The sequence below is a fragment of the Falco cherrug genome, chromosome 1, assembly GCF_023634085.1.
Source record: "Falco cherrug isolate bFalChe1 chromosome 1, bFalChe1.pri, whole genome shotgun sequence".
NCBI classification, from domain to species: Eukaryota; Metazoa; Chordata; class Aves; order Falconiformes; family Falconidae; genus Falco; species Falco cherrug.
Genome location: NC_073697.1, coordinates 116,919,873 through 116,989,738, shown reverse-complemented (window position 1 = coordinate 116,989,738; position 69,866 = coordinate 116,919,873). Strand labels below are relative to the sequence as shown.

General features: G+C 51.8%; 1 protein-coding gene across 1 annotated transcript; it reads left to right on the top strand.

Moving 5' to 3' along the window:
• The first annotated feature begins 20,595 nt into the window (after positions 1 to 20,595).
• On the top strand, positions 20,596 to 48,485 carry CDRT4 (CMT1A duplicated region transcript 4). The gene is made up of 2 exons (XM_027813349.2): positions 20,596 to 20,781; positions 48,027 to 48,485. The coding sequence occupies exons 1-2, from the start codon at positions 20,673 to 20,675 to the stop codon at positions 48,404 to 48,406; spliced, it is 489 nt and encodes a 162-aa protein (XP_027669150.1). The 5' UTR covers positions 20,596 to 20,672; the 3' UTR covers positions 48,407 to 48,485.
• Positions 48,486 to 69,866: the final 21,381 nt, after the last annotated feature.

Here is a 69,866-nt window from a genome sequence, read left to right as displayed (position 1 = left end):
CCACGCTAAGCCAGTTTTTTGAGGATTAGCTGTGTAATGGTGTCTCCACCCAAGACCTCCACGCCTGGGTGGTGGCTGGACTTTCAGGGTTTACAGAAGCAGAAATATTCCAAGAGCAATAATAAAAAAATACTATTTGCCATAGCCAAGTACGCCTCAGATGTTGCAGGCGCAGCTGAAAGGTGGGCTTGAAATCATCCTGTTTTTACAGGCAGAACCATTTTGAGTCCTTGGAGCTTAGTGTCTTGGGCCAGCGGGGAGTTTGCTTACAGAGCTGGGGACAGAACGGGCCCTGGGGGACATTTGCTTTGGGGTGTGTGATGCCTCATCCTTCCCCTGTGTCCTAGGGATGAACTGCTCTGTTGCTCTTTGGCCACAGCAGGGACCTGTCCCCTCCTGCTGCCACCAACCAGCCTTGGTTTGTCCTTGCCCACTGTGGCACTGCCGCTGTGCAGCCAGCTGGCTGCTGGAATTCCCAGGGAAAGCACCTGCTTTCAGGGACAGAAGCAATGCTTTTTCTGCCTCTGTACTTTAACACCTTACAGTGATGCATCTGGGTATTCTCAAAACACAAAAGCTTTACAGGCAGCTCTGCCCTGTCCAATGCGCCTCCCCATCCCTCTGTGCTACCCGCTGCCCTGGGAGAAAGCCAAAGGGAAGAGCGAAGGATTGATGCTAAGCGTGCATGGGCAACCTGGCCCTGGGCATTTGGAGCCTGCCAGTCTTTTCCTCTACAAATATCCTGGAGGCTTGTCGGGCCCAGAGGGCTGCAGGGGACTGACTATTGTAGTTGCTTGGCAGAGGCCGTGGTCAGCCCTGCTCACACGGGACAGGACATCCCAGCTGGTATTTCCTAAACAAAAAGCTGCACTGACTAATGGGGAGTGACCTTTGGGAAGACCAAAGGGAGCGGCACTGGGGGTGAGGAGGGGGGGTGCTGGCTGAGAACCAGCGCTGCTTCCAGGGCTCCTGGCAGGAAGGCGTTTCATGCTTCCCTCCTGCTTTACTGTGCAAACAGCCTCAATTTGGGAGCAGGAGTCCCGTCCCACCCTGCAAACCCGCAGCAAACCAAGAGCCTCCCTGCTGCCCTGATAAGACAGGCAAAGGGCAGGAAGAAAGGAAACGCTATTTCTGTTTCACTGATAGCAGCATTTTTATACCACAGAGGACATGTGGGTCCATCATTATCTGCCTGTGCGTGCCGAAAGAAACTGGGGGTGTTGAACGCGATTCCAGTTCCTTCCTGTCCTCCCTGGTGCCAGCATGTGGCTCAGGGCAGCTGACAGCGGGGATGTGCTGCACTGGTTTCCACCGCTCAGCCACAGGCTGCAGCGCTTGGCTGCTTGAATTTCACTCCTGTTTCTCAGTGGGAGGCATCGCCTTTGGGTACTGCTGTGGGAACAGCCTCTTCCTTGGCTGGCAGCAGGTAATCTGCGCTCCCGGCTGTGTCGTGAAGTTGCAAGAATGCTGCTTGGGTCAGACTCAACCCATCAAACCCGAGGTTTGTCTCAAGCAGTAGCTGTTTTCATGTGCCTCACAGCCATGCTTCCAGGAACGCCTTTTGTACCTCCAGAGGTTTGTGGCTCGCTCTGTGTTACCTGGGGGATTTTGCTGCCATGAATTTGACTGATTCCTTTCCGAGCCCACACAGATTTTTAGTGTTTGCAGTGTCCTGCGGCAGAGAGCTCCACAGATTAACATGGGTCGTGGAAAAGTGCTTCACGTCTTGTTTGTGTGGAACCTGCCTCCAACTTAATTTGGTGCCCATCTGGTAAGGGAAGGGAAAGCCAGGTGTGTTCTGTGTCTGCCACTGTACATGACAGAGAGATGCTGGGTTTTGCATTAAACATGGGGTTTGAAATCCCCAGACAGACTTAAACTGCTGTTGGGATCCTGCTGGATCAGCTCGCTGGAGATCCAGCATCTCCTGTCTCAAAAGGCACCAGCTCACGCTACAGTGCCAGGAGCATCCTCTAGGACAGGGATTACTGTTTGCCAGGATGTGTCCTGGTAAGGTGACAGTTTTATTTGGGTAAAGATGTCCAGGAGTGGTTTCATGTCTAAGAGGACCTTTCTAAGGAGGCGGTTGAGTAGTTGAACTGCAAAGAGAAGATTTGGGATGTTGGGAGATGTGGGGTTCTTGCCTCTTCCAACTATCTTTGCTTCTTCTCTTACCCCGGTAGGGCTAAGGATGGCTCAGATGCTCTGCAAGGACTGGAGGGTGCTTTGATGCCTGACAGAAAGCGAGACTGTGAGGAGGAGCGAGCAGACCTGAGGCTGAGACGCTATTTTTTTGCATTTACATATTCTGGTCTAATCCCAGCTCAGTGCCTGCTCCTCTACTGGGGCAAGCAGTGCAAGGATACACATGGTTTTGCAATGATACTCAAGAGAAGCTGACAGGGGTTGTCCCCGTTTCTCAAGAAGCATAACAAGGAGCAAAATAACTGCAAGTGCTCCAAGCCTTGCACGAAGTCGGGCTGGGCCAGGGCCGAGCAGTCCTGTTGTGGGGCAGGAGCCAGCCCTGGGGAGGCAGTGGGGCAGCACGAGACAAGACAGGGTGTCTCCTACAGCGGACAGGCTGTGACTTCCCAGGTGTGATGGCAAAGGACAGGAGTGACCCTGGGGTGAGGAGCACCCAGGGACATGGCTGCCAGCCCCTGTGCTGCCCAGCATTCGCAGCGTGAAATGAATCCTGGGGTGACTGCAGGCACCCCATCCCTGCAGCGCTGTCCTCACATGGGTGCCCTGTTTGCACTCGGAATTAGGCACCTCTTTGAGTCTAGACTCAGCTTCCTGGGGGAAGCCTTTTAGCAGGAGGGTTTCCTTATGGCGGCAGGTTCCTGCAGGCTCAGTTGCAAAGCCCTGCTTGCCTGGGGTTGCAATTTTTAACGATGCACTAGTGCAATGAAAGAGCAGGGTCTCTGCTAGGCATCTTCTATGCTGCTGACAAGCAGCATCTCCGGAGGCAGGTCTGTGGGGGCTGTGCACCCCCAGTTCAAATTAACGGAGTAAGTTCATTTTGACTTTCCTAAAGACAGGATGCTGCAGCGGACTCTGGGCTTTTAGAGCGTAGTGAAGCATCCAATGAGCAGGTTTTATACCTGCACGTAAAAGCAGAAGGGTTTTACTGTGTTGTCCTGCTTTCTTTCTCTTTATTTATGAAGCCTGCACACTTTAAGTTATAAAGTGTGCCAGAGCAAGCCTGCGATCCCCAGCTGGTGGGTACAGCTTAAATCCCAGAGGTTTCTGGAGCCCCAGAGATGGGCGGAGGACGGTTGGATTTCCCTCTAATGGAGCCTAGGTAGGGAAGCATCTCACTTTCCTAAGGGATATGTAAAGAGAAAAAGGAGACCAGTATTTAAAGCACAGAAAGCAAACCATAGTGTAGTGTGAGGTAGAAGTGGGCAGCAGAGATGATTTTGGGCAGGGAAGCTGTGGGCCACGAGGTATAGGCTGTGGAGCTATAGCCCTCTAAGGTCATGTCGTGCTACTGAATTATTTTTTGCACAGGTGAACTATATCTACTTCACACAGCTGCGTTTGTTCATACTAAAGTGGCTGCTTTGGGTCAGGCCAAAGGTCACTCTAACTCAAAATCCAGTTTATAACCCTGCTTTGTGACGCTGATGCTGAGGAAATGGTGATATAAAATAATAATGCCCCTCTGGCACCTGTGTCAAGTCTGACAGTCTGTGGAGTAGGATCTCAAAGGCTGTATCTGCACTGTAATTTCTAACAGCTATGAACTTGTCCCAGAACTTACTGGCATGTGAACCCTCCCATGGCAATGAAATTAATATAGAAATGACGTGTTCCCAGGGAACCCCTTGGGTGACCTTCCCCAGGTATGAAAACTCCCATTTTATTCTGATCCTTTCTAGGAATTTTTTCACAAACTATTCATTTGTAAATTATCCAATTGACGGCTGTTAATGCCAGATCATCTCATGTCCCAGCTGCTTACTACACATTTCAAAGAGCTTTAATATTTGCCAGGTGGGACTTCCCTTGGCAAAAGCCACACTGATGCTTTTCAGCTATTTCTTCTCTCTGTGAATCCTGGTCTGTAGAAGTCTGAACAGTTTACTCAGTGTAGGCATTGGATTTTCTGGTCTGTTGTTCCCCATATTCTTCCCAGAATCCTTAAAAAACCCTCAGAACCCCTGTGTCACACTTGCCACCTTCCACCCATCTGGCACCAGGAGAAGCAGTCGGTTTGTCTGGGGATTAGTGGCTCAGTGGGTTCATCCCTGAGCCCTTTGGACTCCTCCTGGAAACCTCCTTGGCTGCTGAGTTATTCCTCTTCGCGTTGCCAGCTTGTGCAAACCTCCTCTTATTTAGTTCATTTTAGGCGAGTTCTTTAGGTTTTTTTCCTTTTTTTTTTTTCAATCACAAGGCAATGTGTAAACAACTCCATAGTAACCACTGGAGTACATGAGTCATTTAGCTTTTCTGCCAGAGGACATACTCGCTTGCCCTTGCCTACTGTAATGTTTCCAGATTAAAGGAGGCTTTAGTTGTTGAGACAGTTACTCACGGTTTCCTACTGCGTGTACTGATGTTGAGACTGGCGCTTTTTGATGGTTTGTATGATTTCTCCCCCATTAGACAGATCCCTACCCCTGCGGGACCTTCCATGCTTGTTGTCTGTCCCCTCAGCTGTAAGGTTTAAAACTCCATATACGTTTCTTTTAACTAGTAGCTGGATTATATTTTGCTTTTGTTGGAGCCCTCCCTCACATCTGGACCCTGTTTCGGAAGGAATTTGAGTAGCGCACCAGAACTGCCTCTGGTCTCAGGAACTTCTACACCTACCTCCCAGGATCCAAGTGCCCGCCAGGCTGGAGGTGCCCAAACCCACCTGCGGGCAGAAGTCCCGACCCAAAACCTCACCTAAAATCTCTTCAGATGAATTAAAAACTAAACATGCTTTTGCACAGCTCTTGGGTATGTCAGCCCTTGATTCCTCATGTTTTAAATGGCAGGATCGTGCCCAGAGGTTTGGGTTAATTAGGATCTGGACTGGAGAGAGGAGGGGATGGGGACTTCGCTTGGATCCTGCACCATCCCCAGCTCAGAGACCCAACCTCATAGGTGGGAGCTGGCGGGTAGCTGAGGGACAGGACAGCAGCATGGATCTGGTTGCAGGGTGGGGGATCTGGCACCGGCACCTTCATCAGGCATCAGGAGCCACGCACGGGTTGATCCCCTGGAGCTCTACTGCAGCTGCTGCGAGCGGGACACCCCAAATCCCGCTGCTCCCAGCTGCTGCAAGAGTGGGACACCCCAAATCCTGCTGCTCCCAGCTGCTGCAAGAGCGACCGCAGCAGGAGGAGAGGGAAAGGCAGCATCTCTTAACAGCCCAGTGGGATTTTTCTCTGTCTGTGGCAGGGTGGGGAGCGCAGCATCCCCTGGTGCTACCAAACTGGGCAGCCTTTAGGGGACATCTAGGGGACACTAAACCAGCCTTTTCATTAGCACCTGGCCAGTGATCCCCTGGGCAAAACCTTGTAATCCCTCACGGCCCTTGTGTTTTAAGGACAGCATCAGCAAACATCTGGAGTGGCACCGCTGGGCTGATCCTGCCGTCGGGTCCCTCCAGCCCAGACAGCTTCAGTGTGGTGCAGACTTCATCCATCTCCCATCTAAACTCGTACGGCGGCAGAGGGAGCTCTCATGCTTTTTTTTCCTTTTAATTAATTATATAAATTTTACCCCCCAAAAATAGAGCAAACAAAGTTTTCTGGAAGGTCTTGTTGGAAACGCCTCCGAGGATCAATCCTGCGATGTGAGAAGCGCCAGGAGCAACCTGCCAGCCCAGCACATCCCGTGCGAGTGTGGGACTGCAGCGGGAAGGGTGTCACCTCCCCAGGCGTCACCCCTGGCCGTGGCTGCCCGTCCTCTGCACCTCACAGAGGGGTGACAAAGAGGAAAACAATAGCCAAACCCACCTCTCCTTCCATTAGTGGTCCCCCTGAGCTTGCTGGGGATATAATGGGAACATGATTTCATCACCCTGATGTTACAGGGTGGTGTGAGCAACCACTCGAGTTGGAAAAAGTAAGTAAAAAACAAATTTATTCCCAGCTGCATGTGTGTGTGTGTAACCGGCTGACTGGGTTGCCTCCTCAAGCAGACCTGGCACCGTACCGATTTTGGGGAATAAACTCTGATTTAAATAAATGCTTCCCTAGCAATCGCCCTAGGAGGCGATTCAGCCCTGCACCCAGCAGCAGGTGCTTGTGTGTCGGGGGGCACATCGCACCCCGCTGCACCCCCGTGGGTCCAGCACCCCTCCCTGGGGCACAGGCTTGCTGTTCCTTGAGTGTGCACTGGGTTTGGGGTGTAGGCACGGACATCCCTGCCAGCCCCTGCTCCTGGTTCGTTAGCTGGGAGCATAGCCCCTTGCTCCTCACCCTGGAGATCATCCTATTTTTAAGTATCTTGGTGGGGATTTGAGTTGGGAGTCCCTAAAGCTGAGCAGAGCTGCTCCACATCCACCAGGGTTCAGCATTCTGGCACCCACCAAGGTTAGCCCAGATAAACCCTCTTGGCTTAGTTTTGCTCCCAGAAACCAGAAGGGAATTTTAGCATCAGTTTTAATGAGAGCTGCCAGGTTTAATTGCTGGACAACGCAATAAAAATCACATCTACTGCTTCCAGGCTCAGCCACCTATCGTCAGTGCTTTGAAGCAGCAGCTAAATGCTTTCCCTGCCGTTAAAATGATGACATTTTGGGATGACAGGACAACCTGGCACCAGTGGCTGCCAGGTCACAGCCCCCAGACCAGGAAAGTGCAGCAGCATCATGTGGGTGCACTTAACCTGGTCCAGTACAAAGCAAAACAGATCAACCCCCATCTCTTTTGTGGTTGTGGTTGATTCAGCTTTATTTCACGTGGGTGGTGATGGGGAAGGTGGTCCCATGGTCCATGAAAGGGCGGTGATGAGTGATGGTGAAGAGCCAGGGCAGCATCTCATCTCTCACAGCCCATACCATGTGTCAGTTCCTTGCTGTGGTGATCCTGCGGGGTGCAATGCTGCTCCCCAACACATCTGTCCCATTTCAGTGGCTTTCCTCAGCTAACAACATTGGGGCTGTGGTGCCTTTTTGCAGCACAGCCCTGAGCCCAGGTTCCCAGAGCCTTTGGGAAGGTCCTTGGGAAGGACCCAGCTCCCTCAGGTCCTTCCAAGCCTCCTGCTCGCAGCACTGGGTCTGGCTGGTTTTGGTGGTGGTGGGTGAGGAAAATGTCACCTGCTCAGTGACATTTCAGTGCAGAGTCACACATTCAAATCTGCCAGCACTCATCAGGTCTGCATATCCCCCTGCCACAGTCGGTTCCTACCCATCCATCGATTCCCAAATCCATCATGACCTGGTTTTGCGGTTGCTCCTCACTCCTCATGCTTCAGGCAAACAGTTTGGTCCCGCTACTCGGGTGGTCTCACCAAGAGACATCAAATACAAACTTCCCCAGTGTAATTTTTGGCAACATCAAAGTTTCTGGCTTCAGATATATCAACAGGACTTGTCATTGCTTTCCCCTGCCCTCACTCTCACAACACCTTGAAGGGCTCTGACTTGATTTTAGGACATCCACAAAACAACCAACCTGTTATCCAGGTCTGGGATTTCGTTTTCGCAAGGTGAGACAGCAGTCTGGCCTCACCCAGCTGACATCCCCATCCCTGCAGAGCTCTGCAGCACCCTCATCCTCATCCTCACCCTCACCCTCATCCTCATCCTCCACCAGCCTGGCAAACACCATGACCCATGCATGTCCTGTGGCTGCTGCTCTCCCAGGTCTCTCTCCAGATGTGGGGCCGCACGTTGGGGGGTGGGGCTGTGTGTAACGCAGGGGTTGGGCTCTGTGGGGTTTAGGGGTTTATATTTCTCTTAAAAGTAGCGAGAAATTATTTCCTCTCCCCTGTGCCCTGTTGCTATCACTACACGTGAGTGACTGTGGATACCAGCACTGATTAAAAAAGTGGTACCCTGCCCTCCCCCACCACTACAGCAATGAGGGTGAACCCCAGATTCTTGGTCTTCAGCCCCAAGTTTGAGGTCTTTTTTTTTTTTTTTTAGCAGGTGTGACACGACATTAGAGGACTTTGCAAGCTTTCCATCCCATTTATGTCAGCACCATGGGCAGCTTGGTGGCCTTGCTGAGCACTAACGATACTGGCTGTTGGCACTGATGTTTCGTGGAGCCTTGGGGATGGGACTGGAGCCACCCAGGAGCCGTGGCAGGCGAGCAGGGAAGGAGCTGCAATCTCTGGGCTGGGCTGATGGACTTGCTGCCGTAGATCTAAGGTGGCTGGAGAGGAGCCTGGGACCTTCTCTGTCCAGGATCCCTGTGTGCTGGGGTCCCCGCCCTCATGTCTGCACCAGCACCTTGACCACCAGGTGATGAGCATCAGGGACAGCCCCCAGCTTACAGCTGCTTGAGCTGCTGCAGGCACTGAGGTGGGAACTGCAGAGGAGGCTGAGTCCTGGAGCTCGGTGGACACGTCCCACAGGACAGCCTGCAGGGCCATGGGACAGCACTGGCTGAAGAAAGGGAATTAATTCCCTCCTCAAAGCTAAAGGAAGGCTGTCCTGTGCCCAGGTTTTCAGTGCTTCTAGGTGCTGTGGTAATGCCTACCAGCCCCAGCCCTGTACCATGCGTGTGGGCACCCCACAGGCACTGGAAGATGGCTCAGAGAAGAAAGCGGTTCTTGATTACTTGGACAGGAGGAAGGAGCTCTGCAAGGACCGCAGTTCATGGGACTTTCTTTTTGCAATATTGGTTTGTATCCTCATCAAAAATTCTGACTTGCTTTCTCCAGGGTTCTTGTTCTTGGAAACAGGTGACTTCATGGCTCGACGAGAACCGGGGGGGCTTTCTCTCTAGAACTGACAATGACTGGAGAGCCCAGGCATGTCCCCCCTGCCTGCCTCCTCCAAAACACACGGCAGCAGCAGGTATTCTCTGCTCGCAGCCTGGTGAGGGAGTCGTGCAGCGGCCAGTTACCCAGCCTTTTACCCTCAGCTGAGTGAGATCCTTTCATACAGGCAAATCGGAGCCCTGTGCCAGAGTCAAACACACCACGGTACTGAGCCCTTGAAATCAAAAGTGTCTCGCGCATAAAACTCACCTAGCTGAACTATAAATCAGGCCTCTGCTTCCAGGCAAACCAAGCTTGCATACTTAACGATCCTTGCTTAATCACTTTGTGTTAAGGACATCTTAAAATGAACGGACTCAAGTTTAAAAATCCATTAAAAACGAGAGCCCAAATGACTAAGGGAGGCTCTTATATCTGCATCCAAGTTTGCAAGCGAATATGGGCATTTGTAGGAAGAGCAGTCATCCTCCAAATATTTATGAAAAAAAAAAAAAAAAAGCAAAAAAAAAAAAGTCCAGGCAGGGAATGACTAATGGGAATGGGCAGGAACGGGCTGATCCGTGGAAGTGCTCGAGCGAGGAGCCTGCAAGGAGTTGGGTTGTAGCTGCCTGGCGGTACCTTGACCTATGCAAATCTTGTTGGGTGAAGGCAGATTTCTTTGGAAATAAAAATTTCCCTGCTTTCTGATGGCCCTCTGCCGACAGAAGACCTCAAAGAGGAAATCGTGCAGCAGCGCAGCAGTGCTTTGGTTCAAAGGGTTTGTGCTGGGCTGAGGAACATGACAGTCAGTGGGGTTGCAAACGGAGGGTGCCCTCTGCTTCTAAAACAGCAAGTCTACCTTTTTTCTCCTGCTGAGAAAGTCCTTGTAAAATCTTGGCCATGCTCAGGACAGTCCTGCAGCAGTAAGCAGGAGAAATTCAACGTTCTGCACTTTCTCCGCAGCAGGTGTTCAGGGCCTGGGATCTCCATGGGGTTTGGGGATGGGGGAGCCGGCACCCCAGGGCAGGCACAAGCAGAGCACATCTGACCCCATTCCTCCTTGAGAGCAGGAGAGGGAGATTTCATGGCAGAGCAGTGCAACGCACCTGCGGCTAACCTGGCGGCTGCAAAGCTCTTGATGTATCGATGCACGGGAGGGACGTGCACCCATTCCAAATGCAGATACCCTTCGCAGGCAGCGCTTGGGTGAACCCGCTGGTGGCAGAGGGCAGGGCTGCCCAGCGGTTTGCTGTGTCCCATGTGCGCACCGTGCCCGCGCAGGGTGTGCCAAGCACCAGCCGCGGTAGCCAGCTGCCCCGCTCCAGCACCGGCTCAGCCCTGTGCTCACTCCCCTCCCTGCGCACGTGTCCACCCGGCTGGGGCTCGCTTCGGATGTAATTGCTCCCAGGGAAAGGTGGCTTGGGGATAGATCCACATCTCTGTCTTGGATGCTGAGGTTTGGAAGGTGGAGCACACGTCGTCCAGGGGATATGTGCCCATCTGGGGCCTGGGGAGCCAGGCAGAGGGCACCCCACAGAACAGGGCTCTGGTGCTACGACCCCCCGCCCCAGCAGGAGCTTCCTGGCAGTGTGCAGACCCTTGCGCCACTTGCAAAAGCCACTTTATCCATCCTCTCCTGGCTGTTGTGGCAACTGTAATACCCGATGCCTGTGGGCAGATACCCTCAGGCATGTGAGGACACAGCAAGAGCCCTGAACACACCAGGACAGGGAAGCCCAAGCAAATGGCACCAGTGTCCACACAGCACCTGCCGCCCAGGTGCCTGGTGTTGGACACACACGGATGCACAGAGGCACAACCGGGCACTAAAAAGCATCCAGCGTGGATCATGGCTGGGGTTCAGGGCGTGCACCCTGCATCCAACACAGCCCCCCAGCCTCGAGGTGCACTCACATGCGTGCACACATACATGTGCACACACACACGTGTTCTTCACAGCAGTACAGTTATTTTTTTGCTTGGCCATGGCTGCTGTGAATTTTTGAACCAAAGGCAAGGTCTGGGCTTTGGGCTGTCAGCGGATCCTCGGGGAGGTCTGACAGCCTCCAGCTGCAGAGATGAGCTCAGCACCAGCTGGGCCGAGTGACTTTCCACCTTTTGCAAGCCCTGGAAGTTGGGATGGAGGTTGCTGCTGTTCTTATCAGGCAGCTTCTTAACATCAAATAACCTCCACTCCATTCCTCGCCTGCTCAGCCCCTTGGGTTCTGCCAGGTGAGAGGGGTTTTGTGGCCATGCCCATGCAGCTCTCGTGGATTTGGTACAGATTTCATGGAAATTTGAACTTCAGTGACTGCTTAACTTTAGCTCAGTGATACCCAAAGGTCAGGAGGTAGCAGGATCTTATAAGCCCCAGCTGGGGTGGATAATTGCAGTGCGCAGGCACAGCCACCTCTGCCTCCTGAGCATCCTCCTGCTAGCCTGGGAGCACCCTCAGACCCAGATGTGAACTCTGCAGCTCAGGTCTCTCCTAGTCTAAATATGTATTCGAAGGAAATTCCAGCTCAGACCCCTCCTGGCAAAGCTCTGTGGCTCTGCTCTTGTGGTTTGAGTACACGGGACCTCTGACATACAGCTGCAAGTATCTCATAGTTACACAAGAGGAAGCAGCACAGCTAATGTGCATGGGAATTATCCCATGTTCTAAAACTTTGCCGGGCCTGGAAGCCATCTGTATGACCCTTCCCGGGGTTGGAGGTAAGACATTCCATTTTTCCTGTGTCATTCGGAATAAAAAGCAAAATATTGGCTGGTGATTGCTGCCTTGTGAGACGCTAAGTACATGCATCAGGGTGCTGCGAGCTATTTTCTTTAAAGATGATTTAGCGATGCAAAAGTGTGTCCAGTGAGCAGCCGCTGAGTCCTGCAGACACATGGCTGGGGGGGATGTGTCACAGTCCTTCAAGGAAAGGGCAAAAGAAAATGAGCACAACTGAAGGGTTGAATCCTTGCAAGTCTGTAGGACACAGCAGCTGCAAGGGGAAATAGTAATGATCTCAGTGTCTGGAGAGAATTTAAAATGCGGGACATGGATAGAAAACTGCCAAAGCACTGGCTGGATGCCAGTAAACTGCAGCAAAGATGTGCAATTTATTACAATTCATGACATACATTCACTGGTGGTGGAACAGTATCAGTCATTAGCAACCAGAGTGGCAAATTTTAGTAATTTGATTTAAACCAACCCCTGACAGGTGAAGTCAAGCCCGCCTAATTTTGACCCCATGGACCACCCATGAGCATCTCTCGGGACACCCACCCACGCAGGACACCCAAGGAACCACAGCAACCCAGGAGCACTCTGCAGATGGGTTTGAGACATCCAACTTGAAGTGTGACAAATCGCCTCCCAGAGCCTGTTTCTCCCCAGTTAGAATAGAATTGAATCTTGCTTTTAACATTTAATTACTTGAGACAGAGCTGTGCGTCTCAGAGCTGCACCTCCCCTTCCCATCAACACAGGTGCATGCTGTGGATGTGCCGATAAACCACGGCACGTCCTGACCTTCCAGGAGAGGTCCTGCCTGTGCTCCCTGTGGTGGGCTCTTTGGGGGAAGACCTGGCTGGATGCATAGTTCCACGATAAGAAAGGTCATCGCGGGCTTGTGGTGTTGGACCAGTAGCGAAAACCTTGAGCTGGAGCCTTCTACCCTGGGGGCTGCCCAAACAGGGGGCAAAGGTACAGACTTTGCCTTGACGCACAAGATGGGGCGCAAGAGGCTGATGTGACCATGGGTGGAAGCAGTCAGACCATGCCAACCAACACGGGTGACAAAGCTCCCTGCCCATGCTGGTGGGTGCTGGGGTCCTTGTTTAAACCTCCCAAGCCTTCTCCCGACCCACCCCATGGAGGTGGCACTGCCAAGATGGGGTGGTGAGTCCCAGACTGGCACTTTCCTCCCCTAAAGAAAGAAGTCCGAGCCATGACTCAGGAGAGGGAAGGTGGGCTGGCTCACATTGGGATGTTTCCTATGGGGAATAAATGAGGCAGCGCAAGGAGGAGGGGAGGAAATCACCCTGGAGAAGCAGCTTGTTTACCACAGCTCACGCTGGTCCCGGACAGGAAAAATGGTGCTTGACTTCCCCTGTCCCCTGGCAAACCAAGAGGTTGTTTTGATGTGTTGGGAGAGGCGCTGGGGGCCATCTGAAGAGCTCATTGAGAGACGCAGGTTTCCATCACTCCCATCCCACCGAACAGCCGCGGGTGACTCAGATTTCCTGGAGATGCTCTTATCTCGTCCTGCCCAGCGCTCGCTCGACAGCGAGGGCAAAATAGCAGCCCCTGGAAAGGCTGCCCTCTGCCCTTTCACAGGGTGCCGGAGGTTTCCTGGCTCGGTGGCTCCCACACCGCCGAGAGCTGGAAAACCCCAGCAGGCACGGCCGGAGCTCGGGGCTGCTGCAGGCACCCAGGGCTGCGCTGCCTGGCGGGTGCTTGGGTGCTGGGTGCATGTCTGTGTCCCCAGCTCAGCTCCACCGAGCAAGGAAAGGTCATGTTGAGATAGGCACAGCTAAATAACCCTACAGAGTCCTCGACAAACCCCTCTGAAAGCTATGGGACATTTACATGAGCGTGTCAGGACATGGACCGCTCTGGCATCGCTGTTAATCAAAACTAAATGAAGGCAGAGCTGGGTGGGCAGGACAGCTGTTTTGCTGTCCACATTTAGATTTGTGACATTAACCCATTTCTGACTCCAGGTTTCCATCTTTTGCTTTTTAGTTGTGCAATTAGCAAAATACCTGTGTTGGAGCCCACAGCCATCCGCCTTCACTGGCACGTGGTGGCCATAGCCACCCCGCACCACTGTCACCTGGACACCACGTTTGCTGCTTTCAAAGACTGTCTTTTCCTTTGCAGGAAAAAATAAAAAAGTTTCCATCACACTGTGGAAATCAAAGCCGAGGGGTTTGCTGGAGCTCTGGGAAAGCCAGGATCAGAAATGCAATGTGACATTCGGGGTCTCCAGGCCATTACTCTTCAGCTTTCCCTGTCACCTGGAGCCCTTGTCACAGTGACCTCAGTCTCTGGTCACTGTGCTCCTGTCCAAGGTGTGACAGTTTCTTAGCAGTAACAAGAACATCAGGAATAATCAATATTTTTTGGAGCCGTTTTGCTCCAGATACTCCCAGTGTGTCGAGAGAAGCACCATGCAGACAGGGCAAGGCATGTGAGGAATGAGTAAAATGCACAAATTTAGGGGAAAAAAACCCCAGACATACAAAATATCATGTCCTGGCAGTGTCAGCAGCTGGGGGCAGCTTTGGTGTGTGTGACACTGTGTGTGCACATTCCTGTGCTGGGGACACCTTCAGATGTGAGACTCCAGCCCTTCCCTGCAGCCAGAGAGCTTCTTCCTTTTGCCAGCCCAGCCCAGAGGGGCTGCTGAACCAGGCGGCGGAGGAGGAAGGTGGGTGGTGATGGGGTGGGAAGGGTTTTTTTTCAAGGCTGTGGATATCACCAGCTGGACTTTTCGACTTACAGTGTTCTCTGATCATGAAAAAAGATCTCCAAGTTTTAACCACAGCTCCAGCATCAACTCTTTCTATGGGATGAGGCTGCCTCTGCTCCCTGCCTCAGTTTCCCCAAACTGGGCTACCATTGTATCTCCCTCGCAAAAGTATTTGCGCAAGGACAATGTCGTGCTGTACACACTGCCACTGTGCTTTCCCTCCGTTTGGTAAGTCTGGACCACACCAGCATCCCAGCACACCCGTGTTCCTCACCCGGTGAGCCCGCTCCGGCAGGATGCTGAGCCCGAGAGGCCATGGGGTGGCTCGGAGGAGCCTCTGCAGGTATTACCTTGCCGGATCCCTCTCGCCATGCACAGCTTTAGCACCTCTGACTATAAACAATAAATCCTGGAAATGGTTATGTCTTCCTTGCGCATCGCAAAGGCGTGTGGAAAGGGCCACAGCCCAGGTGAGACGGTGGTGCTGGGTCAGTGCCACACGCCAGGCTGCTGCCTGTGGGATCTGGCTGTGGGGGGACGGGGCTTTAGTGTGAATGATGTGGCAGAGTCTGGCCAGGACGGGCCGGATCTGTGTCACACCAGCAATGGCTTTGGCATCCCGCCCTGCCGGAGGCCAGCCGGGAGCCGGGAGCCGTAACGGGTCGGATTGTCTTCTTGCTGCTTTTTCCAGACCAAGGCTGGAGTGCCTCTTCCCGGGGCAGGGGGCTCCCAGAGGAAGTGATTATTCATTTCCAGGAACATTTGAACCAGAGAAAGCTCCTGGAAGCCTCTGTAGTGCTCAAGAACAATGTGTTTCCTTGGCACCGTGATTTCTGTGTCCGAAGGGGCCGGCGGACCCCTCTGCATCCCTGCCTGGTGCCAGCGGGGCTGCCAGGGCAGCTCCAGGCTGGGCTGATCCCTGGAACAGGAGCAACCTCACTCCCCAGGGGTGGCCAGAGGCAGGTGGTTGTGGAGCTGCTGGACATCACCTCCACCTGGCTGGGTCTCCCAGGGCAGGGACTGCTCGAGCTAGGAGTTAGGTTTCCAGGCATGTAGTTAAATAACCTCAATGGATACCCCTTCCCTGAACTCCTCTGCTCCCCCTTACACTGGCACGGGATTTCAGCAGCTGCAGGACCCATGCCAAGGCATGTCGCAGTCTAACTGCACAGTAAAAAAAACAACAATCCTTTTTGCTTATTCTGAACCTGCATCCTCCTACTTTCATTTATACATCCTTGCATGACTAAGACCTGGTTTTGTCTGCTGTCACATCTCCCCTCTGTGGCTCCCTTGGTTGCTCCTAATGAGAGCTGTTCCCTCCAGCCACCCCTCAGCTATCGTCTCTCTGGGATGGGGGACCAGTATCCATGGTGCAGGTGACTCATGGCTTTTTCAGGTGGAGCAACATCATCCTCAGCTCTGATCCTTTTTCCTCCTCCCTCCCTTTCTGCTCTGGTTTGGGGGGAGCTGGGTACACCCACTGGTCCCCCTTCCCTCTGTCCCTGCTCCTCCCAGCACAGGGCTGGGACACATTGGGGCTGGAACAGCAGAAGAAGTGACCTCAGCGTTGAAACTCCTGGCTCTGCAGGCAGGGCTCTGCCTGTTGTGCGTTTGCCAAGCGGGTCTTTATTTATGACGCTCCACAAAAACAGTTACTGTCACTACCACAAAGGCTTGCCTGGAGGAGCACCCAGGTGCCCTGCTGCTGGCTGGGGAGAGGGATGGAGGTGCCAGAACATGCCCAGGCACAGCCCCTGAGGATGAGGATGGAGATGCTGATGGCTTGTAGAGCCCCAAAGCACTGCCTGTCCCGCAGGAGGGGCTGCTCTGGGGCAGTGACTGGTCCCGATCCCCATTCCTGGGGTTGTTTTGGGTGGAATTGCTGGGCTCAGTTGAATTTACTGGTTTCTCCCCGCTCCCTTTTTGGGCACATTCTCCCCATCCTGCCCCACCTCCTACCTTGGTGCCTTCCAGCTCCGACCCTCTGCCTCCACCATGGGTGTTCCCCCCCAGCTATCTGACTGCAGTCCTCATTATTGTGATTATTAAAGTCTGCTGCTAATTAAGATGAAGATGTGCTCTCCCTCCTCCCCAGCTGGCCAGAACAGCTTTCACTCTTCACTTGAGCAGAGAAGGGCCACACCGCGTCCTGGGGCAGCCCCGGGGTGACCCCACGGGAGGGGAGGCTGGCAGGGGGCAGGCAGGATCCGTGGGTTTTGGTGCAGGATGCGCCCCAGCACCGCCAGCTCCTGCCCCACGGGAGAGCCCGGGGCAGGCAGGGGGGAGCAGGCAGTGCCTGCCCAGTTCTGCCTGCGTGGGTGGTAAGTTCACCCCTCCCCTTCGTGGACAGGCAGCCCGCTGAGGCTCTCGTGGCACGAGAGGCACCATTACACACTTCCCAAACTCGTCTGCTTCTTGCCAGAAGTATTACTCAACGCAGACATACCATGAGCATCCAAATCCCTTTCCCGTGTGCAATCGGGTAAGGCATTACACCCAGCATCCCGCAGGGAGTCCTCACCCACCTGCTGCAGGTGAAAATCACCTGCTTTCCACATGAGCTCTGTGTTTCAGTTAGAAAACAGCTATTTTGTGCCTAAAGGCACTTGTGGCAGGGACTGACCTGGTAGGACATCACAGACAGCACGTGGGGCTGCAGGGGGAAGCAGTCCCATCTCCATCCCTTCCCCAGCCCCCATGCAGGGACCAGGAGAGGGGAACACAGCAGCGCTGGGCTCAGGGCACAGAAATTTGTGGCACGGCAGTGGGGAAGGAGGATTAGGGATGGGCTGAAACCCTTGTAACTCCCTGGTGAACGGTGAACAGGGTCTTGCCCAGCCTCCTCCCACAGACTCTCTTCTTCGCCTGCAGTTTGTCATAAGAAGCAAACTGGAAGCTCTGGGAGGGACTGCAAGCTCCTCAAAGCTTTCTGTAGCAAGTATCTATGAGGTCAGCTCATTCTTGCTCCTGCTATTGCAAAACTTTTTCCTCTGTGGCTCTTCAGTATAATGTGCAGACACAGAATCTGTCATGAAATCCACCTCCTGCTTCAGCAGGCTGGAGCTCCTGGTTCCTGGCTGGCTATTGTTAAAGTATATGGAGATAAAAGCAGAATATTCAGAAGTCCTAAGGGTCTGTCAGTTGATACATAGACAGCACCAATCCATGTATGCTGGCGATGCTTTGTGGCTGTGCTGGCACGTGGTACTGCTTTGTAGCCTCTGCAGGGATGTGCACACCAGTGCCTGGTTTGCTGGGGTTGCAAAGACATTTTAAAAGCACTGGCTGAGCTGTTGTTTAGTGGTTAAGACCAGCAGCCAGCTTTTACTAAGAGCAGGTCCCTGTGCCTACAGAGTTAGTCTCATCCCAGTGTCAAAATGCAGCAGGGATGTGTGTTGCCTTTGCTCCTGTGTGGATGTTCTCCTGGTTATAGTGGTTTTCCTACACCAGCATCAGCAAATTCCCTGGTGTACCCAACCCTTTCACCTTCTACTACCTTTGCCTGTCAGTAAAATAAGAAGATGCCCTTCCCTCCCTTGCTGCTTAATGCCTGTGCTTAGAGTATATATTCCCTGCGTGGGAACTGCCTAGCTCCAGGTGATTAATTTGATAAAAATCATGTGTGAATGCAAAAGCTGCAGGCAGCACCCACCCAGGTCCGCTGGGCACCCATCCCTGACCCCTCAGCCACCGCGGGGCTGAGCCCTGGGGAGGCTGCCCAGGGAGTGGTGGAGTCACCACCCCTGGAGGTATTTAAAGGCCATGTAGACGTGGTGCTTAGGGACATGGTTTAGTGGTGGATTTGGCAGTGTTAGGTTTATGGTTGGACTTGATGATCTCAAAGGCCTTCTCCAACCTAAATGGTTTGATGACTCTATGATTAAAAAAAATTTAAAAATTAGCAAGCCCCCCCTCCTTTCCCTGTGGCTGGGCTCAGCACAACCCCCGGCTTTCACCTGCAGCAAGGGATGGATGCTCAGCAGCAAACTCATCCCGGGGACAGCAGTGATGCCCGGCAGCATGTGGCAAGCGACAGCACGCCATCCAAAGCGAGCAGATACCAGCAGCTTTCATCGGCTGCCTGTGAAGGGATTGTGTGTTGGGAGTCACAGCCTCTCTGCCCGGCACAGACGTGACCCAAGGCAAATCAGGGGATGTTAGCAACTGTAGCAGCATTTCCCAGCAGCAAACCTTCCCCAGCTGAAGGTGGGCTTGATGCTGCCAGTAACCAAGAGCCACCAAGAGGACAAGAAGGTATTTAAAGTGGTTTTCTTCCTGTAAAAGGAAAATTTCCCCTTTCTCTCTCTCTCTCTTTTTTTTTTTATTCCTTACTAAGGGTCATGAAGTTGACTGCCAGCCAAAGCACCTAGGATCCATGAAATACCTGAGCCAAAATTTACTTTTTATTCTGGTGTCTCATCAGCATGTCCTGGTTAACACTGGGTTTAATGGGAATCCCACATTTCTGTGAGCCAAAGGAATGAGCTGGGTCAGCGCTGCACGGAGGCACCATCATAATGAGAACATTTTGGGTTTTTTAGGGTTTCTGGTTTTGCCTCAAGTCTCAGCGGTATTTCTGGATGTACCATATCTGATGCGCCAAGCCTGTTTGGTTGGAGTGGCTTAACATATGTTCCTGCTACTAATTAAACTTCCCAATCTGTCAGCAAAATAGCATGTTTGCTGGATGGAGCAAGGGATTAGTCTTAGCTCTTTGGACACCCAGGCAGGTGCAACAACTGCTGGATGGGCCCTCGTGTCATCCACAGGGCAACAGGTACTGCAGGCTGGTGCCCTGCTCCAGGGTGTGCATCGGGGCCAGCTGGCATCTTAGGCATTTAAATTGCTGTTTCTTTCAGAGGGCTGGATGTGGGTATTTTGTTTTATAAGGAAGGATGACAGCAGGGATGGAGTCCTAGAGGGAGCAGCACCAAAGGGACCAGGAGGATTTTTTCTAGCCAAGATGCCTAGTTGCTGGAGAGCTGTCATAGGAAGAGGTTGGTGATATGGAACCACCACTGTCACAGGAGTACACGTAGAGCTTGCATCCACTGTCCAGGAAAACACACATCCTTGTGGGCAGGTAGCCAGCGTGCAAAGAAACCTTTGGAGAGGCAGGTGAGCCTCTTCAAGGGCCGTACGCAGGACAACAGGAATAACTGGAAACATCTGGGCTAATTTTAGGCTTGTTACCTAAGGAAGTGAGCTCTGGATAGATGCACTGAGTGCCTGCCTCTTCCCCTGTAGCCTTAAACCCACCAGCTGCTTCAGCTCAAACTCATCAAAGAAGGACAAATTCCCCATGTCCTTTAAAAGCCCCTTGCTGTTGCAACGTGGTATTTGAAGGGTGGGGGTGGGCACTGACTGGGGAGGTGGCTTTGGGCCTTAAAAGCACCTCCAGCAGCTGGGTTGAATTTTTACCTCCCATTTTGGTGGGTGCTTGAGGTGCTTTATGCTGTCATAAGCACCCGGCTCCTAAGCATGCCCTGGGGTTGTGGCTGCCCCAGCTCAGGCAGAAGCTGCCCTGCTCCTTGCTTGGCTGCTGCAGCAGGTACTGGGGGTTGGGAAAGTGCTGGCAGGGCAGGGACCGGGAGGTATAAAAATGGGGATGGGTAAGGTGGGACTGCAGGGAGACAGCAGGGAGTGGGGGAGGGGATGATGAACTGGGGGGAGGATCGGCAGCACAGTGGGAGAGCAGGTACTGGAAGGGGAAAGCAAGGGCTGCCTGCGCCCAGCACCCAGCTCTTGCAGGGGGTGAGGCTGTGTTTGTGCGAAGGAGTACTGTGCCTCACATTTTTTTTTTTTTTTTGTGTGTGTGCGTGAAGCAAAACTAATTGCACCGAGTAAGGGAGAGGGTTGTGGAAAACTGTGTGTGCCAGGGTAACTAGAGCTCAGCTAGCTTGTGTATGGACGAGGCTGGGGGGGCTGGAGGCTTACACCTATCTCATCAACTCTTAATTCTGGTGTTTTCTTTAAAATGCATGATTTTGCAACCTGCCCGGTGCTACTCAGAAGCGGTGAGCTCTGTGGGAAGCACTACTACTCAAAGCCAGCTTCGAGCCGTTGCAGCCAGGTTCCCGGGGGCTGTGGGAGCCCCCCGCAGCCGGGTGGGGGGTGCGAGCCGCCGGCTCTGCCCTCCGGTCGCTGCGGTGACGCCGTGTTTGCTGGCAGCGAGCAGCTTCCTGCAATAAAGCTCCTGGCCTGGGTGCCCCTGAGAAGGGGGGAGGAAAAAAAAAAAGGGGGGGGGGGGAGTTTTGGCCACTTAGCATCATGTGATGCAACTTTTTTTGGTTGGTTTTGTACCCCTTCCCCCCGTGCTCGGTGGGAAAAATGGATGTTTTTCTAAAGGAAATCCTGGAGCCTTCGGAGCAGGACGTGTTTGATGACTTGACGCGGATGGAAACATTTTCCAGCGACACCTTCAGCAGCCCCTGCGCAGGTAAGGGCTGCCCAGGGTGGGTGCCCTGTGCCGGGGTGATGGGCAGGGATGGAGGAAGCTGGAGGATGATGCCCTCTGTGCACACAGCCAGCACGGGCATTGCCCTTGTGTGGGCATCCTGCAAAAACGTTGGGGTTGCTTATTTTCTTATTCATAAGCTTAAATATCCCCTGGGTTGACATTTAAACGCGGCTGGAGAAATCCTGGTGAGGCTGCACCCCGCTGCCTGTGGCTGGCCAGGCTGGGCTGTTGCGCTGGGAACCTGGGGCTGTGTTGTGCTGAGTGTGACCATTTAATGGTGTGTTTGAACTGGGTTGGTTCTGCGGGGTGAGCTGGGGTCAGCGCTCGAGGTGCGAGGCCTCCAGCACTAGGGGAAACTTCCAGCTCACCCTGGATCTTTGCAGTGAAGTTGGGAGTTCCCTCCTTAGGAGATGTGTGATGCGTTCCCTGAAATACCTGAAAATACTAGGATTTTGTTATGGGCAGCTCAGCAGAAAACAGTGAAGAAAATTTAAGTTGCCTGTGGCAGGTTGCTTCCCCGGGTGTAAACTCCCTTCTCACTGATGCCCAGCAATTGAGTTTGATTAGTGGCTAATTGCCGTCCTTAGTGGCTCGTTTAAGGCTTCAATTCACTGCCTGGGCAATGTCAAGCTGGTGGTGGGGCCAGGGAGAATTTGCAGTAGGTAACATAAAAATGATTTTCTGCGTAGCTTGGTGTGGGACATGTAGCATGAGATGTGGTAATCATTAAACTTCATGTGTTTTAACCAGCCTCTGCAGGGGCATAAGAGCGGGCCTGTGGGTGTGTAACACAAACAAGTTAAGTATTGATGGGGTCTACGGGATAATTTTTGGTGCTTTGCACTTCCCTGGATCTTTTCTACTTTCTTGCAGTTATGTATTTGCATGTACCTGGTACATCACTACCTGCTCTTGGACTTGTACCTGGGGGTGAGGATGTGCAGGTAGAGGAGAGGTGCTCTTACTGCTAAGAGGGTGCCTGATGCTGCAGGTGACCCTTGCTGTGCCACAGCCTTGTGGTGTGATTTCTGACAGATCTCCAGCTCTCCCTAGCTCTTGGGACCTTCCTATGACATCTTCCGTCATCTCTCTGGGTAGTGACCCCCCTGTGTGATCGCCTGCTGGGTGTGTGCAGCCCCCACATGCCAAATGCAAAAGCAGGGCTGCTGTCCTGCTTGTTTTCCAAGCAGGGGTTAGCACAGCTGGAGAGGTTGGTATTTTGGATTAGAAAGTTGGATTAAAAAATTAGGTGCTGTTTTCTCTGCCTGCAGACAAATGGGTATGCAGTTGCTCCATATAGCTGTACTCTCATTAATTCAGAAATAGCTGGGGTATTCTTTTTGAATGGGTCCTTCAAATAAAGTTTCAAGATCATGCAAACAAAGTAGGAAGTAGCTGGATGATGGTGCTTAGATGGCCCATAATTACCTTTGCATAGGGCTGGGAGCTGGATTGATGCCTGTGCACCTTGGTCAGGACAGCAAGCTTCTCTGTGCCACCTCTGTAAAATGGGAGCAGTAGAATTTCTGCACTTGTGTTTCCCGTGGATAGGCTGTGGAAGGCAAATAGCTCAAGGAGCTGTAATCAGCTCTTGGATTACCTGTTGGTGGCTTGGGCACTGCAGGTGACATGTCCCTGGGTGCTGTACTGAGATGCCCCTTCTCAGCTCTGGGACACTGTGGTGGTCCTTGCAGCGGTCCAGGCCACCCGTGATGCTGCAGCACAGATGGCTCAGCACCCCCAGGGCTCCCTGCACCTGCGTGGCTGCTCCGGAGCTGAAGCCACTGCAGCTGGCTGATGGCACGAGCCCTGCCCCGTGGTTTGGGGGTCCCTGCCTTGTGCTTGCCATCCTGAAGGGGATCAGTTGTTTTTCATCAGCACTAATGTGTGACCCTGCAACAGCATGGGCTCAGGGAGGGTTCAGGCTGTCCTGAAGCTAGACAACTTGCCGAGGCGCAGTCCTGCTCCAGACACCTTGAGGTGGGTGGGACTGGCTCCTTGTTGACCACTTATTTCCCCTGGTTCCTCCAGCCCTGTCCACGCACCAGCCTGCAGATGTTCCTGTTGCCACCCAGGTGGAAGGGTTGTGACAACACTGCCTGCTGTGCTCGGGCTGTGGATGGCAGAGATGCTGCTGTGGGGAAAGGATGCTCGCTGTGGCTCTGCTCCTTTTTTACTTGGTGACGTTAAGCTCCTTTACAGCCCTGCTTCATGGGTGGGGATCACAGCTGCTCCGCTTGTAGCTTTTATTTTGTAGACTTGCTTTGTCCCGAGGGATGAGGTGTGTTTCTTGGGGAGCTGCTTTTTACTCCACTCTGCCAAGTTTTGCTGGGGTCATCGATCAGCGGTGCCGGAGGAGACAAATGGCATGTGCTGTATGGAGACAGGCAGGCAGATGTATATGTTGTGTGTTTGGAGCCTTGCCCAGGGGAACATGGAAAGCAGATGTTGCATCGGTGACCTGCTGGATAAGCCATGGGCTGTCGCTTCCTCCTGTGCCTCTGTGGTCTGGCTTGGACGGAGCTGGAGCGAGTTAGCTCTGGAGGCGCGGGTGAGTTCAGCACAGCCCTGGCTGGTTCAGCTGGCAGGAGTGTCTGTTCGTTTTAAGGGTTGTATAGCAGAAAAACAGATCCAGAAGTCATGTGAAATAGGAATTGAAACATGATCAAGAAATTGAGATGCTTTGACTTCTTTTCTCTATTTTTAAGGTCGTGTGGAGTCTGCTCTAAGTTATCTGGGGTGACTGGTGCCAGCTGGAAGTGGCTGGGGTGTTGGGTGCTCCTCTGATAGTCTGTCCTGCCCATCCAGAGCCACCCCCACTGCCTTGTTAGACACCACTTGGGGCCAGCATCAGTTATCGGCATTTAGGAGCCAGCCTCTGGTCCATCTACTAGTCATCTTCTCCATCTATCCACAGAGCTGGACAAGAGCTGAGGGTTTGGGCCAGATCTTCACGTAAACTTGAACTTCAGACCCGAATGGGCGAGATCCTTGGCTGGGCTCCACAAACTTCGATGTCCACTAACAAAACAGCAGGAGATGCCACACTTTTTTTCCTTTGTATGGTCCTCTGTGTCACCTAATGCTCGTTCACTAGACACTGATAACTAAGCAGTAAGGGTAGTATCTTGCTCTGGGCTATGAAAAGCTGCCTAAGTGAATTTTGCATGGGGCCATGCTGCAGTCTGGGCTGCTGCGTTGCCTGGGCGTGCTGGCAGTGTTTCTAGGGGTGTGTGGTGTGTAAGGGCTGCTTTGCACGCAGGGCAGCAGTACTTGCTGTGGCTGCTGCCCTGAGCATCCCAGCTGCGCTTGTTCCAGGGCAAATGTGCAGCGCTGGCCCCAGGGTGTGCCAAAACAGGGGTGCAGCCTGTGTCCGCTGGCTGCCTGGGAATAGCGTTGGGGTTTGGGTCCCCACTGCCTTCATCTGCTGGCCTCAGGGCATGAATATAACAGGAGGAGCTGGTAAAACTGGGCAAAGAAACCTTTGCCTTCCCAGAACATGAGATCTAGCAGTTCCAAGTGTGCAGGGACCTGGGGTGTGCGTGCAGCCCAGCCAGGCTGGTGCTGGTGTGGGGCAGCATGGGTCCCGGTGCTGGCTCTGGACACTGCTGCTGTGTCTGCCTGGGTGGGGTGTGACATTCCTCCCAGCTCTGTCTGGTCCTGGCTGCAGCTCCGATGTGGCAAGCGAATGGTTTGCAGAATAGGGAGGTGTCTGTCAGCCTGCTGGCTTTCTGCATCCTGGAGTTTCTCTGCTCCTGAAAAAAAATAATTAAGGAATTAATTTTAGTCTTGCCTGTAGGCTCTGCTGTTAAATTTACAAAGGGGTTTGATAATGCATGGCTGGAGAGAGGAGGCAAAAAACCTGCTACAGTGGAGGCATGGTCAGTTTTGCTGAGAAGGGAAACTTCATAGTAGTGGAGTGATATATATATATTTTTTTTTCCCCCCCTGTTTGGAGTGGGGAGCAGCACGACTGTGAAATACATGCTAGCGAAGATGTTTCGAGGGACTTGTCCCTTTTCTGCTCTAGGCCATATGTGCAGCTGGAACGGCCTCAGCCCTGGCTGACTTTCAGGGCAGCTTGGGAAAACTAGTTGGATCCAAATGCCCTGATTTGGCCCCTCTGAACATGGAGTATGTCAAGTCCAACGGGTGATCCGGGGAACCAAATGCCGCTTGTCTCGGGCTGCATCCCACAGGTGATGGGCTGGGTGTGCCTGGTGGCTCAGAAGGTTCCGGGCTCTGGAAGCCCAGCATCTTGGGGGGCTTAATATTTTGCTAAGGAAACTCCAACCCAGGGTGTGTCATGGTTGGCAACACAAATCTCTGGAAGCTTTTGGAAATAGTCATCTGTACTTCATTTGAGGGTGGTGGGGGTTTTTTTTGGGGGTTTTTTTTTTTTTTTTGGAATCAACCAGCTTTAGGAAGCATTTATCTGAAAAATCCCTTTTCTGCCAGCTCAGGGAAAGGGCAGCTTTGTGGGGCACTTGCTATAGCAGCTCCTTGCTTCTGTTTTTGGCTTTTACCCTCTTTCTTTGCACCTCTGGGAAGATTTGTGTTCTGATTTTCACTTTCATTTTCTATGCAACGGAGATAATGGCAGAAGCAAGCAGATGGTGTTGAAAGCTGAAGAGAGCGCGCTGCGGAAGGCTGAGCTGTTCTCCAGGGTCAGCTACAGAAATTTCAAGTAATATTTTCTTGATCAGAGCTTAAGGAAAAGAATGCTGGAAGTGATTGATTCAGTGATGAGCACTTTTGTTTCTGAAGCAACTTGTGTTTCTTTGGTGTTGGTTTCCCTTGGAAATCATATCAAAGGCTTCCTTGCAGGAATGTGTGAGGAATGCAGGAAACTTGCCAACAAATACCTTGGGAATACTTGTAGAAAAGCAGTGAGCAACTTCTTTTAAACTGTGGGTGACTGATCTGAAGGCTTCAATGTGAGAGCGTGTGTGTCCTGCTGGGACCTCTGTCCCTGCTGAGCAGCTGCCTGGTGGCCCCTGTCACACCAGATGGGTCCAGGGCTGAGTCCTGGTGATGGAGCAGCCTGGGTGCAGCAACTCATCTGCAGAAAAGGATTAACAGTTTCCCTGGCAGTTGCTCTAAATTGCCACAAAGCTCTTTGGATCATTTTGGATGTGCTCATTATGTTTATGTGGCACTGTTGGCCAGCCCTAGCAGTGTGTCCATCAAGTCTGTGTGTATGTCTGGGGAGTGTGTGAGCACTCTTAGGTGACCTCCTTCTCACTTAGTCATCTCATGACCTTCAGACCTAAATCTTTTTTTTTCCTTATCCATTTATTTCCACAGTTTTCAGAAAGCTGCTACCATCTAAAAGGCACAAAAAGGTTGCTCTACAGCTACAAAACTGTGGAGGTGGTGTGCCCTGATTCGGTGTGTCCTGGTTCACAGATACTGGTGAAGGTCTCCTTGGGACTAGATATGTTCTTCTGGGAAAAACCTGTGCCCGATCTCCAGTTTATGGTTAAAAGCAATGCTGAGTGGCATTGACCTAAGAGCCAAATGCCTAAAAGCTTGACCATGTGTCACTAAAGTGGTTGGGGGCTTAGTCATGGGCTTTGCAGAGCATCAAGATCAGGCGTGCTTTGGGTTTGTTCCTAGGGCTCAGAGCTGTGAAGGATGGTCCTCGGAGCTGGGCTCCATGGGAGCCTCAGTCAAAGCCAGACCTGGTCTCTGTAGGAGAGCAGGCATCCACTGGTAACAGGGAAGTCTCTATTTGTGGAAAGTCGTCAGGCTTCTATAGGTTTGTGTACGTGCTTACCAAGCCAAAGGTAAGCAGCACAAGCAGACCCTCTGTCCTGAGAGAATGTTTGGTTTGGCTCTTCATGGCTTGTCCCTGGGACTCTGTGAGCACTGCTTTCCCTTCCAGTGAGATGTGGTCAAAAATGGGGAGAACCTCCTGTGCCGAGTGAAACTGTTAGTTGCCAGAAAGTTATCCCAGATGGCAGGTATGGAAAGGGTCACAAGAGTGGTGACATGAGTGCTTTGACTCTTTTTCTTGTCAGAGCTGTTCACAGCTGCATTGGCTAAAACTGGCTTCCCGGCTCTGGGTCACGAAGGAGAGGTTGGGTTAGAGAAGGGCTGCTCAACCACAGGAGCCAGTTCTCTTGGGGGTCCTTCTGTTATGCTGCTGTGGCATTCTTGGGGGATATGTGGGCCTGTATTTTGTCCTTCAAGATAACTAAATTTTCTGTGGTGCACGGCATCCCTCAGGTCCGTTCAGGCCAGGGGCTTGCTAACAATTGGGAAAATGAAGCAATCAAGAGGCTGCTTCAAGTGACCTCAGTCACCTTGGTCATTCCAGAGGCTCCCTGAAAGACACAAATCCCACCGTAACTCAGCAACCACAACTACCTGAGGGATTTTCTTTCCTGGACTTGTGAAACCTTTATCCCTGTGTGCAGACTGCTGCTCCTGCAGAAGCATCGCAGGCTGCAGGGCAGGGGGAAGCTGCGTTGGGGGGGAAATGAAAACAGAAGCAAGAATCTGTTGTAGCTAAAGCACTTCAGAAAGTCATTTGAGTAAATAAATATGACAATCCATGGAGATAAACTAAGCCCATGTGCAAGAGGGGTCTCGCTGCTTGCATGCACTGGCTCCTTCCTGGGTTATATTTGGTGGCAGGTCCCTGCAGGGTTTCCTTTTATGCCCTTGCCTTTGTTCTGCTCTTGCTTGTTTAGGGCTGAGGGACTGGGAAGCTCCCCCTCGGGTCATCCTGGGTTTCCTAAGGGCGGGCCAGGGGGATGTTCTCTTCCCCTGGAAGATTAATTGTACAAACCCAGTATTTCTGTTCTCCGGGCTGATTTGGCTGGATACTGAACATTCCCGCCTCTCATTTTTAGCGTGGCAGGCGGGTGTCACAGCCTTGCAGCATCTTCCTGCTAAAAACAGATGCTATTTCAGCCCGTGGGTCATGTTGCATGCTGCATCCAGAACAGCTTGTGGACAGAAAAGTGTGTGCACACACCCTGCTCCTCTGAACGGCATCTCTGGGGAATGCAGGGCACGTCATGGATGTGCCCTGAGCTCTCATAACAGGCACGTTTAAGGTAGTTGGGTGGTGACATGAGCTTGTCCATCCACTGCTGCTCCATTTCAAAGGGACAGGTTGCTCATGAAGGGCTGGAGTTTGCAACCCTGGGTCCAACGAAGCCAAAAGCAGGGCTTGGGCATCACTGGGGCAAGGATTTTTGTGTACAAAGCAATCCTGCTGGCTTGGAGTTGTGGAGATATTTGGGCAATAACTTGTCTTGTGGGTCTCCAGCTGGAGCAAGGTGCTGCTCGGTGGGAGGCAGTCTGGGGCTGTGCGAAACCCCATCCAGGAGCAAAGGCACGTCGGGGTGCAAGGGCTGATGCAGCACCCTGTGGCAGGAATGCCGTGCTTGAGGCAGGCTGTCACTTCTTGGGCTGGCAGAGCAGCCCAGTTGCTAATTGGTAGAGCTGGCTGGGAAATGTTTTCTTGTACTAAGGAGAATTTAATGACAAAATGAAAACAAACGGTGCAAATTCTCCATTTTGAGAGGCCATTTTAACTAAAAGGCAAAGTTGTCTGTTCTCTTGCCTGATCAGGTTTTTAATGCAAAGTGGATACTTTCCAGATGGAGTTTTTAATCTTGTCAAACAGTCAACAGCTCTGAAAAGCAGATTTATTCCAGCAAAATAGTTTCTAGCTGAAGCTTTTCCCCTCCCAACTCATTTTCAGCCAGCTTAACTTGTTGAGATTGGATGTTGCCTGATGTGAATGCCTTTGTAAAAAAAAAATAAAAATAAAAATAATCTTTTTTCTGTGATTAAAGAGTGGGATGTTAAAGCAGAAAAAACAGTGTCTCCATCCTCAGGGTTATTAAAAATCTGACCAGACAGTCCTGAGCGACCTGCTGCTGCTGACCCTGCTGTAGGGAGATGGGTTGAAGATCTCCAATGGTGCCTCCAGCCTCAGCAGTTCTGTGAGCCGCTGCAAATAAAGTGATGTGCTTAAGGCTTAGGAGCTGCCTGTGAAAGGAAAGTACTGGAAACCGCAGAGGCTTGACCTCTTGCTCAGTGAAATTCCTTCTGGCCACTGCTAGACACAGTGGCTTGCAAGCAGAGTTCTTCATGGTACTTCCAAAAGTCTGGAAAAAAGTGGATTGTCATACAGCAAGGTCAGATGTGTGGCAGAGGCTGGGGTCTGTTGGCTAAACGTGGACCTTGCTTCAGATTGCTTCCAGGCTGGGCAGGCAGGGAAGGGAGGTGAAAGCCTGGATGAATGCTTTGTCTCCTGCTTCTAGCCACGGGGGTGTGGAGAAGCTGACTTGCATGGCTCTGCCTTCCAGCTGAGGCAGTGTCTGGAGTGCTGTGTTCAGTGCTGGGCTCCCCAGTTTGAGAGAGATGCAGAACTACTGGGGAGAGGCCAGCGGAGGCTACAGAGGTGATCTGGGGACTGGAGCATCTCCCTTCGAGGAAGGGCTGGGGGAGCCGGGGCTGTTTAGCCTGGAGGGGAGAAGACTGGGAGGGGACCTTGTCACTGTCCACAAATACCTTAAGGGTGAGGGCCCAGCGGACCGGGACGGGCTCTTCCCAGTGGTGCCCAGTGACAGGACAAGGGGCACAAACTGCAGCACAAGAAGCTCCAGCTGAATATGGGGAAGAACTTCTTCACCTTGAGGGTGGCAGAGCCCTGGCACAGGCTGCCCAGAGAGGCTGTGGGGTCTCCTTCGCTGGAGACATTCAAACCCACCTGGACGTGGCTCTGTGCAGCATCTCTAGGAGAGCTGCTGCAGCAGGGGGGTGGGCTGGGTGGGCTCCAGAGGTGCCTTCCAGCCCCGGCTGTTCTGTGGAACCCATGGAAGAGTAGCTCCATCTCTTGGTCCCCATCTGATGGAAAGTGCACAGCTGCATGAGGCTCCTTCCTCTTTGAGATGAATTTATATCCCAGCACCCTGACCAGCCAGCGGGCTGCTTGCAGTAGCTCAGCCCACTGCCCGGGTACCAGACTGTCCCTGTCAGTGTAGGACTGCGGGGCACCTCATGCCACCTTCAGTGCCATGTCCTGGTTGTGTGATAATAGCAGCCAACACCACCGAAGGGTGGTTGCTAGCTGACGTGGATGGAAGCATTCCCTTTGGGGAAAGGTGGCTTCTCCTCCAGCCCCTCTGGGAGCAAGCCAGTATCACCCTGGCTCTTGGACCAGGCTGCTGGGTGACAAAGGAGATGGTTTGTGTGTTTGAGCTGATCTTCTCTGTCCAGCATGCAAGTGAGAAACCATTTGGGGTGAGAAATGAGGGTTTCTCCAGAAACGGATGTTGGAGAGGGTTTCTCCAGAAACGGATGTTGGAGAGGGTTTCTCCAGCAGCCACTCGACGGCTGTTAGTGGGGACTTGCCAGGGCAGCATTTGAGCCGCTGCTGAACCGTTCAGTGTGAATGATCTGAGCTCTCCTCATCTAGCTCAGAGTGCTCCAGCCAGCACAGAGATAATCGCTGAGGTTATCGAGTGGAACTTGGAATCTGGGCTCAAGCCACCCCGGGAGTCTTGCACCATCCTTCCTAGATTGCTACATGTGTGCTGTCTTTTACTCTTGTGTTTGGCTGAGTCATGTTATAGTGTGTCACCGTAAAGGGGAAATATGTGGCTTCCCTGAGTAATCCGCTTCCTCTCTGTGAAACTGTTGGGACTACAGATAGTAAAATAAGGAGGACGGTGCAGGGAGGGGGAGAAGGCAGGAGCCCAGAGCATCCTCCTTGTTCCCCTGCGGTGCAGGAACAGTCACTAGCCCATCGATGCTCAAGTTAACTTATGGCTATATTTTAAATGACAAAAGGGCACCACTAAACACCCGGGTGGACCCCTTGGAATTGCCTGTACTTCCCTGGTGTGCTTCACAGATGTGGAATACACATGGATCCATCCAGGATTTTTTCACAGGGAAGGTAGCCTGAATTTAATTGGCCAGACAGACCTAACTGTGGCTGTGGCAGTAGATAACTGAGTGAGCATCAGTAAAAATGACTCTTCAGTAGTTACTGTTGGCCGCCAGCAGGATCTTGCCTATCAAGTTAAGTTTACTGCAGAGGCTAATAGCACAGTAATTAAGGTAAAACAAATATTAGCTTGAAGCTGTGCCTGCAACTTGAATCACATAGCTCTACTTTTGATGTAAGGCTTGATTGGAAAACCTTATGTTTAATTTGTGTTGCGTTAGGCTGATGGCAGCTGGTTTTGTGGGCTGAATTTGAGCCAGATCTGCTGCTGTCATAAAGTTCTGGCTCCGCTAATACCGTGCTGATTTATGTGGGGGGAGAACCTGGGCCAAGTCTCTTTGCTGTGTTGCTGTAACCTGTATTGTTCAGGCATTTGCTGGGGTGTTGTTTGAGGACAACCAAATAGCAAGGAGGCTGTGAGGAGGGAGAAAGTAGTTTGTGGTTTTTTTGGGTTTTTTTCTTCCTGTGGGTCAGTGTTTTTATTTTTCTGTGTTATGGACAGGCCTGTCTGTGAAGGAGGCCAGGTCTGTGCTTGGATTTGAAGTTTTGTTTTGCCTCAGCATCTCCCTGTACCTAAATCTGTGTTAAATGTGGGAGAAAATGTCCGGGGCAAGAAGATGCCTCTCTTCACTGTAGCAAAAACATACTTCGTTCTCCTGTAGGACACAGATGCAGAGATGCTCGGGGTGGGCAGCTCCCAGGGGAGGAGGTAGAAAGGACCTCTGGGAGCAGCAGTGTATGCCCTGGGGCTTGCTGCACTCCTCCACAGCAGCAGTTTCATCCCTCCCATTTACTACCCGAGGAGCAGGGTGACGTTTGCTCTAGTTATGCCCGAGACTCTCCTTGTGCAGCTTGCCTGCTTGCGTGGCAGCCTCTTCAGCCTTGGCAGAGCCAGGCTGCACAAGGTCATGAGCAGGTGTGAGGTTTGCAAACATCCCTCTGAGCTGGGTCTGAGCTGTTTCTGTGAAGTCCGTTCTCATCTGTAGAAGATCCTGGTCTGCAGTCCCATCTCAGCTTTATGCTCAGTCTCCAGATTCAGAGCATTAGCTCTCAAGTTGTCTCATCCCATGGCGCATCCTGGACTTCAACTCAGCTATATGTGGTGTAGCTCTTCCGGAGGCAGCAAAAGGTTTGGTGCAACGTGGGTTTGGTGCAGGACCCTGTGCACGTGCTGTTGGATGATGAAACTAAGTGGGCTCCTGCAGAGTGCTGATGGAGATCCTGGCCTGGAGAGCTGCCTGGGAGGTGCAGGACCCTGTGCACGTGCTGTTGGATGATGAAACTAAGTGGGCTCCTGCAGAGTGCTGATGGAGATCCTGGCCTGGAGAGCTGCCTGGGAGGTGCAGACCCCTACCTGGGTTTGGGGGTTGGCTTGCCTTCTGTCAAGTTCTACTTGGGACTTCATCCCCGTGGAGAAAGGGCAAATGGTATGTTGTGAGGGGGAAGCCCTCGCTGGGAAAAATCCTCTTTCCCTCCTGTTGAAGTCCTTAACCTGAGCACAGTGCCTTTGCAGAACTTTTCTGCTGTGGGAATAACGTGAACTTTTGACTCTTTCTGACTAATACTTAGAGCTGCTATCCCTCCCTGCCTGTGCTGCCAGCCTGGTTTCTCTCCCCTCATTTTTGTGATTTCATCTGATCCCAAATCCAGTCCTTGCTGTGTGCAGAGTCACCATGGTGTGTTTTAACTACTGGCGCTGGGTTTTTTACTGCTTGTCTGAATACCGGAGGTGTTGGAGCTGTGACAGGATGCCTGGGAGGGCATTGCAGGTAAATGCATGTTGCAGCCTCCCTGGAGCAAACAACTCCATATATTTGTGCAAGAGGAGCCCTCTGCAATGTGGCTGTGACAGCAGGAAGCTTGGTGTTTGCTGCCTAAATACTGACCTGGATACTGGGGGAAGGCTGGAAGGAGTCGGTGCTGCTGGGGTCTTGTACACAAGCTGTGCTTGGAGTGGGCACCCTTGGGTGGGCCAGGACCCACATCTGTGCTCTATCCTGGCTTCAAGAGTTGGAGCATCACCACTGAGGTGCCTGTAAGCCCTGCAGAAGAGACCGGGTGTGTCTGCTGGAGAAATCTGGATGGAAAATGTTGCATTGAACTGGTCATCTTGCAGTGAAAATGACCATCCTTTCAGCGTCGTACTGGCTAATGCCTTGGGAAAATGATTACTAGGAAAAATGTGGTCATTAATTATACTTTAGCACTAAGACTCTACTTAGCTCTGAGATTCCCCACTGTCAGACACCTGAAGTATAAACAACAGGGTGATGCTGGACTGAGAAAGCTTGCAATGACTTCTGGAAGTTTGTTGCTGATCAAGCAAGAGAGTGAAATTATTGGTTGGGGAGCTGGGAGGTGAACAACTTTTTTCTGGAAAGCTTTCCAAAGCAAGGCTTTTGGATGTCAGAACTGAGGCGTCCCTTGGTCACAGGGTGGCCTTACTCTGCAGTGTGCACCTTGCCACCATGTGTCCTGGAGCTCTCCCTGCTCTGGCACCTCTGGGTTACCAGCCAGAGCGCTTGGGTAGGTGCCATGGAATTCCTGGGGGATTACTTTGGAGACAACATGAGAAAGTACAACCCCACATGACTCGAAAGCTACAAACACTGGGATTTATGGTGAGGTTTCCAGCAAGCCTACCAGAGGAGCGTCCCATGCCTGTGTCATAACATGTTGGTGGAGGAAAGAAGTGTAGGAAAACTGTGAAAGCTCCAACTCTGATGTGTGTTGTTCTGTAGCTAGGGAATGGCATCTCTAACTTCTCTGGTAAGGCTTATATGGGTGGAAGTACATGTGTGATTAAGCTTTCTGGAAGATCCAGCTCACAGCAAGGTTTGCTGCATTGCTTGGTGTGAGCTGTGGGAGTCTTGCAAGACTAAAATAACCCCCCAGGCCAGCTCATTTCCAGGCAAAATCATGCTGAGTCACAAAGTGTAGCTCAAACTAATGGTCTCTACAAATGTATGTATTCATAAACATATGAGGTATCCTGGTTCTTACTCTTAAGAGTAGAGCATCCTGTAGGGCTTCCAAGGGGCTTGCTTTAGCTGTGACTCGATGTGTGTGGCTCTGCTGCAGTGGGTTTGTGTTTATTACCAGGGTGTTTACAAACATCAGAACTGAAAGGGGGCAGGGTGTGAGAGGCTGTAATGTGTAGGATAACACTGGGGTGCTTTTAACACAACTTGGGTTAAGTGGAAACATTGATAGCAAGCCCCCAGTCTGCTGGGGTTGGGGTCAGGCGGGTGAGACGTGACAGGGGTGGCAGGTAGGGAAATGCAGCTTAGGAGAGGATGCTTCTGTTGGGACAGATTTGTCGCCCTGGCCTCAGGAAATGGCCTGAGTTTGCTGTGGAGTGGTGATGGTGATGGCTCTTCCCTGGTAGAGCTGGGTGGTGTGGGAGGGTGAGGAGCCCCCTTTGAGGCAGCCTACCCCAGCTGGAGCCTCCTGCCAATCCTTTCCACTCCTGGTCAATCCAGCAGTGGAAAGAGACTGGAGGGGAGCCTGGATGGAGAAGGAACTGCTGCGGAGCCTCTGTTTCTGTAGAGGTTTAAGACTCTTACAGCCATCAGTGCTCTGAGGCCCCTGGAGCAGCACTGGCTGCTATCTCAGCAGTAGCTCTCTCTGCTTTGCAGTGGTCAATTGAGTTTCTCGAGCCAACAGCTGTCCCAGGCAGCTCCTCTGGAAGGTGTGGTAGGAGGTCAGATGTGGGATGTGATGTTGGCTGCATCCCTTCCCTGCCACAGACAGGTGTGCCTTAATGTTGGGCACTGGGTGGCCGGTTGGTATGCTTCTGACTTGTTCTGCCTCTTAGTGGAAATCTGTATCACGTTTGTCTTTGAAATTTCGTAGATTCTCTTTAGAAGATGCTTTTGGGAAGCAAAAAACCAGACTTGATTGTACAAACATGCCTGTGTGACAAAGTGTATTTGTAAATGTGTTCTTGTATAGTTATATACATACACACCAAAAGGGTTGATAGCACTGCCAATTGTTCTGAAAGTCCATTTCTGGTAAAGGATGAAAAAATATTGCCTGGCTTTTCTGTTTGGTCACTGAGATCGGGTGTGCAATAGCAACAGTCTCAAGCAGGCACTGCGCACATCCATGAAACCTTGCAGAGCTCCCCATCCCGTCTGTTCACATTGCAGTAGTTAGGTAGGTTGCATGTTGGTCTAATCAGCTGTGGGTGCTGCTGCACGGTGGCCTGGTGTTACGGCACGCAGAAGGTGAATCTGAATTCCTCGCACTAGTTCCTTGCAGCCCTGTGCTTTGTACAGTTTGCACAAGCAAGAAACTAGGGTGTGCTGTATTGCAGGGGCATTGGGGTTTGGATGGGGCTGGGTACTGTGCTCCCGCAGGCTGTCAGGGTTTGCCCCCCCCCCCCCCTCCCCCGCAGCTTACCGAAAAAGGCACTGAAGGCATATAAACCAGGAGAAGGTTATTCACTCCCTGTTTGGGGCTAACAAAGGGTTAACTTCTGCCTGAGCTCATAGATCAGTGTTATGGAAGTCGAGCAGTCTGGGATTTATTAGGCAAACTCAAACTGGGAATTAAGAGAGCTCCAACCAGTAGGAAAGCTTTCTCGGAGGTTTGAAGAGAGATTTCTTCTAGCTAAGCGCTGATTTGAAGGGGCAATGCCAGAATTTCTTGCAGGGGCCTCCAGGAAGCGAAGGACGAACAGGCTGATCAGTCTGAACCATCCCACCAGCTCAGCGTGCAGCTTTTATTGCTCCATCATGTCTCCTGGCCCGGGCTGACAAAGCACCCATTGTTCGCCCCAGCTTCCTCCTCTGCACGCTGGGGCTGCAGCCGCTGCTCCCCATCTCCTTCCCCATGGACAAGGAGGTTAAGTCCTCCTGGAGGATGCACAGTACCCCAGGACATCAGATGTGTAAAACCAGCTGGAGACATGGCTCCTGGCCAGATGCTGGGGACTGGGAAGGGCTCCTCTTGCTTCCCAGAGGTGGCTTTTTCCTGTGGCTGGGCTTCTAGGTGGTCAGGAGTTAGTGTCCATGAAAAGTCTCCTAAGCAGGGAGAAATAAAGCACGTGGAACTGTGGAGCAGGCGGCTGGGGAGGGCTGGATGGTGCTGGGGCAGGCTGTGCCCAGTGCCTTGGGGAAACAGGAGCTGGTGCTCAGTCCCAGTGGGGCTGGGACCAGTTGCCGCTCTGAAGTGCCTCCATCAGGTGTGGCTGCGGACATGCTCTATTTTTGCTTTCATCCCGCAGAGTCTCCCAGTTAACAGGGAGAACATTCTGCCAGCTCCTCCGCTGCTCCCCCTGACGGGGGGGGTCCTCGTGCTCCACCACCACACTAGTTTCTTGCTTGTGCAAACTGTACAAAGCACAGGGCTGCAAGGAACTAGTGCGAGGAATTCAGATTCACCTTCTGCGTGCCGTAACACCAGGCCACCGTGCAGCAGCACCCACAGCTGATTAGACCAACATGCAACCTACCTAACTACTGCAATGTGAACAGACGGGATGGGGAGCTCTGCAAGGTTTCATGGATGTGCGCTCTGCTGCCAGCACTGTACAATGCTGTGCTGTTCCCGGGATCTGCCCTCTCCTCGGTGGGATTACGCACTTTCTGCTGGCACCGGGGTCATGCTCGGCACTCGCTGCAGGAGAATGGGGGGTTTATTTTTGGTTGTCTTCAGCCTTTTGTACCAGGGCTGTGCTAAAACATCCTTACTGCCCTGGCTGGGTGCTATGCATGTTCAGGAAGGGGAGAACGTGGTGGATCTCCAAATGAACTTGGGAGGTCTCTGGTTCTGCCCTTGCTGCTGAGCGGGTAAGGCGGGGGGCTGCCTGTAAACAGCAGGAGTTGCACCGTGCCCTGGTATTTATGGGACTTTCATCCTATAAACCGTGGCTGCTTTGTCGGCATTGGGCTTATCTGGTGTTTCACTTGAGCGGAGGCGTTGCTCTCCTGCCAGCACCCATGGCAGTTTGGCTGCCTGCAGAGGACAAGCTCTTCCTATCATCTTGTGGGCAGAAAGTGCCTTGGGAGTGTAAGGAGCTCCAGGATGAGCAGCGTGGTGGGGTCTGTGCCAAATTCTTACAGTCTTTGAGGTGGCAGGGGTTCACAGAGGGTCAGGTAGCAGGTATATTCATGTGCCTTCATGAACTTGTCTTGGCAGAAGCAGAGATTTCTCCGCGGTGGCGAGCTCTGCGGTGTTGTAGAGGTGCCCTATCCACAACTGCCTGTGTGTTTGGCTGCCTGGTTTTGGGCTGGTCCAAGCCCTGTGGGCACTGATGCAGGAAACATTCTGGAGCCAAACTGTGTTGTGTAATGCTTCCACAAAGAACGTGTCGAGAGATGTCCTCAGCCGTGTTGGGAAATGCACTGAGGAAGCAGCAGCACATGTATCCTGGTCCTTGCTGGGACAGGAGCATGTGCAGGGAGGGGGAGCTGGGCTGGCCTGGCAGTTGGTGTGGGCTTGATGCCCCTCTTGGGGATGGCTAAAGCTGGAGACATGTGGGATGACAAGTCCAAGGCAACCTGTCCTGGCTTCCAGGCTGTGGCCTGAAATATGGTGTTTGCTGGATGTGCAACAACAGTCTGGAGCTCCCCGGCAGGGTGGGTGTGGGAGCTGCAGCCCCCTTTGCAAAAGGGGGTGCTTTCAGCAAATGGCTTCCTGCAGGATTTGCAGCCACTCCAGGCACGGGTGCAGCTGCGTGAGCCCTGGTCCCTGGTGGGGCATCTCTGAGCTCTGCCCCTCTGGCTGCTGCCAGCAAGGGCTTCTTGGGGGTGCAGGGTCTGGTGTGGCTGTGGCAGCAGGGGGACAGGAGATGGATGCAGAGGCACATATGAACATCTTGTCCTTTGCATCCTGCTTCGCTGGTCGCCTTGGAGTGCGGGCCATTGCGTCTCTGAGGGGAAAAAAATGCCCAGAAATTCCACAGACCCTTCAATATCGTTTCTGTTTTAGAGAGAGACAAAAAAGGTCCCTTTGTGTGAGGGCTGAAAGAAATAGCCCAGTCCCACAGCCTCCTCAAAATCTTAATGTCAACTATTTGCCTCCTTGTGTTTTCGCATAAACAAGCACTTTCTCCTGAATATCTGCTCTGGCTGCTCCCCCAGCTCGGTGGTGCCCGCGGGACGGGCAGCCCAGCCTCCTCATCCACCCCCCAGCCAGGCTGGCGCGGCTGGAGGGATGCAGGACTAGCTGGGGAGGGGGCTGTGGGCCAGAGAGCAGCAAGAAAGGCAGCTGAAACTGGGTTCGGAAAGAAATGAACAGTCTGAGCTGCTTTTAATTCAAGGGACTGCTGCTGCCTGATTGCAGGGGGCACGCTCTTGCTTACAGATCTGGGCACAGCCATAGGGAGGCTGGTGAACTATCCCTGTTTACGCTGAATGATCCTTGTTTACACCAGCCTGGGCCAGTACCTTGTTCTGCTCTTGCCAGGGCATCATCCATCCTGCTGTGGGGTCAGATGTTCCCCTGGTTTAAGTGACTGTCAAATGAACAGCACTACACGGATTGCAGCAGCTGAGAAACCGCCCCTTCTATTTTAGCTGCTGTTTGCATGTACACACTGGAGTGACTTGAGTCCAATACTGAAGGCTTCTATCCTGGAGGCCACTTTTTTTTTTTTTTTCCTAGCATGTTCCCTTCCCCTTTGTAAGAATCAAAATTAGAAGCTGAAAGGGGTCTGTAATGTTGCATCTACATTATGAAATGTAGTGCCAGCAGTGTTCCCGGGGTGATTGCTCATTCAGCTGTGCCACACAAGTGTGCTGCTCCGTGTTCCTGTGCTCAGCCACGTAACCTGATAGATCACTGAGCGCATTGTAAGACATGTTCAGTGAAGCTTGGGGCATGCAGTGCCTGTGAGCTGCTGCTGCTGTGGAAACCCTTTTGTTTCTCCTCTGTTCCTGTCCGCTGAAGGTAGAAGCTGGTCCTGGTAGCTGAAGGTGGATGCTGGGGTTGGGGCAGCGCTTGGAAAGGCCGCTCTGGAGCGAGCTGAGGTGGTGGAAGGGATGTGATCCATGTGGGTTCATCTCTTGCCTCCTCACCTCAGCACCTGTCTGGAAGTATTTGGGGTGATGTGATGGTACCTCCTGGCCTGGGGCTAACTGTTCTTGGGCCAACATAGTGTACCCCGTGGTTCAATTTCCAGTGGATCCAAAGCCCCTTGGAGGCAAAAGTCAACTCCACCTGATGTTAGATCAAGCCCATCCTGGAATACACAGAAATAAAACACTCCTCAAGCTATTAGTTTCTTCTATTAGCTTTTCGCTATGGCCCTAGCACCAAGGCAGGGTTTTTCCCCTTCCCTGGGACCTGTTATGGGGATCCCGAGTTTCCACATTGCCTGGCTGCCTCTTCTGTTGATCTCGTTCTCCTCCAGCCCTTTCAGAGCCTGTGATCATCTGTTTCCATCTCTATCCCAGCTTCCCGATTCACATGCATGGGGAGGAGTTTGGGCTGCAAGCGGTTCATGGAGAACCTCAAACAGTAACATCAGATGAATGAATGAATAAAGGGCGGTTTTGTTGCTCTTATCCTTTCATCAGCTTTATGTGTTTCCCAGCAGTTCATTTTGCAATTGCTGTTCCATCTGGCTTCTTGCTGAGGGTCAAATTAATCCTGCCTAAGATGAGAGCAAACTGCTGTTGAATTGTATAGGACTAAGTAAGGTGTAAAGTTGACTTCTGGCAGAGTAGCACTCGTTGCTTTTCATGTTGCTTAAACTGAGAGCTTGAAAAATCTTTGGACAGGAACCTTGGAGGCAGGAATTCCTGTCCTGAGGATCCCCCAGCAAAGCAGGGTAAGCTAAGATTCTAAAACAGTGTTAAGATATGCCCAGTGGTGCTTGTCAGCTTGGAGGAATGGATGTGGTCCCCCTCAGGACTGGGGCAAGAGGAGGGACATCACTTGCTGCTGTCTTCCTAATTTAGATCAGCAGCTTTCAGTTTGTTTGTAGAAAAAAACCCAGATGTCCCAGCTCAAATGAAAAATCCCACGCTGGTGGAAGATGATACGGTCTGAGACATCCCAAGCCTGCTGCAGGGAAGACCTTTTCCACCAACCTGGGTGTCCTGTGGACTGACCTTGTGCTGCAGGAACACCTGTGCCTGCAAGCTGCTGGGGAGGGATGGTCTGCACGGGTTCCCATGCCCAGAGCAAACCAAGTGCTGCATCTTCTCCACCCCAGCCCTTGGAGACGTCTGCTCCTGCAGGCCAGCGTGCCCCGGCCAAGAATATGCGAACCACATGGCCAAAGCCAAATGAATGGGAACCAGAGGTTGGGGGCCCAGAGCCTGTCAGCAGGGGCTGGCTTAAAAACAAATGAAAGAACAGAGGAAAAAATCGTTCTAATTATGGTGAACTTTTAAAAACACAAAATAAAAGCTTATTATTTTGCAGAGTTCCCTTTGCAGCATGTAATTTCATTTCCCCCCATTTGCTTTTACTGCTTGCTCTGGGCACTGTCAGAACAACCTGATTTATAAGTGACAGCTTTGGCTATTTTTCAGGCTTGTCTCTCTAAATAGAAGAGTGTGAAAACTGTCCCGCTGCCAGCAACTCTCTTAGCATTAAAACTCACATGAGTTGTAGCACGAAGCAAAGTGCTGGGCGCTTTAGGACTTAAATGTCTTTCATAAAAAGCAGCCCTCCCTCCTTTCTCTTGGGGTGATTTTTCCTTTTATTACATCGAATATCTCAACCTGTAGTTGGGGAAAATAAAATAAAACAAGCAGTGGCTGTTACCTTACTGTTTCTCTGCTACCGGCTCCCTTGTGTACCATCAGCAGAGTTGTAGATCGTGAGGGAGACATTTATTGACCGAGGGTTTCAGCAACAGAGCTTTGTCTAAGGTTTTCTTCCCATCCTGAAGAGATAAAGAAAATGAGCAGCATGAAGTGTAACACAGTGGCAGGTATACAGCCTAGCCTGCTAATTTTAAGTGAATTAGTAATAATTGAAAACTGGGGAAAGCCTTAATTGGCAGCCTGAGCAAAACTTAGCATGTGCTTTAATGTTCTGGTTAATAAAATATAGTTGTGTTCACTGTGTGATGTTACTTCTGTGTCTCTGTCTGCAAGTAACATCCTTTTTTTGCCCATGGAAGCACCTGGCTTTGGTGCTGCAGCGCTTTTTGGATGCAGTCAGAGAGAAATTTGCACCTCTGACAGTGTCTTGAAGCTCGGGAGCATTTGATTTGTATTTAAAGTTGGCTGCACGTGTCCCCATTCTCACAGGAATCATAGCGCTTGTTGGTGACTTCTGTGTGAAAGTTCTGTTTTTCACTCAACCTCTCCAAAGGATCGCTGTTTGAGGGGGTGTGTGTGTGTCTTTTCAAGTTTGCCCTCTCTGCAGTGTGCTGCTGTGGTATCCAGACAACCTGAATCTGATTTAATAGCCTGGTTGGACTGAGCAGGCTGGTGGCTCGTGCTGCCAAACCCGTGGGATGGGACTGGAGCATCTCCGTGGCTCTGGTCTGGTTACTGAGCCAGCAAAGCTGGATAGGGGTGCCAGCTTCTTGTGTACAAAGGAGGCTTTTGGATTTGATTTTTTTCACCTGGATGTATCTGCTAGTGCAGTGGTGCTCCTCAGGTGGTGCTTGTGGGTGCAGGCGGTGAGCCTTCGTATGGCTGTGGCAGAGGCACAAGGCACCGTTCTGGTGCAGGGGGCTGTGGCAGCTCCCACCCAGACCTGAGGCCAGAGGAAGCTCTTGGCTGCCATACTCAGTCACAGGTGTGACCCAGGGGGGCGGAGGGTGCTGCACAGTGAATTCCCTCTGTGGTAACTTGAAGGACATAGAAATAGCTGCAGCCATGGCCCTATGTTGTATGTGGCACGTGGGCAATCAGGAGCTGGGTCTTTTGTTGGGGAGAAGAATGGAAACAGATCTCTGGATCTTAAACTTTACCAGAACCTTGGCGGTTAAGAGGATTTCCAAGGCTGAGGGCTGCAGTGCCCCTGTGAAGTGCCCTGGCTGAGCCTCTAGAGCAACTTGGAGAGCTTTTCACATTGAGGGGTTTGCAGAAGTCTGCCAGACAGTAAATTCCCAGGAAGTACCGTCACAGGTGTAAAATCAGCATCCTTGTAAAACACACGCTGTGTGTACATGTGTCTTGAAGCTAGGGCTGTCCTCACATAAATTCCACCTGATGTTAAGATGAAAGTTTGGTCAGGTATGAAGTTAGGAAGCTGCCGTCTAATCTGAAACTGCGCTTGCAAGCCCAAACAGGTTAAGCTCATCTGTTATAGATGATGACAGGTCTTTGCTTGCCTTGGGTAGTAGATGTGCTAAATAGTAGTACTTGGGTAGTAGATGCCAAGTAGCACATTGGCCCCCATCCTAAAGGGAGCTGCACAGCGCAGTCTAGCCCAGGAGCAAGACAGAGACCCCAGCACTACATAGCTGCTCACAGGCTGCGTGGGCAGCGCTGGAGGTTGCCCATCGCTTAGGAACGTTAGGTCAGGCTCCTGAATTATTCTGTTTAGATATCATTCCACTGATGACACTTTTTTAAAAAATAAAATTTGATCAATGCTGCTTTTGTGGATGGGGTTTTCAAAAGCACTCTGAAGTCAATAGGGAATTTTTGGGTTGGATGAGTTTTATTTCTGGTGGAAAAAGTTAAGCTAACACAGGGTGTTTTTACAGTCCCATTCTAGATATTACATCCTTCAAGGCCCTCTTTGGAAGGCTTCCAGGTGGGAGATTTCTTTTGGTTTTATGTTCTAGGGCTGGCACTTTCAGCAGAGGTACATGAAGTTCAACACTGCAAAACTGAATTTTTCAGAAATAGCTGTGTGCTGTAGGGGCCTGGCACTCATTTTAGATGCTCCCAGCTGTCCCAAATTAAAGCCAGCTTAGTATTGCCTTTCTCACTGCACCTGAGCAGGTGAGGTGCCCTGATGCACTTGGTCTCATGAGAGATGTTTTTAGCCATTGTCTGATCTTGCTGCTTCAGTCGGGTTCTGTCTTTATATTTTGCATTGGCTGCTTATCTCAGGGGAGGGAATTGGCACATTCAGGTGCGTACTGAGTTTGAGACCCAACAGAAGCGCAGGCTGGGATGCGAGTGGAGAGCCTTACACAGCCTGGTAGCCTCTTCTCGCAGTGCACCTGCTGCCAAGGATGGATGGTGGGAGCAGGTGGTGAATGGCACGAGGTGGAAGCAGAGATGGGAGGGGAGTGTGTGGTTCTGGGGGGAAGCCCTGGTGCTCGTGGCTGCAGGTTGTTGTGCTTTGCAGGCCAGGCTGGTGGTTGTGCTTTGCAGAAGGAGATGGGTCTCCCCATGTGCAGTGGGCTGGTGGCTTGTGACAGGCCAGGGAGATGTGTCCCTTCTCAGCTGCATCAGGTGGTGCGTGGCAGGCCAGGCCTGATGCTGACCCGGTCCCTGTTATCAGGCAGGGCAGCCCGTGTTAGCATCAGATTTGTTGCTGGAAACCACAGTTTGGGGGGAATGTGGAAATCCCACCCTGGTGCTCCCCAGCGCAGGCTGGTGAGGTCCCAAGCTGGCATCAGGATGGGAGAGGAGCATGCTGGAGCAGTTCATGAGCAGGTACCACAATGGGTACAGCTTCAGGTAAGCCCCAGGCAGGGGATGCAGAGGCAATGGCAGGCAATAATCATGACACTGTAGTGAGAGGGAAATCAACCCAGTTCTGCCCTGGAAAGCCTTTTCCAGGACAATCCTGGAGACAGGTCTCACTAGCAGGTGCTTACGAAGCAAAGGAGCTGATTGCTTAGAGGATACCCAGGGTCATTGTGGAGCGTTTTCTTCCTGGGCTCTGAAATCACTTCCAGGCCAGTAGCCAAACACAGGCTGTAAATAACAAATGATGCCTGATGATCCCATCTTGTTTTGCTTTGAGATGTTGTCAGCTCTGGGATTTCCCTTGGCATCTTTTCTTCAGTGCTTTGCATTCCCATCTTCAGCTCCCAGTGCTGTTGTGGCATCTGGCTGTCTCCTGTCATGCCATCAGTGTGAAGGAGTCACTTGTCTGTGGCCTCCACGGGGATGTAATGCAGGAAAAGCTGATGGATCTGGGCTCTGTAGTCAGGGTGATGTTTGTGTCTTCACTCACTGGGGCCTTTCGAGTCATTGCTGGCTTGCGAAGGGCTGGAGATAACGTCAGAGGATAAATGTCTGGGATTTGCAGCACCCTCTGTCTCAGCACTCCACCACGGGCAACTTGGAAGGCAGATCTGGTGGCCTTATCTGAGGTTCCCTGCACCCCCAACTAGATGGGAGAATTCATTTGGTGGGTATCTAAACTTTATCCTGTCACCAAATGTTCCCACCTCATCAAATATCTGAGCTGAGCTGCTGTCCATCACACTGCTTTTTCTTCCCCCCCCCCCCTCACTGTTCAGGAAATTCTAAAACCCTTTCATTTTATTGCCCTCCGTGATGATGCTGTAGCAATTAATCAATGCAGCTGAGGCCAAGGCTCTTTTGAAACTCCAGCCTACACAAATATCACCTAAGTAGCAGTATTTATCCAGGGTCAAAATAATACTGTGCAAACACTGAAAATATTAGGAGACACGCCTAGCACATGCACATGTCCCCCTGTCCCAAACTCGCGAGCTTAGCGAGCCTCACCACATCAGGAGCTCTCTGAGCTGGGAACATCTGGCTCGGGGCAGTGAAGGTAAATGTTCCAACGAAAACACCAGGCATGCGAGGGAGAAAACACCAGGCGTGCAAGCGAGAGGCGCGGGCTGGAGCCACACCTCAGCACCGTAACCCTTGTCCTTCCCGGTTCCACCACCTCGTTGTGCTCATTCCTTGCCTTTTCATTACACAATTGATTGTTTGGGTGAGGGACTCAGCTGGATTTTTTTTTTTTGTTGTTTGCTCTGCAAAACATGCAGCGCGGTTTGTTTTGTGGCTGTACGCGGGAGCAGCCCACCATCCGTGTGCGGCGTGGTCCTCACCCACGGCACCTTCGGGTGTGCTTGGTGAGCAGCTGGTGCTGCTGGTTTGGCTGTGCCCTCGCTGCCCCGCTCCCTGGCCCCCTGTCACCCATCTGGCAGCTCTTTGGGTCCAGCCGGGAGCAGGCGGGGTGGTTTCGCTGAGTTCTTTCCACCGGCTTTGTTACTGCTGAATTAAATTTACAGCCCAGCCCCGCGCGGTGGCTGGGTGCCCGGGTTTTGCTCCGTGTGTTTATTCGTTTTGCAAAGACCTGAGCTGCAGCCTACAGAAGTGGGGAAAACTGCTCCAGATCAGCTCTTTTTGTGCTTGGCTGGTGGGGTTTGGGGCCTGATCCTGCTGTTCCATCCACTGCGGTGCAGCGCTTTAGCTTGCACGTATGCACGCTCACAATTGTGTGTGCTTGGAGCAGCCCCCGGCGTGACTCCTTCTGCCGGGGCTGGGGGTGCCTTGCTGTCCCTCCCAGCTCTCTGGAGGGTGGGCTGAGCCAGAATCATCAGAAACACTTGGAAAATAGTTGAATTGTCCTTTAACAAGACTTTTTTTTTTTTTTTTAACCCTCTGGTGGTGGTATTTGCTGCACGTCAGCCTGATGAGCTGAACTGTAAACCGGTTCTGTAACAACGGTTAAAACCTCCAGATAGTGAGTCAGAACAGGCATTTGAAGAGACTGGACTATCTCAGCTTGTCAAAATAAACATTTTGTTTAAGCACAGCGTGTGCCACTGTCCGAAAGCTCATAATTTAAAAAAAGACGTTTTTTAATTTGACTTTTTCTGATCGTAAAGCTGAGTGTGTGTGTGTACAGCATAGGTACAGGATGGCGTAAGTTCACAGCAACATAATTGCAGTGCAACTTTTTTTGGTATGGAAACTTTTTTCTGCAAACACGTCAGGCTGTTTCTATTTATAACCTTTGGGGAGAGCCTGGGCTGCCCATCGCTGATCGTCCCCCTTTGCCGCCACCCTGCTGTCACACCATGGTGCTTCATGGGGTTGTCCCGGCTGGATCCGCTGCTGTCTCCCCAGCGGGGAGGCCAGCTGGGGGTTTCTGGAGAGCCTGGCTGGGGCAGGCGAAGCCCCAGCGCCTGCCCTTGGGATGCGATGCACATTGCTATATTCCTCGGGCGTTCGCAGGGGTGCTGGGCTGGGGTGCTGGGCTGGGGCCGGGCAGGGGGAGCGCGGGAAGGCAGAGCTTGGCACCAGCCGTGTTCCCGCAGCGTGAGCAGGAGCATAGCTTACGAGCAGGAGCATGGCTTACGTAAAAGCAAATTCCTGACGTTTTGCACACCCAGAGCCCGTTTGGCACCAGCCACGCTGCGGGTAGGGGCTGCAGGAGCGGTGACCGCGGTGCACGTTCTTGGGCTCGGGAGCCCGTGGGATGTGGCTCGGTGCAGAAGCCACTGCAAATCCACTTTTCTTCCCTCCTTCTGTCCGTACAGCTTTAGCAGAAGATAATCTGAAGCAGCTTTTTGAAGTATTTAAGCTGTTTCTGTAAGTGCTCTCATTTCTTTAAAACTCTCAGAGCTCCAAGCTTTTTGCTTTTAATTTCCACCAGGAGCCTGGTGAGAAACGCTTGCGGCTCTGTCCCTGCATGTCCCCTTCTCTGAACGCCCAGAGCTGGCACACTTTTCTGATGAGGACCCTGAGTGTCACAGCTGAATATCAGAGCCAGCGTGCTTTTCTTCTGGCTGCTTCCCTGGTATGCATAGCTTGGTGGGAAAGGACTGACCCTCTGCAGGAAAGAAGGGGAGGAAAGAGGCAGTTATACCCAGTTTGTAAAAGAAAATAGTACACGATGAGAGGTCAGGACCAGGCTTTCCACCAACACCTGGCTGACTTAGGAACAGGGAGGTGTGTGTGATGTGGGCAGGTCTGTAAATCCCAGCTGAAGCAGCTTGCCTCCTTCCTGCTCTGCTGCTGGCTCAGCCCAGCTTGGGGAGGGGTACCCAAGGGCTGCAGTGCTCTCCCGGGACCGCTGGTGAACAGGGCTGTGGAGGTGATGTGTATTTATTGGCCTCCACCTGCTTCTTCATGTGTGAAGTGGTTCATAATGCACCTGAGGAATAAGAGTTAGCGTCATTTAGTGGATCGGGCTTTCCACACCTGTAAACCAAATAGCTTTGCCTTTAACAGGACTGTGTTCTACCTCTGCTGCCCTCCACAGCAGCCACGTCTTGTCCTTGCCTGTTTTGAGGGCAAACGAGTCACCCCACCTCCTCTCCTTAGGAGTGCCCTGTCCACCATGCACGGGGGACTCTCAAGCGCGAAGTATGGATATCTTAAGCAAAAGCCTGATTGCAGGGTGGCTGCTCCATCTCTCCATCCTTTCTTGCATGCAGGCTGTTGTTCAGAGCTTGCTAAAGACCAGTTCTAAATATACTGTAGCATGGAAATTCATCCTCTTGACAGCAATGGACCTTCAGGGAAACCTTTATCAGTAGGACTTTCCCATCTTATTCTAGCTTGTTTGCGCTAAGCAAGATTGCATTTTACTACTTTTTCTAGTCATAATTAACTGTTGCGTTAAGCAAAGGTATTGAAAAGTGAAATATTTCAGATGGAAAATTCTGCTTTTTTGCTATATAACTCTTCAAGGACTAATGCCATCTAAGCGAAAACAAGCTGGTTTTATGAAAAGCCCTGTATCTAAAAATGCTAATACTGATGATCTCATTTTCCAAGACCTATTTGAATGCATCTTCCTTTTCTGAATGTTTTTTTCCCTTGGATTTTTGGCTTTGAAGTTTCCCTTGGGCAGACATCTTCCCAAGCAGATGGGAAGCCTAATCCCTCCAGCCTTTCCTACCAGCCTGGTAGCTTTGTGTTTGAGGTGCAAGACTTGAGTGATTATGGGGTTTAGGGCAGAAAGCTGAGACTGGGAAGATCTTCAGTGTGGTCTTGTCCTGCTGTATGCTATCTTGGCCATTGGTCAGTGCTGCAGAAATGAGAACTGCTGATTATTTTTTTCATATTAATTTTTTTTTTTTCCTTTCCCACTGTGCTTCTCTGTGTAATACTGACCTGCAGCTCCTCCTGGTCAGTGCAATCGCACCCTGTGCTCAAGTATAGAAATAAAGGTACAAAGGCTAGAATTTATGGGCATCATCTGTATTTCTTGCATGGGTTACTTGAACCTTGATGCAGAGTAGCCACCTGGTATGGCCTGCTGTCCCTTAGTGCTGCCTGGCCCTCCATGGCCATAGCAAAGCCATCACTAATCCAAAGAGCATCCTTAGTGTCATCAAAGGCATCCTTCTTTCTAACCCTTCCCCGAGAGGGAAGAGGCTGGGAGGTAACCAGCTGTGCGCTCATGGTGTCTGTTTCTTGGGTTCCAGAGTATCTGCCACCCTCAGCCAACGTGGGGCTGCCCGGCCACCTCATCCAGTGCCACCGCCCCCGGCCTGCCTACACCACTCACACAGCCCCCGTGGTCAAGATGCTCGTTGAGCAGGATGAGCGGAGAAAGGCTGCATCCAACCGCCCAGCAGAGACAGAGACAAACGGAGAGCCTCAAGAAGCTGAGGAAGTAACTCAAGTGCCAAAGCTGAGCAGAGGTAGCAGCACCCACGGGATGGGGAAGGACTCTGTGGGGATGTCCACGGCTGAGAGCAGTTTGCCATCACCAAGTGTTTGCAATAGGGTTATTTTTGCAAGAAAGCCTCCCTTGCGTGTGCTACCAAGTAGCTCCCTGGCATGTTCCAGCAAGAAGAAATGATCTGTTTGCATCTAGAAGCAAAGAATGAGATGCATTCAAATGTTTTCCAGAGTGCATTAAACCACACATACAAATAGCATTCAACATTTTGACTCTTCCTAAAAGCCCCGTTTGAATGAAAGCAGACAAACACAAAAGGTGGTGGTATTGCATTTTGCGCTTCTCGGTTCTCAGGTCTAGAGAAAACCATAACCTCTTCCTAGTGAACTTGCTTCACATGCAGTGCTGGCTGTTTGCTACTTTGCTTCTTGGAAATGCCCCAGAATGGGTGCAGTGCAGAGGCAGGGTATGGAGATGTGGATGCCTGCACGCCCACGCAGCCCGGCACACACACAGGACCCAGTTCTCTGCTCTCCTGCATCTTGTGACCCTGCTGGCATCAGTGCTGAGTGCCAGTAGTTGTCATTGAGGGTAATGGCTTCTGTGGACCCTGCGTCTGCATCCACTGGAGATGCTGGGTGACTGGAGGAAAAGTGCACTGGGAATAAGTGTCCCCCCTTGCTGAAGCTGTGTGTTGCTGAAGGAGCATGAACGGGAAGGGAGAGGAGTTTACAATGAGCGCTGGCTTGTCCTTCTATCCTTTCCCCTGGCCTACCTGTCCTTAGGGTGTGAGGACTGATGAAGCTGCAGTTAGTAACTTCACCTATGTGTGTGTCTGCATGTGATACATGCACATAAGTCAATTAAAAGCAATGCAGCAGCCAAGCTGGTCAGTCAGCTGGTAGATGAAGTGCTGCTCCTTTCTCACTTAAACAGATGAGCAGAGACTCTAAGGTCGAAATTGCTGGGGGACATGATTGTTTTGCAAGTCCTCAGCCTTATGCGCTACTGGAAAGCATGTACTCAGGCTCCCCAGCTGCTGGTGCGTGCCACCTCAGACCCTAGGCGCTGAGGAATGTTGCCAGATTTTCTAAAGCTATTTGCAAAGGCATTGTCTCGTTGTTCTTTGACTGACAAGAGGTAGAACCCAGTTTCCTAGTGCCCTGTCTATGGCCACCTTCCTTCATTAGGAGCTTCCTACTTGGGCAGGGGATCCTGCCGGCACCTTGGATGTGTCCATCTGCTGCAGAAGGTGCACCCTGTGCGCTGAGCGATGCAGGGTTCCGAGTGGGTGCAGGGCTGGGTGATCACTCAATTGAAGGCTCTACCAGCCGGCACACCTGAGAGGTGGCTTCTCCTCCCACCAGAGCACTGGGCAAGGAGAGCACCTGAAGGGGAGCAGGGGGCTCTGGAGAGGTGGGATGGAGGGTGTCCAGCTTAGCCCTCTGTGCCTGTATCCCGGGAGTGTGCTGCTGGGATGTGACCTCACATTTCTCTGGAGTTTCAAACTCTGGCAAATATGGTTGGGAATTTTTGTTGTGAAGACTTGCTGTCTTCCTGCAGGGGTGATCCCTTCTAATTTCACGTTCTGCTTCTGCAGGGACTGAATGGGTGTGTTAGATCATTTCAGCATTTAACGCATTTGAAACATCTTTCTTGTGATGGTGAAAAAAAAATTGTCATTTTTTTTCCCCTATAAAAATTAAATTTTTTTTGAGGAAGCTATGTGCCCTGGAAAACTTTGCTGAAGTTATAGACAACTTATCTAATAATCAGGAGTGTTTGCTGCTGCGTCTACTGCACTGTTCCCAGCTGCTGCTGTCAGCTCATGTGATTTTGGCTGAGATGGGACCAGTGCCACCCGTCAGCTGAATGCTTTGGGAAACAGTGTTGGGCCTCTGCAGGAAAAAAAAGTATGTAAAGAATTAGAACATGCAACAACAAAAAAAGGTAGATTATTACTTTCTGTAGGTGTATCAATACATTTGTTCCTTGCCCTGTCTGGAGCCTGGGTATCTCGCACCCCTGGTGCCTGCGCATGCACAGACGTGGCGCGTCACCAGCCCCGTGTTCAGTCGTGTGTCTCGCCTGCCAACCTGCAGCTTTGGTCAAGAGCCACAGAGCTGGGAAGGAATAAATAAACCCTAGTTTTCAGCTCTTCCCTCTGCCTTCTCTGTTTGTTGTGAGGGATCCTGGAAGAGGGAGGCGGTGATGTCCCCTCCTTACCTCTTTGCCGATGGGATGACTATGGAAAGAGTTGGGAGACCCAGCTGGGGCTGTGTCTTTCCTGATGGTGGCCGGGGGGGGCTGTGGGCACTGTCCCCCTGTAGCCCCTTGCCACCCAGCCTCCTGGGTGTGGGGCACTATCTGCAACGGCAGTTGATGGCTTCTATTTAATAGCATCAATGTATGTAGCTGACACTGGGATAGTGTTGCGTGGGAGTGCTGAAGCAAGTGGAAGAGGTGTAAGGTGTGACGTGAACCCGTGTCCAAGCTTTTCAGCGTCAGGGTTTGCTCTGCAATCGCATGCTCCCAGCCAAGCTGGGGTAAGGGGCTGATTTCTCTCGAGGTTCACCGTAGGCCAGCCCTGCCTATGCAGAGGATGCTGAAGCATTGCTTGCACAGTTTGGGGATGGTGAGAACACCCACCTTCCTTTTCCTGGCCATACAGAGGCTTTACCGAGGCTGAGATTTTGCTTATACCTCTGTTAAACCATTCTCGCTATTACACCTCCTCCCTTGGGGAATGGCTGCCTCTTTCTGCAGGTGAAAGACCAGAGTTATTTATAGGCGGTTCTGTGGTGAGAAATAGTATAGAAAAAGGTTGAAATCATCCCTAGAGAGCAGAAGTGGTAGCTGAGGTGACTTGAGAGAACACTTTTGTTTTTCTTTTGCGTGTGCAAGTGTTTGCACATGTGCTCAAATGCATTAGAGTTGACTGTGGGAAGGTGTCCCAGGGCATCCCTGAAGCAGCGTCTCCCCAACTGGGGGACCCCTGTCCCATGGTCAGGTCTAGGGCTGGTGGGGGCATTGCAGGCTGCTCTTTGCTCTCCTCTTTTCCTCACCACATACATCAGTTGATTTTTTTTTGGTCTCAGTTTCTCTGCAGCAGGGACCGTGACATGTAGTTGGATTAGATTGTGCGTGTGCGTTTGAGGTCAGGTATGTTGAAGCTGTCTTGAAAATGTTCTGGCAGTACAGCTTGCTGCAGCAAAATGGCCAGAGGTGTAAAAGTTTCAAGGAATTGAATGATTTTATCTTAAAAAAAAAAAGAAAAAAGTTGAGAATGGATTATGTTGTTAGCAAAGGTTGCAGTGTTGCTTCTCCATAATGAGTTAAAGTGAAATGGAAACATTGAAAACCAAGTGTTGTAAGAAGCACTTGGAGAAAAAAGGGGGGGGGGGAAATCCCCAAACCAAAAGAAAAATCCCCCAAACCTAAACATGCTGGCTTCGGTAATTGTTACAATGATGTTTTCAGTGACGTCACTTTATGGGAAATACCGACTTTTCTGTTGTCACTGGGGATTAAAGGGACCTCTCTAGAGCTGCAGATTCACCGGATGATAATTCTGTGTTTCAGCTTGGACTGCCCACTAGCATTAAAAAATACTCGGTGAGCTCTGTCCAGCTCCAACTGAAATCCGTCGCTGTTATTTTGGAGCCCCGATGTACAGCAGTGCGGGGAGCTGGTGAGCCCAGGGCTGCGATGGGGACGGTGTAGGTGGCACTGGGGATGCTGCGAGGGCTCATCACGCTGGTGAGCTCTGTACTCCAGACATGCATCTGGCGAGGCTGAAACCCATAAAGTAACGGGTGTCCTGGTGCCCTGGGTGTGTAGCCAGGCATCACAGAGCTGTGTAGGCAAAGCTTCGCTGTGTGGTGCAGCTGCAGGGATCCCTGCCCACGTGTAAGGTGCCATGGCAGAGCATCAGTGTAACGTTGGCTGTAGTACAAGGGAACATTGGGGGTCTGAGGACAGACCTACATGTTATGTAGGGTGTCTCTTGGAGGTGGGGTGGAACTGACCCCCCTGCATCTGTCAACAGATGTAGCAGCACCTACTTAGTCATTATAATATACGACTGGGGGCCCAGAGCTAATTGCAGCTCTAAATGACTTTTATTATGCTGTGGCTGCTCCTTGCCTGCTGTATTGAAACCAGATGCTCAGGTTATTAAATAGATATAAGCCAGGTGCTGACTGCCTTATTTAAGCAAAATAGGAGTTGATTTCCTGCAGGAATGAGTGTGGTCATATATATGCCAGCACCCAAGAATGGGATGAGGCAGCTGGGGAGAATGGTGGCCATTGTGGCTTGGGGACCCTGGTGAAGCTTTCAGTGTTGCTTTGGGACTTGGCTGATGGATTGGCTGGATGCAAAGCTGCTGAGGGTTTTGGGGAGGTGACTGTGCTGCAGAGCTGTTCCCTGAGCGTGTCACCAGTGTGCTGATAGGTGTTCAGAAAGGTGTCTGGATGAGACACCTGCCCCGCTGAAAGGCACGTGGGTCTGACAGCGTGGCACAGAGGTGACAAACCCCCAGCAGCATGTGGTGCTGATTCTGGGGGGAAGCTGCAGTTGAGTCCTTACAGCAGGTCTGTGGGGTGTCTCTGTGCCTCTAACTCAGTGCTTTAACCCACAGAGTGTTTCGCTGGAGAATTTGTCACTGAGAACTTCTCTCTGAGTGCTTTACCATGATCATGAGCACAACAGGTAGAAATTAGAGCTGGTGGTGAGCAGAGCTAAGGGTTGCCCAGCTAACCCCAAGGTGTTTCTAAACCAGTTTCTCAACCATTTTGTTTGCATTTACCACTTGACTCATCTGTCATTACGCAGCCGCCTGTGCCAGCAGCAGCTCCAGGAGTTACCCTCTGCGAGAGCTTGTGCTTGAGCCCTGGAGGGAGGGAGCTGCTGCCAGCAATTACAGTTGGAGATCCTGGCTCGTGCCGAGCGCTGCCAGCAGTGCTCAACCTGTCCTTGCCATCAGAGGGGAGATGCTGCAGATGCTGAGGTGATGGAGCTGCCAGTGCCCGCTGCTCTGATCATCTGCGGCTCTTCACAAAGCCTGGGGCGAGAGCTGCAGGGGTCACAGCCTGCTGCAAGCTGCCCTGTTCTCGCTGGGATGGGGGTGTCTTTCTGCAGAGGCAGCTTGGGCTTGGTTCTGTGGGATTATATGAAACTGAGGGAGGGATGGCACAGAACCGCTTGCTGTTTGGCTGGTGAGGCTGAACCTGGGTAGCTGGAAGCTTCTTGGAGTAGTATCAGACCTGAGGTGAGCATAGGGCAAAGCTGTGACAGCCTGGGCTTAGGCTTTGCTGAGTCATTTTTATTGGAATCAAAAAGCAGTGGAAAACCTGCCATTTTCATGCAAAAATTCCTCCTCCCCAAGCGCTGCTCCGTCTCTCCTCCCAGGCTACAAAGATGCTTTTTTTCCCTTTCCCCAGCATTTACGCTGGGTGTAGTTGCACTGCTCTGGGTCTCAGGAATGACTCTGTCTCAGTAGGAGCTTGGTATGATGTCAATGTTTCAAGTGGGTGAAGCAGAGGAGGCAAAAATAGACATTAAGACATTTTTCCAGTTATGCCTTTTCAATAAAGGAATATTTATAGCTCGGTGCGTAAACACAAACTCTCTTTGTGAATCTGCTAGCAACTGCAACATGGCACATTACCCCCTGGGACCCTCATGCTCTCAGCCTCAGGGCTGGTCTAGGCAGCTCTGAGCTTCTTGCAGGGCAGCCTCAGCCTCCCCGTACCGCACCGCAGCGCTGGAAGTGTTGTCCAGTCCAGGTGTGAAGTACCCACAGGGTTCTCATGTTGCTTGGGGACTTGGATCCCTCGGAGCGAGCTGTCCTGGCTCATCTCCAGGGTGGGGATACAGCCCGCTGGAGTCTGAGCCTCAGTTCTGTGATTAACTCTGAAGCGTAACGAGGACTGCGGTTGGGGTGGTTTTATTGGGTCACTCATTGCTAGGTGTGGGAGGTCCAGATCACAACATTTCACTTTACCTCTGTTTCCCTGTCTATGGAATTTGGATAATGGCCTTTACCGCCCAGTTTGAAGTGCTTTGAGACTTTTTCAGGGTTTCCTTTCACAGCAATGCTGCCCGAACCACCTCTCAAGGTCTGACCTTGCTTGCAAGGAGTTTGGGGTCTGTGAACATCATGTGGTGTCAAAGCTCTCTAGCTACTGTTGTCTCCACTGTTGCAGCCGGAATGGGAGGCTTGATGTGGGTGGCAGGTGAAGAGGTTTTCTGAGGCCAGTACTGGTTCTTCAAAAATTGTGTGAGCTGTATTTTTCAAAAAGACTGTCCTGCAGCCACTCGGCAAGAAGTGGCATTTATTTTTGGCCATGCTTTTCATCACCCTCTGCAATCTGAACTGCAGGGAGATGGTTCCCTGAAGGGCTTCGTCATGCGACGCTTGCCGGAGTGGCTGGGGTTTAGATGTTTGTGTTTGTGGATCTGGTGCGATGCTTTGCAGAGCAGCTTGGGGGAGGGTTAACGCTGACTTCTGTGGGAGTAAAACTCCCAGGTCTTTGTGATATGAAGAAGATGCGTGGGCAGAAAGGTGGGGCTGGTGATGTCTAGATGTGGCGAGAATCTCTGCAGGTGGATGGGGTTCAGTGCCTGGCACCATCAGTCTCCTGGGATCCAGGGGGATTTCACTTTTGCACCTTAGAGTCTTTAGTGGCAGGAAAGATAATCCTGATGAGCAACAGGTTTAAAGCCTGGTGTGCTCCATCGTGCTCACCGTGACACGTGGCTCTGAGGGTGTGCCTGCAAAGCGTTGCCAGAGATCTTGATCTCGCCTCAAACTATTTCTCATCAAACCCCGGGCTGATCTCTGGCCTGTTCTCCAAGCTGCTCGAGTGGAACAACAACCTCCGTTCCTATGCCTTGTCTCGCTGTGCCTAGCTACGTACCCACTCATCAGGTTCCCCACGCGGCATCTGCAGGCTGGCTGCAGGCTCTGAGGTTGGTGCTGCCTGCCCAGCTCCCGCATCCCTGCCCAGCTCCTGCATCCCTGCCAGCGCCTCTGCTGCATCAGCAATGGCATCTTCATTCCTCCCCTGCAGATGCAAAGGCAAAATCCAGAAAGATTTAGCACAGCAGCCCTGTTTGGAGTTCCTGAACTGCTCAGGCCTGAGCTCTGTGCTTAGCTGGAAGCTCTGGGTGCAGGGGGACTGAGTGGCTCACAGATGTTTGCAGCGTGTGGGTACAGAGGGGTAGCTTGGAAATGTGGTTCCACCCCCAAAACCCATCTGCTCCAGTGAGACCATCACTGCTACAGGGATTTTGCTGTGTTCCTGCTTTTATTTGGGTTCAGGGCTCATCTGGATGTCGTAGCATGAATGGGGATCACAGGTAGAAAAGCCCTAGTGCTGGAATTTCAGTCTTCCCAGGCTGATCATTCTTCTGTTTATTCTCTCTCCCTGTCCTCCCTGTGTCACTGCTTGTTAGCACAGCGAGGACAGGAGCAAAGCTTAAAGTCTGGATGAGATTTCTCTGGCTCAAATGTAAGGGTGAATCCCTCCACCTCTTTCTCACAAAACTCCAGGCATAGCTGCCTTTAGTCCCTGTCTTCAGTGGGCGGCATCTGCTTCTTCAAGTCCAGCCTTAGTTCTGCAGTGGGAATTTTGAGTGTGTGGTTTGGGCTGAACAAGGGATTTTTCTACTTTTTTCGTAATGGAAATTTCTTACTAGCTAAATGAAACTGTTAGATGTTTTTTAAAGTTTTCTTAATGCACAGTAGATGCTTTCTTAAAGTTGTTATAGTTTCTTGTTAGAAATCTGAAAACCACAAACTGATTTTGGTTTGGTTTTGACCACAGATTTTCAGTTTTTAAATAGATAAATAAAAGATCTCTTCCCAATGAGCCCTGGGGAAGGAAAGCTAGACTTTCTCCTAGATCTTTAGCTGGGCTGGTGTGAGACTCGGCGTTACCTGTTTAGGAAGAATAGCATTGAAAATAAGTGATGCCTCCTCTAGAAAACGCAGATCATCTGTTGAGCTGAAGGAGCACAGGCTGTGAGCCTGGTCCAGGACTGAGGTCCATGCTTGGGGGAAAGCTCCCACTCCAGTACTCTGCGTGGCAGTACTGGGGTGTGCTGGTGGGACTGCTGTGGGCTGAGAAGGTACCTTGCTCCCCACACAGAAGTGGGGAGCTGCTGCAGTGGAGCTGGAGCTTAAAACTGCTGATGGGGTTTGGAGCTTAAAACACCAGTGGCGAGAGGGAGGAGACCAGATCACTTGGTCCTTGTCTATAGAGGTGGGACCACCTGCCCTTACGGGGATCCCCAGTTCCACCTCTGCCCATCCACCTTGCTGCTTGGCTGCACTGACTGTACGCCAGGGACTAGCACCAGCTGCACGTGCTGGACGAAGAGTGGTGGCAGTTACATTTCAGCCCGTGGTCCTCTCCGTGTATGCCAGATTACTTACAGCCATCAGGAGCCAGAATCGGACTTGTTGCTCCCCAAACGTGACTCCCTAAATGCCATTGAGGTGCCAGAGCTCTAAGGGAGGGTGGCACAAAAGGCAGCAGCTGGGAAAAGTCTTTTGATAGGCAATAGAGGATGACAATTCTTGCAGGACTCCTGCTTTGGGGAGGGGTGGTTGTGCCCAGACCTCACACGAGGACCTGCCAGCCTCTGGGCGAGGTGCATGGAAGGCCACTCTGCTGCAGTGCCTCTGTGGTCAAGAGATTTCCCCCCCTTGGGTGCTGGCATCCTGGGCTCCCTTTTAGCAGGCTCAGGAGATAGATGGCATTCCAGCCACCCACAGAAATCTTGTCAGCTAAAGGCAGCCAGAGACTCCGGGAGTCAAGGGGTCAGTCATGTGCCCGTCTGCCGTTGCATCGTACACTTGGTGCTGCGGAGCAGAAAAGAGCTCATCAGATGGTGCAAGGTGTTTCGTCCCTTTGTCCCTTTGTGTTCTTCCCCTAAGGCTGCTCTTTCTCGCTTGTTTGACTACGTTGGGCCTCCAAGAGTTTATGAAATGCTTTAAAAAGAGAAAACATTGCTGATCTTACTTGCAAAATCAGCAGAGGTAGCAAGGCACCCGCGTCCTTCTTAGAAGTTGTTGTCTGAGGGCATGGTGGTGGGGACTACAGGGCACAGATGCTGCCACTCTCAATCTACACCCTGCCCTACAAGCTCAATAAACTCATCAAAACGTGGTATAAACTCTCTTGGGGAGCTGCCAGCCCTGTTTATTTAGCAGACCCTGTGTCCACCAGGATCTCTTTGCATCTCTGCACCAAGGCAGTGAAGCATGTATGTCTGCACTGCTGCTGGCAGCCACGGGCAGCAGCTACCACAGCTAGAAATCACCTAGACTGAGAACTTCTTCTCTCAATTTTAATTTAATATTTCTATAAATATTACATTATATTTATATAATTAATACCTGAATTTAATAAAACCTGAATTATATAAATTTAATACCTGAATTTGGGGTGCTTTGTAGCAGGGTGACAGCCACGAGCTCTGATGCTCACCATGTCACTCCTCTCTTGTTTTCCTTCTAACCATGCCTGGATCCAGCAGCACATTTCCTGGAAGATGCTCTAGCAATTAAATTACCATTGATCTCTCTGAGCTGGAAGCGGGCTCTGCTATTAGCTGGGGCCACTCGCAGGGCCATGGGGAGCTCATTGTGGTGGAGATGAAAATATGCTCAGGGAACAGAAACTCTCTGTGGCCGCCCCAGCTGTTCTGGGCTCCTGGCCAGACTCCTTCAGCTAGATTAATGGCAAAGTACAATAACGATAACGAGAGCTATCCTTTCCAATGGAGAGCTAATCTGCCACAAGCAGGGCTCTAGACTTGCTGATTCACTCCCTAATGGATAAACAGGGATGCTCTGCCCATGCTCCGGTGTCTAGACAAAGCGGGGTGCGCAGGGAGAGGTGCTGCTGCGAAAAGTTTGTGGTGGGGCTGTGTGGGTGTGTGCCAGCACTTCCCCTAGAAATCTCCTCCCGGGAGGATCTGATAGCGTTAACGATGCAGAGGTGATAGGGTGAGCCTCTATAAAACCTGGGTGGTGCAGGAGTTAGAGGAGACCTGTTGTAACGCTGACCTTGAAGCCAGGTAACAGCAATCGTGAGGTTTTGCCTGTCTGCTCATCGGTGTGATCAGAGAGTGCCGTTCGCTTGGCAAGCAGGAGCGAGCAGAGGTCGCATCGCTGCCCGGACAGTGTGGGTCATTGCGTACTTTGTTTGCTGTGGGCAAAGCTTGCAGAATCTGGTGTACGATGCTCTGTTTTGCACAGGGCTTTGGCTGTAGCTTAGCATGGAAAAATGCATCCTGCTTGGGACAGGTTGGTCCGAGGGGACCCTGAAGAGCCTCAAGTCAGCAGAGGGAGACTTCACTTCATCGTGAGCTTGGTGCTTGCAGCCATGCAATGATGCAGTAGGTTGCGTGAGGATTCATGCCTTCCCCCATCTTTAAAAGTGATTCTGACCCATGAAAAATGGTGAAGGCAATTGGCTGAGGAACCCGAGCCTGTTCCTGCCTCTGCAACAGAGTCAATTCATCTGGTGGGAGCGCATCCGGGCTGGGATGAACCCGGGCATCACGGAGGTGGGTGGCATTTGGCCTGTCCCTGCTGCAAGAGTCTCTGCTGGGGTGTGAGCAGTTGCAGCGTTTGGTGCCTCCTGGGGGGATGGTCAGGCCCAAACTGAGGGAAGGGTCATCAGTCTGGGGCTCGCTGTGAACCCCCAAGCCTGGGACACATCCTGGGTGTCCTGTCCAACCCATCATTTCTAGGACACTCAGAGTGGTATTGGTACAAGAACATAACATCCAATAAAATGCAATTTCTGACCTAAGTGTCTGTTTTATGGGGGAAAACCAAACCAGTTTTAATTAAAGCCAAAGCTCAGTGGGATACTCTTCACCGCAGATGGCCATTACTCTTTTAGTGACAGTCCTGCTGCGGTCACGCTCAGCTTGGCCATGCAGAACAGCTCCAGGTCTCACTTGCCTTTGTGCTGACTTTAACCTTCAACAGCTCCTCTTACCAAGCTGCTGAGGAGCCATCAGCTTTGGATCCAGCCTCCCGCTTTGCTGCCTGCGGGCGGGCTGGCCAGGCAGGCGTAGCAGCGGTTTCTTCAGCCAGAGACCGAGAGGTGGGATTTCAAGTAGGTAGAGAGTGAGTCTTCACGCAGGAGGGAACTTCATGCCACAGTTTGGCCAGACCCTTGGCTTCCAGCGCTGCAAATGAGGCAGATCAATTATTTTGAAACAGAAGGTAAAAATTACGGCTTTGTTCCAGCCTCTCGGTTTGCACTGCAGCCGATGTGCTCCGTGCCACGGACTCCCTCTGGGATAAAAGGCATCCTGCTGTAGAACCCAGGGCAAGGGGGTTGTGGCTGGTGTGTTTGCTTTGGTGTCAGACCCCCGTGGGCCTGACCCCGCAGCCTGGCTCATGTTAAGGCTGAGCTCCCCCAGCCCCAGGGGTTGGGCTGGGGTCTGCTTGGTTGGTTCACGTGGAGAACTAGGGATGATGTCCCAGGCTGGGCACATCAGGGCTGCTGCGTGTTAATGCTGTTAGGATGATGGCTATACAGTCAGTAAACCTCAGCCGTAGCCTCGTGAAACTGAGATAACACCAGAAGTGGGTGGAGGGAAGAAGCAGAGCCTGTGGCTAAGGAAAGGACAGAATAGGAAAACTGTGTTTAACCCTTCCTTGACTGCATTTGGGTCGCAGAAGCAGCTTGGTTGCTTCCTGGTCTTAGGCTGGCATAAATTAACCTTGTTAAAGAAAGCAGAGATAATGAGGGCTGAGGGGTATCTAATAAAAGATGAAAGTGCAAAGGCAAACCACATCTCTGCAAGGGAGATGCCTTGATTTCTTGAGGCTGCCAGCATCTCTCGGGGCTCAGAGCAGCAGCAGGTGAGGGCTGGGCAGGAGGGTGAACTCCTCTGCTTGGAGCTTGGCTTTTCAGAGCCTGAGACTTGGAAACTTGGGGACTGGAGGAGGCACGCACAGCACTGGGCTTTCACAGCCTCGGGTTCTGGGGTGATCTGGGTAGTGCCCCAGGAGGCGGAGGTTGGTGTGGAGCAAAGACCCAGGCCAGCACGGTGGTCAGCCTCTGCCTGTGTCCCTGTGATCAACAAGGGGCCAGGCAATAGGTGGAATTTAAGATGCCTATGTTTAATTTTTAACAATCTTTTATTACTCCCCCCCCCCCCCCCCAAATAATCAAAAACCCAACCCAACAAGAACCAAAACAACAAACAATCCTCATTTTATTTGATCTGTCTTAAAGGCCAAGACATGCAGGCTGTGCTGTCGAACAGACACCTGGCAGGAGCAATGCAAAGTTTCCTTTCAGTGCCCCAAGATGCCCCAAGTTCATGCATATGGGAAATGCTCCTTTCTGACACGCAGCAACTCTCGGTGCCTCTCCGATGTGTTTATCCACCGGCATTTACACTGCGGTGGTAGCTGTGGGGATTTTTTTCTGAGGTGTGGAAAGAAGCCCGTGTCCTGCAGGGTGCAGCTGCCCCAGCAGCAGGACGGGGGCTGCTGGATCCTGGATCCAGCCTGGCGGAGACGGGTGCTGTGAAGTGGGAGCTTCAGGCTCTCTCTGCCTGCCCTTCCCTTTGACGAACGCTGCTCAGCAGTGCAATGCAAGCACGGGGGGTGGGATGTGAGGAGCATCTGGGGATGAGACTTTCTTATCACTCCAGAGCAGTAACTCTAAAGGTTTGTGATACATAAAGCTGGGATTAAATTCATTGCAACAGTCCAGCTACTCCTGGAAGCTTTGGTTTCTCCCACACGTGCCCCTCTTGCTACAGGCAGGAGTACAGCAGTGGGCTCTCCAGGACAGCCCCAACAGCGTGCTACAGTCCCTGTCCTGCCCAGACACATCCCCGAGTTCTTTTCTCTCCTGCAGTTCCCTGCTGCTCTCCCAGCTGGTCTTTCAGGCTTTCTCTTTTGCTTTCATACAGATCCCTCCATCCCACCACCCTGAGGCTTGCTCAAGCCCGTGCTCCCGCAGCTCTGCAGGTGCTGGTGGCACTCCTGGGGGTAACTCAGTGACAGTTTGGAGTACTAAGATGTCCCATGTGCTGTGCTTCCCAGGCACGGCAGCCCAGGTGGGGACTGGGGCTACACAGGAAGAGATTTTTCCCAGCTACTGTACTCCCAACAATTCAGTTTCTTTTCCTGCAGCAGGGCAGGCTGAGGCTGGGACAAGTTTTCTGACAAAGAAGCAGAGCCAAGAAGCAGAAAGGGAGCCCTGCCTGGGACGGACAGTCCCACAGTGAACTCCTGCCCCCAATCCCACCTCCTGCAGGGAGGAGAAACCTTTCTTCAAAGTTATGTCAGAAGAGGGATGTGCTGAGGAGAAGTTTCACTTCTTCTAACAGCTGGGTTTTGGACAATTTCCAGAGAGTTCTGGTGATGAATAAGCACTTATGCCTTGGAAACCTCTTCCTCCGCCTCCCTGTAGCAGCACAGTTCTCCAAGACTAATGGCCACATTGCCCGAATTCCAGGCGAGCCACCTCGCCTTCCCTCCCCATCCCTGCAGTGCACCACTGCCCAGGGCTGACACAGCTTTTCTTGGGGACAGAGGTCTCCTGAGGGCTATGGGTGCCTCACCCCTGGGCACAGGGACCCTCTGTGAGCTCCCAGCCAGAAGCCACTGAGCATTTTCTAGCCCTTCTCTTGGTGGGGTTGCACCTCTGGTCCTGAGGCTGGTGACAAGCCGGGATCACACTGAGTGCAGCTTCTGTTGTAATTTGACTGAGGTCAGCTTAGATGGGCTTGTGGCACCTGCTCCTTTCCTTGGTGGCAAACCAGGGGTTTCCCGTTGATGTCGGAGAGGGTGTGGGTATCCCAACAGCACCAGGACCGGTATCTCCTGCCCAGGGCTTTTCCTTGACCCTCCAGGACAACCGAGTATCCTCCCTGTGTGCAACCTCTGGCCATTAAGGAGGCATTTCAGAGAAGACTCTCTGCCTCCCGTTCTGCAGCATCCCTCTCTGCTGTTGTCCAGGCAGGACACCAATGTACCTGCAGAAACTTTGCTGGGGCTGGTTGGTTTGTAAAGGTTATTGATGTTTCCTGGGCCTTTCAGGCTCCAGCTCTCTGCTTTTCCTCCCTTCTCTTTCACTTTTGCCTCTTTGCTTTTATATTTTTGTGCGTCTGAGGTCTAAAAGGGTGACTCCCAGCTGAAGAAAGCTTTCAAGGACATAATCCAGGCTTTTAGAAAAAGCAGTCATTAAACATCTATGTGCATCTTCCCCTAAAAGATGTAATGGGCATGGCACTAAGAGGTGGGGTAAAGCAGAGTATCCATAGAGCAATATAGCGCTAAGCATACAGAGGCTAAAAATGGGCAGGAAAACACTCCCAGGGAGCCAGTCCCCGCTGCAAGTCCCAGCAGATAATTTTTTTTTGCAGCATGCCTTGAGCATTAATGTTAAGGGATATTTTGGACCGAGAACTCGGAACCAATCCCAGGATGCCATAGCCTCCATGAGAACTGCTGGCAAGCGCTTGCTCTTCTTGAACACAAAATATTTGTGAGTCCTGCGGCGCTGCCTTCCCGTGGGGCTGCAGGCGTGGATATGTCCCTCTCGACGGGGCTGGACGGGGCTCGGCGAGCACCCAGCCCGCACGGTTCATTCACCGTAGGGTCACGGAACCAAATGCCGGAGGTTTTCGCTCTGAAATGCAATCTCCTTATGGAACGTGGTTTGTGCCATGGGGGGGATTGGTTTTCCTGCCGTGACCTGCCAAATGGCAGGGGGTGATGTAGGCAGCGAGCTGGGAGCAGAGGAGGAAAAGGGGCAAATAGCAGGGGCTGACCAAGTGTCTCTGTCCTTGCCCTGGCTGAGGTCCTGCTTTGGGGAAGAGATTTCTGCTCCAAATGCTCTGGACTTCCACTTTGTATTAAGTTGAAAGAAAAATGTGTGTCTGAATCGAAGAAATAGGATCCTTAGTGCCTGAATCTCTTCTGAAAGTAGGTCTGGGGTGGTTCTGTCACTGGCGGTTTGACTCCCTTTCCTTCGGCCATCAGCGTCTTGGGTGCTCTGAGACGGGTAAAAATGACTCATCTTTGGAAGGGGTTGAAGCTGGGGATGGATGCCCCACTTGGAGGTTGTTTGTGTGGTATTTTTTTTTTTTATTAATCTGATCAGAAACAAGGAACCCTATTTTGGCCAGTGGTTGGATCCAAACACAGGCTGTTTCAGGAGCCGTCCCTGAGAGCATCCCCAGTTTTGCTCAGTGGAAAATTCATTAGCAACATGTTTGATGAATGAGGCTCTGTTATGATACAAACGTTTCAGAAACCAGCAAAGCCCCGTTGGGTTATATAGGATTTCACGATGCTACGTAAACATCCAAGAGGGCAAGCAAGTGGATGGGTGGTGCCACCAGTGCGCGGCTCAGCACAGCCTTTGCTGTTTTTCCTCTTCCCGTTTTATACTTACTGAAGCGCTCGGTGCTGCAGCATTGCTCTACGGATATTCTGCTTTACCCCACCTCTTAGTGCAATGCCCATTACATTTTTTAGGGGAAGATGCACAAAGATGCAGCAGCAAGGGCAGGGTGTGCGGCAGTTGGTGAATGAGCATTTGGAGAGGAGCGGGAGAGCCCGGGTGGGCTGTGCCCACGCAGTGCGGGCAGGGGTCGTGCTGCCTGCACCCCAGCCCTGCCAGCCCCTGGCCCCCAGCCCCAGCCCCCTGCTGCTCCCATCCCAGCCTGCTCCTGAGCAGCTCTTCTGATGCTCGGGGGGGTCCATGCTCAGGGGGGTCCATGCAGTTTGTTTCTCACTTTGGGCTTTGACCTTGTGCCTCTCCAGTTTTGCTTTCAGATTCCAACCAACTTGGATAAATTATTTTTTTCCAGGCTTTTTTCCCCCTGAAGTTTCTTCACGTTAAGGGGAACAGTTTCGGGGGTCTGAATTCTTTTCAAACAACTGGTTTCATATTGACTTAAGCGCAAATATGCTGTCTGCAATCCAATGTAAAGACCCGTGGAGCCAACAGCTCCTTCAGAGTGCTCTGCAGTGTTAAAATGAAGGACCAGCCTCTGTGTCCTGCCCTGGCACTTGTGAGCAGCTACTCAAGTGCATGGTCCTGAAGCTTCTGAACACGGGCCAGGTGTCGGAATAGGTCATCAAGGCTCCTTGTGTTTGCACCCAGCGCTGAGCGAGGCTGGCACATCACCTGGAACAGAGGATGAGAAGTGCAGCCCCTGTCCCCCGCAGCGGTGGGCTCGGCGTGGTGCGGGGCACTGCCCTGGGCCAGGGCAGCCTGGTTTGCTGGTGGCAGTTTGTGTTCCTGCACTTAGCCGCTCTCGGCAGCGTCTGCCTCTGGCCCTGGCAGCGCTGAGCACGCTGGTCGCCTTACCCCGACCTTCTCGCGTTACAAGGCTTTTTTTCACTAGAAGCTATAAAAAGCCTGTAGTGAAATTAAAACCACAGCGTAGCTCCTGACTTTGCTGGAGGGATGTTTCTTTTCCTTTATAAATGGAGCAGAGGATGGGGAGAGGGGATGTGTGTGGCAGTGCAAGGGGGAGCGAAGGCTGGCGGGGCTGTGTCCGTCCGTCCGTGACTCCCACACTGTCACCACCAGCTCCCCAAGGAACCTCGTCTCCTTATTTAGCAAAGTGCCTAAAGTTAGGCGAGACAAGTCTGGTCCACTGAGTCATTTAAGACCAAACTTCAAGTGTGACATAAGCAGAGACCCTCAGAGATACTCCTGGGTGGATATTCTCCAGCCATGCTTCCCTGGACATGAGGCTTTGCTGGTTCAGATCGGACTGCATCGGCAGGGTATTTATGTGCAGAGGGGGTCCCTGCCTGTGCTGGGACAGTTTGCCACAACTTCTATACAGCTTCTGATGCCTCCCTCTCTCCGTCCCGCTCTGCTGATGTTTGGCTGTCGCAGAGGCGTGTGCAGACGCGCACATTGATGTGTTGTGGACCAGCTCGGGGAAGGCAATGGAGAGCCCTTGGGAGTCCCCAGCCTGCTGGCTGTGAGGGGCCTCTGCCGTCTGGAGGTGGCCTTGAAGCCGGAGTGGGGACAGCAGGCACGCTGCTAATAAGGCAGAGCACGTAAAGAAGGGGGAGGATGAGAGTGAGGTCCGTTGGTGGAAATAATGGTGGAGAATATAGGAATATGCGTCACGTCTTCCAAAGGGTGGCGAGATGCCTCACTGATCCCAATATTCCTGTGTATTTAAATTAGTGGTGGCTCTTAGGAATAAGCCAAGAAACCTTGAAGCTTATTGTTGAAAAAGTTTACTAGGTCTTTTTTTTCCTTTGGAAAATGTCAGTTTCTTGAAATCTCTCTGACCTGGAAACACTTTTGCCCAGAAGGTTTCTGAGTTTCAGAGTCAGAGAGGGCAGATGGACACCCATGGGTCAGACTGGCCTTGGGCCAGAAGTTGTGCCCAGGCATACCCAGCCTTTTGTCCTTGGAACTGAGGTCTCTTCCATGCCCACACCTTCCTGAGATGTCCATATTGCCCTTAGCTGTTCCTGAGGGGATGGTGAGAAGGCCTGAAAAGGGTGAAAGCTGTCCTAGATGTCACCAAAAAAGGCCCTGGAATAAAACCAAGGCTGGGAACCTAATTTTGTTCCCATGAATTACTGTTTCTCAAGCTGTCAGAGCTGCAACACCATGAAGTGACCAGGCTCAGGAGGGAAGGACTGTACATCCCCCTGGTCCACAATGCTGGGGAAAGACAGGGAGTGCCCAGTTAGGAGAGTCTCCTGGAACAGCGTGGCTGCTGCATGGGTCATGCCTTGCCCCAAGGGATGCCGCAGCATCCTCTCCTCCTCTCAGCTCTTGTTTCTCCCTGGGCTGGCAGTACATGGAGGCATGATGGTGGCAGACTTTTCTCCTTTCTCCTTTGCTATCTCCCTTGCCCAGCTGTAACCTCCTGGTGGTGACACGTATCCCTCTGCTCACCCGCTCCCCGGAGCACGCTGTACTTTGCTTGCAGCTGTTGTTCCAGCTGTGTCCTGCCAGCGCAACCCAAGGCGCAGCTTCATGAATCACCAGTCGGCCCTGTTGCTTGGAATGAATTTAACTGTCGCTGGCCGTCGCAGGGAGACGTGACCTTTGCGGGGGCTTTGTGGGTGGGTGGCGATGCCCTGTGGGGAATGGCATGCCCTGCTGACACCCTGGCACACACTGTGCCTCCTGGCTTCAAACCCCCAGACGTCTCCAGGAGCTCCTGCTGCTCCTGGCCTCTCTGTTCCCATTGCTGCAAGCGTGGCAGAGGGAAACCTTATGTTTGGCAGCGCAGGATTTATCCGTGCATCCTGCATGGGGCCGGGGCCAGCTGGGGTGAGAGATTATGGTGTGAGTTGTCTGCTAGGAAATACAGAACGCTGTGCATCTTGTGGGTTTCTGCACAAGTTTTTCACTCAAAAGTAATTCCCAGCCTTGCTAAGCCATGCGTCTCCTCCCTACAGAAAGCTGGGTCTGTAGCAGAGGTCCTGGGACAGTAATTTGCTTCCAGCTGTGGCCTGGGACAGTAATTTGCCTCCAGCATGTGCTTACATGCCTTCAGCACCACCAGCAGCAGCCTGGCTGTGTAGTGCCATTGCTTGCTCCCAGGTGAACCTGCCTCCATGCCTGTCTTCTCTGTTAGCGATTGCCGCCACGGGCAGGAGGCCATCGGTCCAAAATTGGCCCCTAACCCAGAGGGCATACGGAAAATTCAGATGAAAATCAAATGGAAAAGATGCCAACTACATGCTCAGGAAATAGGGGTGTCACTTGGTATAGCTGGGTTTTACAGCAACGTGCTGCACAGGACTGACAGGGCTTCCAGCTGGAAAACCTGGGTGATACATGGGACACAATAATTAATTTAGACAATAAATATTGGTTCTTCAAGGTGTACACAGGGAATGGGGTGGATGCTTTCCACCCTTTTGCTCCTTTTGTCTTTGAGAGGCTGAATCAGTGCTGGCTGTGTCCTTATCAGCTTGCAGGTATCCCCTCATTGCTGCGTCTTGCTCCTGAAGCCGGAGGCTTCCAAGGCTGGTTCTGCACAAGCTGAGCCCCTGGTTTGCAGTAATGGCAGTGTTACAGCTGTTATAAAATACAGTATGCCCGCATTCATCTTTCATGTATTGGATTTTTCTACTTCTAAAGCAGGGGAGAAGAGAATGACAAGCACAATGAAAGCTTTTGTCACTTGGCAAGGTTGGAGATGCAACGTGAATGCAGACGTGTGGTTCTTCATCGTAAGTGCAAATCTGTGTAGACACAGCCCTTGGTAAAGTCTGGCGTGGAAGTAAAATACACTTTTTAAAATTAAATACCAGTGCTTTTCAATTGCAATGTAAATGTGGAATGGGTCTCTCTTTTCTGTAGCCCGAGGGTAAGAGCATTGTTGTCTCCAGTGTTGTGGGATTTCCAGGGGGCAGGTTGTGCTTCTGGGGCCATTCTTGGTGTTGGAGGAATCCAACCTTTGCTGAACTGTTCTTTTCTTTCCATCCCATCACTTTTGGGCTCTGTTTTTGTTTAGGACCTGTGTGATCTGGGGAAGGCCTGTGTAGATGGGCAGAGAGGAGAAGTTGGGGCCTACCTTTATTTTATGTCTTTTCACTTGTGGCATCCAAGGGCTTGTCCCACTGTGCTCCACTAAACCTTTTCATCTGGTTTCTCTTTCTTTTATCCTATAAAAGTTTTGAGAGGATCAGCTGGAAATATCCCAGCATAGTATGGGGGGTCTGAAATCCCCAGATGCTTCAGGGGGTCTCCAAGTGGCAGATGGTTTGAGAGCCATTACTGAACCAGTTCCTCGGCATGGAGCTAGGGGGAGGTACCGACTTTCAGATGAGATAAAATCAAAGTCCTTGTGACCCTTAAAAATTCTAAGATGCTTTTTGCAGGAATAGTGATGTTAAGACCATTTTTATGGCCAGATGCTTGTACACCTTCCTAGTAATTTTGGTCCCAGCTATCGGTGTCCTGTAGCATTATAATGTCTGCTACTTCTTCCCCAGAGATGTCTGTGCTTTCTTTAGTGTTGTGTGATTGTTGCAGAAGAGATGCTATATTCAGTATCTTCCAAGCAATTCAGGAAGCTCTGGGATGAGAGGCATTAATTATGTAAATGACAGTGGTGGGGGATTTTCACAGACTGGAGCAAATGATTCACTGAGGAGTTCCCTTCTGCATCGCCCACATGTGCTGCTCTGGTCCCTGCTCTGGCTTCCTTATGTCAAGTGAAAGCGTTGGTCTGACAGCAGAGAGGTTTGGAAAAAACCCATCCTGGGGGGAACTCCCGCACTGGTGCAGGATGGAGACACCATACCTGGCACTGTGCCATGCCTGGCCTGGCTGGAAGGCACACTATGGTGGTCAGTGGTGCCTGTAGGCATCTCCTCCTGATCCTCTTGTGGTCCCGCAAACAGGTGCAGAAGTGAGATGATTTTCTTGGCCCAAAACATGCTGCAAGTCCGGGATTCCCTCTAGAAATGCAAAATCTTTTGCTTTTGTCTCAGCGCGGTTTCATTTTGCACTTCTGTGGAGAACAAGTGGCTAAAACCGTTAGCACAAAACATTTAGAAGATGTCACCATGAACTATAGAAGAGCCAACACTTAATACGTTAGTTCCACCATCCCTCTGTTGAAATGAAGGTATCTGGTGCTGTACTGCCGTTGTAACGTTGGAACCCCAGCCAGTCTCAGCACCTCGCTCTTGCAGACAGCTGGTGTTGGTGTGTGGGGGTTTCTCTGCAAGCATGGAGATGTGAGGCAATGGGAAACGGACCCCGAGCTCCCGGGTGGGATGCACCAGGCTGGGGCCATCGATGCTGGGGGAGCGGGCGCATAGGAGCGGTGGCCACGGCACCCTGCTTGTGAGCAGGGAGCGCAGACCTGAAGAGCAGGGCTCCTTCTGCAGTCGCCTGGGGACTCCCCAACCCTGGCGTATTTTCGTTGTTGTTTCCTCTTTCCCCTGGTACAACTCATTTCCCTCCAGAAGCCGGTGTTGCACCGTGCATGTGTTTTTAATCACATGCACGTGATGAAGAAAACAACCAGAGGTGTTATGTGTTACAGCTTAATTCATGGGCTCTTTTTATTTTTTTTTTTTTTTTCTTTAGGGCTGCTGCTCCACACCTAAGGCTTCTTGGCTTTGATTTTCTCTTTCATGAATCAGGTCTCAGGGGAGGAAACTGTTGGATAATACGACCATTTGTTTTGGCAGTTGCCTGCGGGTGCCGGCCCTCCAGCCTTCCTGAATATGGACCCAGATGTAAACTGCTCAGCCCAAAGGGTCGGCAGAGCCTTGATCTTTAACCTTAATAAAAAGCCGGTCAAAATAACAATAAGGAAAGGAACCAGCCTGTTGGTGTTCGCTGTGCTCGGCCACCTCTGAAATGCAGACAGAGGCCAGCACCAAGCCACCTACTCCCTGGGGGACCTTGTCTCCAAAGCTGGGGTTCCTCGTGCCTCGAGGGCTACCCCTGCCCCTAACCCCACAGCCAGGACGTGATGTTTGGCAGCTGCCCAGGAGGGACCCTGTGCCCACGGGCTGCCTCCATCACTTTGCCATAGCCACAAAGCCACGCTGAGCATTTCTTGGTAGCAAAGAAAAGACGCCACAATTTCTCGTGGCCCTTGTTCCTAACAAAGCTGGGTC

Coding starts and splice junctions, on each gene's coding strand:
- CDRT4 (XM_027813349.2), top strand. CDS start 20,673: ATGGATGTTTTTCTAAAGGAAATCCTGGAGCCTTCGGAGCAGGACGTG. Junction 20,782..48,026: donor CTTCAGCAGCCCCTGCGCAG/GTAAGGGCTGCC, acceptor CTTGGGTTCCAG/AGTATCTGCCACCCTCAGCC.